At 40.6% G+C, this 59,389-nt stretch overlaps 1 protein-coding gene across 3 annotated transcripts; it reads left to right on the forward strand.

Moving 5' to 3' along the window:
* Window positions 1-541: 541 nt before the first annotated feature.
* On the forward strand, window positions 542-56,305 carry ABCC1 (ATP binding cassette subfamily C member 1 (ABCC1 blood group)). 3 transcript variants are annotated; one of them, XM_084295791.1, is made up of 32 exons: window positions 542-667; window positions 14,559-14,735; window positions 15,537-15,662; window positions 16,824-16,961; window positions 18,127-18,252; window positions 21,310-21,371; window positions 22,211-22,342; window positions 23,614-23,838; window positions 24,395-24,572; window positions 25,277-25,438; window positions 26,144-26,236; window positions 27,584-27,787; window positions 30,310-30,456; window positions 30,827-30,914; window positions 32,388-32,457; window positions 33,367-33,493; window positions 34,516-34,692; window positions 35,799-35,966; window positions 36,352-36,529; window positions 40,977-41,021; window positions 42,493-42,577; window positions 44,360-44,498; window positions 45,465-45,672; window positions 46,314-46,624; window positions 47,493-47,692; window positions 48,180-48,306; window positions 48,694-48,795; window positions 49,867-50,013; window positions 51,237-51,395; window positions 52,318-52,484; window positions 53,290-53,484; window positions 54,777-56,305. In XM_084295791.1, exons 1-32 carry the CDS (start codon window positions 620-622, stop codon window positions 54,883-54,885), a joined length of 4,620 nt encoding a protein of 1,539 aa, XP_084151917.1. In that variant the 5' UTR covers window positions 542-619; the 3' UTR covers window positions 54,886-56,305. The 3 variants fall into 3 exon arrangements, with proteins under 3 accessions (XP_084151917.1, XP_084151918.1, XP_084151919.1); XM_084295792.1 differs by having other exon boundaries at window positions 32,391-32,457; XM_084295793.1 differs by lacking the exon at window positions 40,977-41,021.
* Window positions 56,306-59,389: the final 3,084 nt, after the last annotated feature.

Below are 59,389 nucleotides of genomic sequence, written 5' to 3' on the forward strand. Positions count from 1 at the left end.
TCATACATCAGTGTATGATGCCATTCCTACGCATGGGCCATCCATGCTCCAGCAGGTCTGTTCTGGTACACTAGCCTGTCAGCTGAGCATTGATGCCGCGAATACATGTTTAACCGATGGGTTTTAAATCAGATATAAGGAGTGTGGAGGGAACCAGCTCCCATGAGGACTGTTTGAGGGAGCTGGGGATGTTTAACCTGGAGAAAAGAAGGCTCAAGGGAGACCACGTTACACTTTACAGTGACCTTAAAGGAGGTTGTAGGTCGGGGCAGGCTTTTCTCCCAAGCACCAAGTGATGAGACGCCTCAAGTTGCGCCAGGCGAGCTTTGGGTTGGATTTTAGGGGAAATTTATTTACTGAAAAGGTTTCTCTGCCTTCCCCGCCCTTCCCCTCCCCTCCCCTCCCTTCCCGCCGCCCGCCCTCGGCCGAGGCGGGGCTGCGCAGCGCGGCCGGGCGGCGCCGCCGGGGCTCGGCATCCCCGTGACCGCGGAGCCCAATCGTGGTGGTGCCGGGCCGAGCTGAGCCGTGCTGAGCCGAGCCGTGCCGGGCCGTGCTGCTGGGGTGCCGCCGGCCGGGCACGGCGAGGTGTGGAGGAGGAAAGCGCAGCGCTGCGGGCTCCATGGGGATCGAGAGCTTGTGCAGCGCCGATGCCTCCGAGCCCTTCTGGGTGAGCCGCGGGGATGGGATGGGACCGGCTCGGCTCGGCTCGGCTCCGCTGGGCTGCCCGGTACCGGGCGGAGCCGCCGGGAGCCGCGGGCCGGGGGAAGGCGGCAGGGCCGGGGGCCGCCGGTGTGGGGCCGACTGTGGGGCTCGGGGAGCTCGGGGGGACTCCGGTGGTGCCCGGGGCTCGCAGGGGAGCAGCCCCTGGCTCCGGCCACCCCCGGCTGGACGTGCAGTGGCAATAACCGCCCGCATGGACGCTCACAGACGGCTGGAGAGGCATGCGGGGTTGTGAAGGAGGCCAAACATACGCTTTCCGTGGAGGTGCAGTTGTAGCCCGCTTGCAGAGCGATGTTTTCAGTTTTTCTTAAGAAACAGCGGTGAGCGGTGTGCGGATGTTGCAGTGCAGGTCTTGCTCCTGCCGAGGCACCCAGTGCTGGCAGCAGTGCGGCCCCTGAGAGGGCAGAGGGGTGCTGGAAACCCTGCTCTGGAGGAAACAAGGTGTGTGGACAAACAGGTTGTGCAGAGGAGGGGAAAAACATAGACTTATTTCTTAAACGACACCCCTCAGAATGTAGAAAGCAAAATACACGCACAAAACTTGGGGGGGGGGAGCTGCAGAAGGTGATGTGGGGTAAGAGAAAAACACGTGGTCTTTCGTAGACTGTTCAAAAAAAACTTTTAATGTTTTTATCGGGTATTTGCCAAGTGTATTGGGCTAATGGGATACTTTACTGGTTCAGAAAAAGATAAGATATCTCAGAAGATAGCATTGCATTATTTATCTCAAGAACCGTTAAAATATTACTCAGCAAATATTAGGAAGATCGTTTGCACCTCAAGGTGTTTAGCTTTTCCAGCCCACCAGAAGTCACCTTGTTAACCAACTTCTATGTTGCTTATGTTATCTCAGCTAGTTTCCAGGTTTCTCAAAACTGTCTAAATTATGAGCTGCTATCAGATTTTCCTTCCTCTCACTCATAGAACAAGACCTTTTTATTTGAAGTGTCTAAGACAGTACAGGTTTCAGAATTCTCTTTATGGATAAATTTAGATGAGAGTAGTAGTCTTGTGAAAAAGAGCTGCATTGAATTGTGGAATTGAAGCATCAGGTAGGAGCAACAACTAGACTTACTGTGTTTGAAATGTCTAGTTTGCCTAGGACTTCTGATTTACTGATTGTTTTGTTATAAAAACAAAATACTTGTATGTAATACAGCCATTTTTGATGGTTTTGGTATGTTGTAATTTCTGCAGAGCTTTTTTACTAGCTGCTTTGGTTTCCAAGAATATAGATGTCTTTGTGATTTGTCATCCTTCTCCAAACCACGTGGAGTCTGCCTTTCATTTCTTGAGCAAAAGATCCTGTGGGTGTGGTTGTTTGATTTATGGATTCTTCTAATCCTGCAAAAAAGTGATTGTGGATTCCAGTTGGTGCAAGATGTGTCTGGAAAAGTATTCTCCTTTGCTGAACTTTGCCTGTTAACATCTCGATGCAACAACAAAGCAGATGCATTGTTCCAAGTGGTGGGAAGGGTGGAAATGCTAGTAGTGGTGTTTATGGGTACTCTGACTACAGTTTATGGTATTTCCATTGTTGCTATGATTTGTTGATGTTGAAGTTGTAGTGGATTTCCAGAAAATGCCTGTGCGTATGCTGTGTTTTATGGGACTTCCAGGTACCACCTATGCCTGTGCTACTGTCTTTCCTGTCTTGAGGGGTGCTGCACGCTTCCGCTTTTCAGGGCTGGGCCACATTTATAATAGCTGGTGACACAGATATTTGCATTCTTGTGGTGAGCTATGGTCACATCAGCTGGGCTGAGGCCCCGCTACTTGGAGGAGCGGGATTTCCTAGCACTGGCAAACCCAGTTTGTTTCAGTGAAGGAGATGCAGCTTCTCTTAATTGTGGTGTTGAGTTTGGAACAGCTTAGTTCCAAATTGTGGGGGACACTTCACAGGTAGAAAGGACCTAACGCGCCTTTAAAAACCGTTATGCTAATCTTCTTAAGCCTTGCTGCCCAGGATTTTTCTTGTTTGCACACCTAAGGAATGTTACTGTTGGAAATTCTTGTCTGAATTAAACAGACTTTTTATTTAATACTCACTCTGAAAGGTCCACAGCCCAGTCTGCTGTCTTCTTCAGCCCTTGTTTTCCTCTTGCTGTTTAACCCATCTTTGGTACCCAGCATCTTAACTTTTACCGCAACCAGATTTGTGTACAGAACTTCGCTGTTCCTTGCTATTCTTTGAACCAGGCTCCCTTTTTGGAAGCATGCTGTTTCATCCTTGCTGTCTCCCCTAGTGTTGTTGAATATCTCACTGCAAGGATTTAATTTGTAATACAAAATTACTGCTGTGTAAGATGTTGAGGATACCAAAAGCTTTAAAAAACAAAACAAAAAACAACACAAAAAAAACAAACCACCGAAGAACCTGTGAGTTAGGGGTAACATTTTGCAGTACTTGCATTTCAGTTCAGTGACTTTAAGGGCCTGTTTAAACTGGAAAACTTGTGTCCTGAAGTGCTGGGATAGCTTCATCTAGAGTATCAAAAGTATATATGAGTGCAGTCTGCCTTGCTTCAGTACTAATGTGCAAAAAAAAAATAAAAAAAATTGAAGGGTTGAAGAAAGCTATCATTTTAGATCCAGGATGGTAGTTAAGGGAGGCCTTGAACTTAATGTATATTTTTGCTCGCTGACCTAGCAGTGTGTGTATATATTTATGCACACTTGCATGATCTATGGTCTCAGTGCAGTTACATTCTGAAATAGTCTGCTGGTTTTCCTCTGAATACAGTTTTGAGGTAGCTTCAGTTTTTCACAGCTTGTAAGCTATGTGGTATCACGTCTAAAGTCTGTTTATGTCTGCAGTTCCTGAAGGAAGAAGTTGGTAACTTTGTGATGCTGATGAGTTCTCATAGCTAAGGTGCAGCAGGGCTTATATGAAAAAGAAGTAGGAGGTACAAAAACGCCGATTCAAACTAAGCAGTTCTTTACAGTCTGTCCCCAGCTGTTCTGCCAGGTTTTACACGGTGTCTTAGTTATTCATTAGGTGTTTATAAGTCAAGTACAACCTGAAACTTTGAGGTTCTTGCTTATGCTTGCTGATAATCTTCCTGAAAGAGAGTTCTGAAGGAAAACCACATTTTTTTATGGAAGGAGTAATTTCATGTTCTCAAGTTCTGTGGCTCGTGCTGTCATGTATTAGATAAGTAGTAAATTAGTATATATCTTGGAATCTTGGAGCTTTTTGCACTGTGAAATGTCTTTAGTGCATTTACTTAGTCATAAAATGACTTAGAAAATAACTTGTGGCAATTAAGATTTTTTTTAATGTATCAATAATATACTTTTATAAGCACTGATAGCCCATAACACAGTTACTGATGTGACACTATCAAATGTGAGATCTCTGGATTCAAGCTATCATGTAGATGCAGCTTGGGCAAGCAGGCAGACAGTCTTGGAAGCTTAAATGCAGTGTGTGGTTTGTACCTAGTGAGTTCCATTTGCTTTTAATTTGTGTGTTTATTTCCTCCTTTCAAAGGCTCAGGCATGACTGGGAGGTCAGTAATGTCGTAGTGGCAAACAAAAGACACTTACAGAAGGATAAAGAAGTTTAATACAAAGAATATTTAAAATAAACCAGTATAACAGATACTTATTACACACACAAGTCTAAAAGTCCTTCACAAAGGAGATCAGTGACTGCATAAATTAGGAAAAAAAAAAAAGGGGGGGGGGAGGGAAGGGGGAAGTAATGTTCTGTAGTCTTAATTTACAGAAAACTAGAAGACAAGGTGGTGTTTGATTTAACTGGAGGCAGCTCCTGCAAAATGGTGTTTCAAGGTTTTGCCTAGTTTAGGTAGTAATAAGACTGTTGTGTTTTACACCTTTATCTTCACAGTGGCAATTTCAATATGGGTTTTCTTAGCGATGTTTGAAGACAGATTGCATCTTTTAGTAATTATTGCCTGCTTTTCCCTGTAGTTTGATAGTACTTTGTCAGTGTGTTTGTGGCAGAGCAAGGTAGATAGCCTCAGGTTCTGTGAGAGTGGTGGTAAATCTGTGAGTTTAAGTTCTTTAGTTATAAAGGTACAGAGTTTATGAGTGTATTTGTTACAACCCTGGTATTAAGAATTCCAATGAATATGCAGATAATAAAATTGCTTGTATTTACTGACCTAGGAAGGTCACACGTGGACAGGAATTAGAACAGAGGAGGAGCAGAGAGTTAAACAGGAAAACCTTTACACAAGATGGTGCATTTATTATAATTAGCAGCTAATTGCTTTACTGTCACTGCTTGGTTGAGTTTTCATCTGAGGAGGAAAGCCAGAGCAATTTGTCATCTCCTTCTCATTTAAACCTGTAAAAGAGTTTTGTCTGTGGTCCTTTTTCATAAACATTAAAATGGTCTCTGTTGGTTCAGGATAGGTTAGTTCAGGGAAAATACAGGAAAATGAAGCCTGATTACTGTGAGTTGATGAGGATTTTCTTAACAGCTGATCTGTCATTTTACAGCTGTCGGTGCAAGATAAATGTTCCAAGGTTGCTCAGAAGAATTGAGCACCCCAATAAGCTGTGCCCTTCCTGCAGCTGCAATGCAGTTCACATTGAAACACTGCTATACTCAGCCTACGTGGAGGTTAAGCGGGGTTGCACTGAAGTCATTCTGGGTCACATCTCTAAAAAGCCTATTGCAGGGTACTGACCTTTTACTTACTTTTAATAGAGTCAGAATTCCTTGCATTACTTTTTTCTCACTGTTTGCATCTGTGATAGGTTCAGACACAGCTTATTACAACTTGAGCTGTTATCTTAGTCCTTTTGTAAGCTTTGTGTACAGGTGTGTTCAAACTTCTCACGGTGACTTGAGTTTGATATACAGGCTGTTGAGTTATTAAACGAAAATACCATTTTTAGTGCAAAAAGGAGATGAGAAAAGGAATATTTTTCCTGTGTCATTTTAAATAATATTTTTAGTTCAGAACTTTACAGAAGGATAAATGTTGTACCCTTACTTATGAAACTGTCAATGGTAAACAATATTTGTTGTCATGGGGCCAAATGTTGTCTCATGGTACTTGCAGGCAGGGCAGGGTACAGAAATATTACAGAGTCAGAAACGCTTGAAATGTGCTGATGCTATCTGCCATATGTTTACCCGGCACAAAGAAATAATGCCGTATTTCAGAGGTTTTTTTTGGCTTCTTTGGATTACAAAGATCAGCTCTGTTAAACTCCACAGCTGCAGGTGCTCCTTTTCTGGCAAAGTTTTGGCACTAGCTGCTTCTTTTAGGCTAAAGGGAAACACAATCAAAACATGCTGCTGCTTGCCATTCTGCACACAGACAGCACTGCACAGCTGAAGCTATTACAAAGGATTTCAACTCTTTGCTAACATAGGAAATACCAATGTTTTGCATTTGGACAAGGAGGTGCAGACACCTGACTTAACTTTAGGACTAGGGCTGAAAGGTAGAGGCTTTTTCTAGGATGTGTTAATAAATCAAATCTGCCTTATGGAAGTTATTACTTTTGAGAACTTAGACTTGCTAAGATATTTCTAATAGACAATGCAATGAGAAACTTCCATCTTCTTTATATAAATGATATAGATTTTTTTTTAGGATCCTTGTTTATGTTGTTACATGATTTATTTATTTCTTCTTTTGCACTGGCAGTCTGGTCCTGTAACAACATTAAGAGACTGTAAGAATAATGCTTAGATTTCGGAATTATTGTGAAATGAAGGAGGAAGAAGGGTCTCTTTCTACATCTGAAGTCTGGATCTGAGTATAATATTGTGGGAGGTTGAGCTGGAAGGTTTGTTTGTGAATGATTCAAAGCCTTTTATTTAGACGGAACTTCTTACATGGCAAAATCTTAAATGGGAGACCTGTTACTTTCTTCTTATTAAGCTGTATTATTTGTTTCTTGCTCCCATAACTACTCTTTGGCATTAACCAACAAACTGTTAGCTTTATAGCTTTTTGGTGTTGTTTCATTAATGATTCTACAAGGAGAAATATTTGGTTCTTACTGTTTGGTCAAGGAAAAAACAAACAAAAAAACACAAACCAACAACCTGGTATCAAGTAAGAGAAGATGCTCAGTTGCCGGTAAGTTTAATTCTCCTGTGGTATTAGTAAAAGCATATTTCTGTGGGTGAAGATGTGAGCCCCATGAGAGTTTGTGATCCAAATATTAATTCCTACATCCCAATTTAGTAATTACCTTTGATTTTTCTCACTTGAGCTTTGTGGCAGCAGAAGAACAAAACGGCAGGAAAGTGTTGATCTAACCAGGCTGTTACTGGTCTGTATTGTGAGGGTGTTAGCACCTATCCTCACGTGTGACCACAAAGGCAAGTCTTGAGTTCTCTACTCAAATCAGTGATTAGCCACGCGGCATGTTCATTTATTCTACTGCTTAAGATAAATGGTGTAGTTCTGTGTAGGGACATAATTGTTCTGTTTCTCCTTGAAGAAGTGGTGTTTTCAGTCTCTGGAGGTCTGGGAATGAGATCAAGTATCTGGTTGTATGGACTTTACTTTTTAGTAGAATCCTTTCTTTTTTTTTCTTTTTAACAAAAAACCATGGGGCTTTCAGTGAATGTAGGAAGTAGCTGCTGGACAGACATTATCATAAAATCTGTACAAAAAATTATTTTTTTCTGCTACTCCCTACTTGCAGACTATACCCTTAGATTATGCAATAAAGCAGTAAGCCATTTATTTCTTACAGTTAGTGGATGTCTTCATAGGAATAGGCAGCATATTGAAAGCTTTCATTAAATACAACATAAACTTACTTTTCATGCATTGCAGCAAAGTAGAATTTTACTTCTCAGCAGAGATCAATGCATTTTGGTTAATTTTATGCTTATTAAGAAAAAAAAAAAAAAACAAACACCAGAGGAAATAAATACCAATGAAGGTGAAAAAATACATGTCTTTGTATGTTACACAACTTCATCTGGAATTGGTTTTAGAGCCATTGGATCCTCTAATGTAAGGAGTGCTTTTTTCAAATACTTCTGCTGTAATGCATGTAGTGTTTTCAAAGGATTTATAAACATGTAAATAGAAGGAAGCTTATGGTGGTTGCTTGTAGTGTCATATATCTAACTTAGTGTTTCGTTAGCTTCACTTAGGGCTATAGTGATTGTCTGCTTCTAATTCCTGTGAATATAACTGAGGATACAGGAGAGCTGTGGCTGTAATTTCGTTGGTAGGTGTGGGTATTTCTACTGCTTTTTTGTGGGAGTTCTGGAGTAAATTTTTTTTTGTGTGTATCTGTTGCCTGTTTTTTATCAACTTGTCACCCCTTGTGGTTCAGTCTGAATAGTTAACACAATATGGCAAATGTTACGCTGGTGAAGGTGTGTGTTTATGCTTGTAGGCTCTAGTCTCAATATGCTGTCTTAGAGAAATGCTGAGCCTCAGTCCGTGCTTCATTATCTGACAGTGGAATGTGAATGAGGGAATAAAGATGATGTATTTGCAGTACTTTGAGAACATGATTTTGGTCTTTATTCAAAACTTCTAGGGATGAATTTAATAAAGTTTGCTTGCTAAGCTGAATAGCTTTGAAGAGTTCTTTCAAGTTCATGACTTGAAAACAGACAGGACTTGAAAACTTTTTCCAACCCATTACAAAATCTGGATCACTTTGGAGTTCTCTATTTTTCTTCGTTTTTAATGCAGACAACAGTGTAACCATTCTTACTGGTTTTGATGGAGAATGGTGGTATCAGATACCTCCAAAGCAAGTTCAGAGTTCTTCAAAGCAGCCTTAAACGGAGAGGTCCTTTTCTCCACCCCATGTTGTACACTGATGCTAGTTCTTCTGAGGTTGTATGCTTGGCCAGGTCAGGAAAATCTTCAATCTGGGGAGAGGCAGATGGGAAATTTTCTGTTGTAAATAACGTAGGGTTAAGGCTGATGTCCTTGCGGCAGGCTGAAGGAAAAAGATTGAGTCAGCTCGTGGATTGTTTGAGTGTTATACTGGGGAATTTTTTTGTGTGATATCTGTTAGATTGTGAGACTTCCTATTTGGATAAGAAAGTGGTGATACTGTTATAATGAAAGTTGTCAGTAGAAATAACAGTGTTGGTGCCAGAGAGACCTAATTACGTGCGTTCTACTAAATGTAAGCATTGAATTAAACAAAAAAAAATATTGCTGCTAAGAAAATAAGCTTGTAATACCAAGCTATGGTTTCTCAAAGGTGGTTCTTCTGTGGGTGATATTTAAGAAGGGAGTACACACTGATATCAGTATCAGCTCCCTTTGAAGGAATGTTGACCTTGAAATTACAAAACTACCCTGGAATCTTAATATCATTTTTTTTACGTAGGTGCATAGTAATGTTTAAGTCATTTTTCAGTCACAGCTGGTTCGTACAGGTGGGTTTAACAGTGTGGCTGTCAGCCCACATCTCTAGCACACTTGCGCACAGCAGGCATGAAACTGAGCGATTTTGGTCTCTCTGTTTCTGCCAGTGAGAATTTTGAAATGTGCTGTGGGTCAAGTAGGATTATTGATGTGAGAACAGGCGGCCAGTGGCTGTTCACTTAGCAGCCTCTCCCGGCTGCCAGGAGAGAGGCAGCCAGGCACAAGGTCCTGGCAAGTGTCAAATACTGTTACTCCTTAGAGTAGACACACTGGAGGTATGCAGCTTGCCTGTAGTCTTCCTTCCCTCAACAGCAGCAGAATAACCAATCCTTTGTGTTGCCATTTTGTCTTACAGGACCACTGCCAATGTTTTTATCTCGCCTGTTCCTGAAATTTTAGACAGGAATTAACATAACTTGTCCTTACCTTTTTTCCTAGGGTTCAGGCGCTGTTAAATACGCAGTTTACCTCTGAATAGATCCATGTGATTCCAGGGAACACCAAGCATTTTTTGTGTTTATCTTAGAGGGTTTTGCTTCAAATATGATATGAAGCCTTCTTGTGCCAACAAGCTATTTGGCGCAAAACCTGTGGTATTTTTTCAACTACTGTGCTGGAGATAGAAATGAAAATTTCATTTTTTTAGAATGAAAACTGAGAAACTGAGAAATGGGTCAGACAATTTTAAAAATACCCATTTGCTATTCTGGGAAACTTTAAAGTTGCCAAGGGAATTAAAAAGCAAGGGGAAAAAAAACTAAAGCCTGGGATACGTGCGTTTCCTGGACTAGATTAAAAGTAAGCAGACCATCCAAACATCCACCAAGAAAGGAACAGAGATCAATCACTCTGCAAATCTTTTCCTGTGGGTACCTGCAGTCATGGTTCAATCTAAAGGCTGCTTCCAAATTATGCTAATTGTAAAACTAACCCACTTTGTCTCTTCCTCCTCCTGCATTGCAGGAGGCTGCTAGCTTGTGTAACCTTTTAATGAGTACTTGGATCTCTGTCATTTGATGTGCTCTTCAAAATAGAAGTGTTAGGTGATCCACCAGAGTGAATATTGTTACTAAGTTTTGAGATGTGAAAATGGGACAACGTACTGCTTTAACAGAACTTGCAAAAATCATTCTAATGCTTTATTCAGGGGAGAAAATAATTCGTTTTGCTAATTAAGGTCTATTAAATACAAAGGTCTGCTTTAGTGAATGCTTCTGCACTGATCTTTACGGACTTTTGCTTCTGCTGAGACAAAACAATTCTGAAACTGGGTTTATGTAAACTAAAGGAGAAACATCTACCTGAAAGTGGCAGGACTAGTCTAGACTTCTGTAACTGAACACTGTAATTTGAGTATGAATACATGTTGGTTTCATGATGAGATTGATGCGTCTTCCAGCTGGGGTTGAACATCATAAAACTGTGGTATCTTCCGTGCAGACTTCTGGGTATGCCTTCCTTGGGATGGTGTGATTTAACATGGGGAGGTATCTAAGTTCCACCACACTGCTCTCTCACTTCCTGTCCTCAAGGGAACAAGAGGAAAAAATACAATGGGGGAAAAAAAAAAACCCTCTTGGGTTGAGATGAGGACAGGGAGATCACTCACTAATCACTGTCGTGGGCAAAACAGACTTAGCATAAAGGAGATTAATATAATTTATTGCCTATTGCTAACACACTAGAGTAGAGAGAGCTAAAAGCAAACTAAAACCACCTTCCCCCCATCCACCTTCTACGTCTTTCTCCCTCAACTGGGAGGAATGGGGGCTGCGGTCAGTCCCTAACACTTCATCTCCTCTCCACTGCTCCTTTGCGGTCACTCTGCCCCTGTTCCGTGTGGGGTCCTTCCCAAACTGATCCTGTGGGGGCTGCCCACAGGCAGCAGCTCTCCAGGAACTGCTCCCCCACAGCTCCGTCCCACGGGATCCATCCCCCAGGAAGCAAACTGCTCCAGCACGGGTTCCCCATGGGTGGGCGGCAGCTCCCCCCATACCCCTGTTCCTGCATGGGTTCCTCTCCACGGGCTGCTCCTGTGGGGGCTCTCCATGGGCCGCAGCCTCCTCCAGGCCACATCCACCTGCTCCACCGGGGGCTCCTCCGCAGGCTGCAGCGTGGAGATCTGCTCCATGTGGGACATGTGGGCTGCAGGGGGACAGCCTGCTCCACCAGGGGCCTCTCCGCAGGCCGCAGGGGAACTGCTGCTGCCTGCCTGGAGCAACTCCTGCCCTGACCTTGGGGGCTGCAGGGCTGCTTCTCTCAAGTTTTCTCACTCTCTCTCCCCTCTCTCCCAGCTGCTGTAGCACAGCGGATTTTTTCCTTTAATTATGCTCCCACAGAGGCCCCACCTGTATTGCACATGGCTCTGCTCCGGCCAGTGGCAGCTCCCTTTGGAGCTGTCTCTGATCTGACATGGAGCAGCTGCTGGGCTCTGCTCACAGGGGCCACCCCTGCAGCCCCCCCTGCTGCCAAAACCTTGCCACGTGGATCCTCAGATGTGAGTCCCCCTTGACTTTGCCTGCTTAATGTCAGAACTGAGGTTCAGTCTGGGATCCTGCTTCAGAGGCAGTCTCCTGACAATCCCCAGCCCTGCACTGTGGTTCACGCTGGAGTGGGCTGAGCACCCCTCAGACAGGCACTGACTGCGGAACGTGCTCCAGGGGCTGTTGGGCACTGCAGTCAGTCTGCAGGGGGGCCTGCAGCTCCCCTTGGGTGTACCTGTGTGAAAAACACTTGGTATGGACATTAGGTCCTCAGCAGCATGTAGCTTGTTTCCTATTTGTGCTGCTGCCTTGTGTAGACGTAGCTAAAGAGAATTAATTGCACCTAGGAAATCAGCAGGGAAAATGCTGCCACGTGTGTCTCTTTGTGCATGGTTTCCTTACCTATTGTCACCTGAAATGGATGTGAAGATGAAGGGGTTCTGTACCTCACCTGCGTGCAGCCATTTCCTTTGCACAAAGTACAGCGTGTTTTACAAATAGCTTGCTTGGCTTCTGGACAGCCTCTGGATCAAATCCTGGAAGAGCGTGAAAGAAGATACACCGATGTTGCTGTAGCTGTTAAATTCTAGCAGTAATCTTACCCCAGCCTGCCCGCTTGTCCTGACTTTCTGCTCTTAACCCTGAAGTACTGTTGCGTCGCACCCTCTTGTCTTTTGCACAGAAACACATCAATTGCAAATATGAAGGTCCAATGAACTACAGATTGCACATGTTTTTTTTAGAATATCCTCTGGCCAATGTGCCCAGCAGTCATGCATGCAGCACTGCTTCCTTCCACTTTGCCACGTGGCAGTGACACCTGCAATAGCTGTCCTGCCCTTTCAGGTAGGCGCCTGATATATTTTATTGCAAGCAGTTTAAAACAACACCAGAAAAGAAGGTAGTTAACTTCCTTAAGCAGCGTCTAAAATAAATAAAGCATCAAATCTCATGTTTATTTCTTTTTCTTTTTGGTAAAGCGGCTTAAATCTTGTCCGTTCACTTGTGTAATCATATTAACCATCTTAATTTGTCAATTGTAAACTGTTCTTGCAGAGTCATGAGACTTTTTTTCTTGGCTGTTGTGCTGGAGCAGAGCAGCTGGGATTTAGAAGGCTGAAAAACACTTACGTGGTGGCTAAAAGTAAGGATGACTCAGCTGAAATTTCTGATGATGTTATGCAGCTGGGGAACTTAAAAGCATGTGGCTCACCCACAGCCTTGCAGAGCTGCTGCCTTGTCACGAAAAACTTATGTGATCCCCATGTGGACAGGCTAAAACACATTTAGGCATTTTTGTGTTCTACCACTATTAATTTATTTGATTCAGCTGCGTTAGGTTTTGAGATGGTTCTTTTATTTTTTAACTGGAAAAAAAAAGTGAAAAGAAATTTTAGAATGCTGTGGAATTACAGGGGAGAAATAACAGCTGTGCATATTCTGTTGTATCTCAACAAGTCAAGTCCTAGATTCGGACAGAAAATGGGAGCAGAGTGGGGCATGAAAGTATATTTGTTTATATATATTTTTTCTTCAAAATAACCTTTTGGAGAAAAAAGGTCAAAATTACCATCTTTATGCAAAATGGTCAAATTTAAGGGGAAACCTCCTGCTCTGTGATTATAATAGTATCTGGTCAGCAGTTTTTGCAAGTTGTATCTTTCCTTTCTTTTGAGGTCTGTTTATCTCTATAATTGTGTATGATACTTTGTTTAACCAGTGGAAGCTGAGAGCAATTAAGGATACAGATGTCGTGTTCCTGTGCGGTTTTATAGCTGAGAAAGTTTACTGCCACTATGTCCCAGTTGTGGTACTGGTGTTGGGTGCAGTTGCAGGCTATACAACAGTCCAAAAAAATGCTTTGCAGCTGAAATGGCACTGTGATTGACAAGCCTTTGGGCATGTGACTGCTTGTCTTGGCTGTGCGGCTTTTAAACCGAAACCTGTAAGTTCTGCTTTGGCTGATGAATGCTGCAGTCTGTGTGCAGGAGCAGTATGTTTGTATTGCGTCATTTTGGTGGCGAGTCAGAACTGCACAGCACTTCAGAGGAAATGTCCCTTGTAATAAATTTTACAGCGAAGACAGTAATGCTAAGGTAAAATTTACTGGAAGGGATTTCTCTAATGCCAGCCAATGATAAATAGGGTATGAAAGTTAATGTTACTACAGATTCTGGAGAAGGAAAGGTTGGATTGGGATGTGGTTTAGTGGGTAATACTGAGGGACGGTTGGACCAGCAGATCTTGGAGGTCTTTTCCAACCTGAATGGTTCTGTGTTCATAATTAGCCCTTGTACCAGGAATGGAAATGATGATCACATTTTCATTACTGTGTCAGTTCTGGTTTGAGCATACGGTGTTTTTTCTCATTTTCAACAATTACGTTGAAAAAAATAGGGAAGCAGTTATATTGATGTATATTTTCCTTTTGTTCAGTGGGAAATAGGCTGCAAGGGTGAGCCTGTTCTACTTACTGCTGTTTGTGTGAATTACCACTAAGTCTCAACTGGGTTTGCTGCAGACAGCTTCAGAGTCATCAGACTTTTACGAATAGTGATGTTATCTCATGCTATTCACTCTTACTGTGTGCCAGATAACACTTCCACGCTTAAATATTGGAATGGAGTATATCTGGCTGTTTATGTGTACATGGGTAGTGGGAGATGGCTAGCATTGGCACCTTATTTTTCTGCAATGATAATATGAAAGTGCTGATGAAGGCTGTTAAAGATCTCAATTTTTATATTTGAATGAGTTACCTGTTATGGGAGCTGTGGGTAGCCAACAAAAGTGACTCTAATGGCTTCTCGTGAAGGCTAAAAATTTCTTAGCTGTGAAACGTACAATAAAATTAGATGCATCATTTACAGTATTAGATGCACAATATACAATAAGTTACAGAATAAGGCAGATAGCAGCTGCTGTTTTTTTTGTTTGCTTGTTTTGTTTGCTTTTTATATAACAAAGTTCTGTGCTTTCTTTAACACAACCTACTTTTTCTCCCCAGGATTGGAATCTGACATGGCACACAGAAAATCCAGACTTCACCCAGTGCTTTCAGAACACAATTCTGGTCTGGATTCCTTGCATTTACCTGTGGGCCTGCTTCCCAGTGTACTTCCTATACCTTCGCTGCCATGACAGGGGGTACATCCAAATGTCAAACCTCAACAAAGCCAAAACGGTACGTGACTTCTTAAAATCATAACTTAGTAAGCTTATCTGTTTGCCTACCTGAGCTAGGGGGTTGGACCTGATGACTTTTGGAGGTCCCTTCTAGCCGTAACCATTCTGTGATTCTAAGTTTATCCCAATTTTGTTTTCAGCTATGTTTCAGCACAACTATTTTTGTTGAACATCAGTCTCTGTCCATGCACACAATATCTAGCTGTAATCTACTTGTTCTACATTTGTTTGATTTCCAAGTCTAGTGTTTTTCTTTTGCCCTGTTATCAATAGGCTTTCTGAAACTGTCATATCAAAAAAGCATGCAAATCATTTGTAAGACCACTTGGAGAAGTCTATTTTGAGGCAACTCAATCTTGAAACCTTAATAATCCCATCAGCTTTTTAAGGTATACAACATATGTTTCTAGAAGTTCTGCTCTACTTTTATTGTGAAATTAGTTCTTAGTATTTTCTTAATATTTTTCTGTAGAACAAATGAAAAATTTTAAAAAGGGCTATAATAACAAGGGTAGTTTCTTGTCTCTGCAGTCTGTTATTCACACATGGGATTCCCCAGCTTTCTGCTTCATAAGACACTGAATTATATAGTACTAAAAGTTAAACTTTGTTCTTGTTTGTGGGATTTGGTAGATAAAACCAAATTACATTTCTTCCATGCAAGTTGTTAAGTAGGATTGTCTAAAATAAGTGATCTGATTGTGACTCTTACATTAACCCACTGTATGTAGTGTTCATGGAAGTATTGCACTGTGTGATCTGTGTGAACTGATGTATAAAATACACTTTTGTATTGCAGGCTTTGGGCTTAATACTGTGGATAGTCTGCTGGGCAGACCTTTTCTACTCTTTCTGGGAAAGAAGTCAAAATATTTTTCGAGCTCCATTTTTTCTCATTAGCCCTACAGTATTGGGTATAACAATGGTAAGTTCTTCTGTTATGGCCTGTGGTGTTCCAAGGCCTTAAGCAATAGTATACACCTTATTCTTATGCACAGTGTTTTCATTCCTTAAGCTACAGTCCTTACGTTAGAGACTCTATTTGTAGCTGAACTGTGAAATGGTGACTCTGGAGTGTCTGCTTTCTTTTGATAAAGGAAAAAAAAAAAAGCTCAGCTTTGCTCAGTGTGTCTGTTGCATGTCAGCACGCAAGCCAGTGCTCGTTATCTTGCTTTTTTTTTTTGGTAGGCTTGAGCTAGCTTACATTTAATAACTTGATTCAAGCATAGGGAGAAAGAATCAAGCTGGGAGGACTGATGAAATTAGATGATAAAAATTTCAACAGTTTTTTATGAAGTTCAATGAAGGTGTTACAAACTTTCTTACATGTACCATTCTTCAGAGCATGTTTTCTTTATGTTTGGAGCCCCACAATGCACCTAGGGGTCCCCATCGAGCTGCTTTCTACCCTGGTGCATAAGTATTGTTTTTCACAGCAGTATCTCTGCAATTTTTTCAAGTAAAATGTCCTGTTATTGATTAAACAGTTGTCTTACATTTATCACCGACTTGGAATAGAGGTGTTAAACATGATGGTTGGGGGGGAAGAACAAAAGCAAACAAAAAACAAAGCAAAAACCCCAGCAGCCCTGAAGCAAACTGACAGATGCAAGACCTGTTAAATAGTTTGTGATGGTTTATTGGGTAGATACCAAACTTTTGTCAGACTTCTTGTGTGGAAAGAAATCTTTGTTTTGAAAAGAACTAGTCAGGAAATACTTGAAAAGTACATAGAGTCACTATAATTACATGTTGATTTGCAATGTAAAACTAGGAAAGTGAAAAAATAAAGACTGGCAGCTTTTGACAGTGTGTTTGTGTATGTGGTAGTTTGCTTCTGTCGTACATATCCCTTTCCCATTGTCCACTACCTGTCTTTACTGCTCCAGAGATTAATTCTATTTTTTTTTTTTAACTTAAACATATTTTTGCATTACATTTGAAATCTCTAGCTATTAGAATACTTGGGAGATAGGGGATTTGAAATGTTTAATAGTCACAATTTAACATGGTACATTGTATATGTATATAATCTGTTGTTGTAAAACCTAGCTTGTGAATATATTTCCATCTTGTTTATCCACAGTTGCTTGCCACGTTTTTAATACAATATGAAAGAATGAAAGGAGTCCAGTCTTCAGGTGTAATGACGATTTTCTGGCTCATCTCATTGCTATGTGCCACAGTAATTTTTAGATCCAAAATAATATTTGCCTTAAATACGGTAAGTGATTGCTAGCCTCATTCAGCTGAAAGTAATCCCCAATACTGCTATAATAAAGTACTTGCTTGCTGATTATGTTGGTCAGGTTAGTTAATGATCCATTCAGTGTACCTTCATTCCCTATGTTACAAAAGCAAAATGAGCGTGACTTAATGGCTCTTGTTTTTCAGGTTTTGAAATGCTAGTGAAATTCGTAGTGATTGTACTGTAGCAACAGTTGCCAAGAAAGTTCCTCTGGCTGTTTGAGAAAGGGGATTCGCCTGCTTGAATAAAATAAATGTCTGTAGTGTTTGATATGAAACTCTTTTGGGAGTTTACATCTTCCTGTTGATTACACAGCAGACTTCCTGAAACACTTGGTTTGATGGTGATGTGGTCTCATATCTGATGAGACAAAATGAAAGTACAGAAGTAAAACATTTTTTATGTCAGTTTGCTTTATAGTAACACCTCAAATAACAGCTTAATGTGCCTGGAAATGACATATCACTTTCCTTTCTTTAAAGAAAAGACATTTTGTGACATTTGAGAGCTTTCAGCCGTTTGTTTTTAGCTTTTGAGGGTGGTTTTTGTCTTTAACTATGTGCTAATATGTAATATTTTTGTCTTTAACTACGTTCATCCTTGTGCTTTAATTTCTGTGAACTGTGTGTTATGTGTCAGTCCCAATAGAAAAAATGGAAGAACCTCTGGAGTTTGAGCACAACAAATTGTAATCAAAATTCTACTTCTCTGATTCTTGTCTTTTTTCTGTACATGCCAGTAAATTTGCTTTGGAAAATCCTTTCTATCCAGAGCACAAATGCTTTGTACTTTGATTCTTAATTGGGGCAGGCTGTGTTGGTACAGAGCATGTCTTAAGGAGCACATCTGTACAGAAGAAGTTTATGCTTGTGTATTTATGGCACTGATAGAATGAAAACAAAGAAGGGAGATTCCATATGTGATATCCTCCATCTCCTCCCTGCTGTCTTTACCTTCTCTTCACCAAAATAGTCATTGACTTTAATTTCCAGGGTGGTTGGTGGGTGGTGGTGGTATATGTAGTGTAGTATCGATGTAGTTTGCAGAATTTACAGTAAGGATCTGTTTTTTGTAAATAGTAACATGCTGTTTTAAAGAAATTTCTCAAGCCTTTTAATTGCAATATTACCTTCCTTTGTAGGGTGCTGAAGTGGATGCATTTCGTTATGTCACCTTCTGCACATACTTCATCCTGTTACTTGTACAACTCATACTGTGTTGTTTTCCAGAGCAACCACCTTTGTTTTCTGAAACAGTAAATGATCCTGTAAGTGTTCAGTCTACACTGAGTATTATAACTGATATGTTTTATTCAATGAGTTATAGGGACATATTCTCGTAAATGCTAAATCATTGAAACTTTCTTGACTTGAATTTGCAGTAGAATGTTCTTTATGCTCCTTAGTTGGTAGAGCAGAAGATGGAGCCTGTAACATGTAAAACAGGGTGGGCTATAGTTAAGAAAGAGAGCAAAACCAGTCTCGGTCATTTCTGAATAGTGTTCTTAAAGGTAAAGTCAATGTTACTTACATTCAGTAGTGCTTCTGGCAGTGAGTGGGAAAGTTTGATTTGAAATGCTGTCTTCCTGTTCATCTGATACCGTTCAGTAAGCATTGAACTCATAAGAGCGTGCATTCCCTTTCAATTGAAGGTGAGGAAACAATTTACACCTGTAAAACTTGAGACTTTGAATAGCTGTATTCAATTTTGTAGGAACCTGTTGTGTCAAGCAACAGTTGAACTAGTTTGATTGCAAGAACTCTGTCAACCGCAGAAATGGCAGTTAAGGTTAGAGGGTGGTCTGCATGTAGAACTTTCATTTTCTGTAGACATTATCTTTTTTCACACATATTCATAGTTGTATGTGCCAGTTATATGGCACACATCTAAATGACCCACAGGATGCTGGATTATTATTCTGCTTGCTCAGCCCTGAGCTTTATCTTCTGAATCCCAGTGGAATGATGGCTGTCGCTGCCTGGGCTTGGTGGATGTGCCAAGTTCGGAAACCCCAGTTCTTTATTTCTTTTATAAAGGCTCATTCTGGGTTGATGGATGTTAGCTGGCACTGACTGATGAAGGAAAGTTTGAAATGCATGTGTGTGTGATGAATGTTGCCTTTTTAACTATGGAAAAGGACAACTGGTTGTAGCAGTCAATGAATTGCAGTTTCTACCTTCTTCAGTATCCAGTGTGCCTGTCTGTGATGCGCTGCGTTGCCACTGGCAGACGGTCTGCATGTGTGTGCCTGGAGAACAGTGTATTGCTGAGTCTTTGGATTCTCTTCATTCTTGGGTTCTTTTCATCTTATTCAAGGATGAAAAGTATTCGACAGTATACCGTGGATTTATGAAAATCTTTTTTTTTTTGCTTTGATTACAATAATTGCAGGGTGCTCTGAAAACAGTCATTTGTTCTTGTGTCCTAAGTGCTTCTAGGAGTGTCTCTAGGAAATAAGGCAGACATTCCATTTTAACTTTTTGATGAGTGTTGTGTTTGTTAAATGTTATGATAGGAGGAAAAACAAAACAAATCATGTCACTCATTCTTAAAATGTTTTATTTCCCTTTGCCAAGCTTTTCCACAAGAGAAATGTTTGTTAGTCTTCAGTAAAATTTTACTACAAGTTTAGTTAAACCAAAAGGTTATGGTGAAATTTCAGAGATGTAGATGTGATGTCTATAGAAATGAAACAATACGTTTTGCATCTTGTTTTTGCTTTGTTTATGTTATGTAGGTCCAGACTTCTTATAGCTCATCATTATTCTTTTCTGGCGTGAATGTCAGTAGGATTAGCAGTATTTCAGGGTCTTAACATAATGCTATTTTTAATAAAATGAAATGGTTACAATCCAATGTAATACAAACATTTTAATATTTTAAACACTTGCCTTTAGAAGTCCTGTCTAGGTAGTTACAATATCTAGTTGGCTCTTTAAATTCCAGTTTCCATTCAAAAATATATTTAAAGACTACAAAGGAAAAATACAATACAGTATTTTCTGTAAAGTTCAGAATATTTTGAAATTTTTATGAAATAGGAAATGTTTGCTGAAGTAGAAGTTTATCTGGCAAGAATGTTGAGGTAGCTAAAGGCTGTAAGTACCTCCCTCTTCTTTTTTTGAGCTTTCTTTGAGTTAAATTTTTTAAATTTATTTGTTAAGTCAGGCTGTTGGATTTGCTTGCAATCATTCTGTTGCAAGTATTTAAGTATGATAGAAATGTTGAATTCTTATCCCTTTTTCCCTGTTCAACAACAATTAGCTGTCTCATACTATCGTTTTTCCATACAAAGTTTAAAAAGAAAAAAAAATCTTCTGTGGGGAGGAGAGGAAATGCACAAGTCTGTTTTGTGTAGCTTGACTGCAACACACTTCAAACCATAGCTTAATGGAGAAGCCACGTTGTACAAACATGAGTTGAAAAATGTAAATCTTGGGAAAAACATGGCTCTGACTGTTTTAATTGCAGTACTGTAATGATGTTTGAGTTTTGTAGATGGAAATACCTGTGTAGCTCCAATTATAGTTGATAAAAACCATAGTGGTTTGTGTGCTAAAGGAGTGGCTTGTTTTAGCATTCTTTAAATGTTGTTCAGAGCACTGAAAGAGGGAAGAGAAATCTCCACTGGATTTTTGCAAGTAAATCACCTTTGGCGCCTTTTGAAATTCTTCCAGCCTCCTTTTGTATTATTTTAATCCAACCAGATTAGGAGAGGATATTAACCAAAAGAAAAGATTAAAAAAAGATATGTTGTTCTGGATGTAGAATATGAGCTAGCTGTGTGCAATTGTAGGATGCTTAAATTTCCCATGCTTGTTGATGAATGAGATACAGGGCTTTTCAGGATCTTTTTGGGATGCTTTGACTGAGCTTGATTTTTTTTCACTATTATTTGTGTGTCATTTTTGATGGAATCGTAGCACTTAGCTACCATAACAGTACCCCTGAACTTCATTAGTGACTCTAACTCTACCCAAATAACATACTTATGCTCTCATGATAGCATTCCTTACATTGATACAGTTAGGCATTGATTGTGAATAGTCTGGCCTGTGCTGTCTTATAAAATTCCATCAACTGTTTGTTGCCTTGTAGATACAGAGCACTGCTTTCTCTGTCCCAGTAGGCTGGTCTGCTGGCAGCTGTGAAGCTGGACTTTTGCCTGTGTTTTCTAAAGAATTTCTCAAAAGCATAAATGAAAATTGAATAGTTAGGGAAGGAAAACAATAATTCAAAGGCATTTTTTCTGTTTGGTTTGTTTCTTATGTCCTTGTGTCAGCCATTCTGTTACGTGGATTGATTTCTTTTTTCTCTCCTTTAGAAACCATGTCCAGAGTTCAGTGCTTCTTTCCTGTCCAGAATCACGTTCTGGTGGATCACTGGGTAAGACCCGCATGATACATAAAGCACCAGTTAAAGTTAGACGGCATTTCAGGATCCTGCATTCTGAGATCAATTAGCAATAATCATGCAATACTAACTTTGTTTTGGTTGGTAGTTTTGTAAACAGATTAAATTGATAATGAAAACAAAACAATTGGTCTTTTTTTACTTCCTAATCAAGGGTCTTTGATTTGAATGTTGCTTAATAAATGTTTTTATTGTTTGTCAAAACAATTTGATCAGATTTTTTAATTTGGGAAATATAAAAAGGTAGAAATTATCTGCTGTGTTTAGAAATTAGGGCATTCAGAATTGATAGTTCTTTATCCAATCCATTCTTTTTTTGTTAGCTGTATGACTTGATTGCAACACATGTTCTTATGTGTTTAAACATAGAAACATGGAAATATATTATTAGTGTATATTTGTGGTTGGTGCTTGGCTAGAGTTTAAATAGAAAGCTAGATGAAAGGAATGGCTTTATAAAATTAAAGGCTAATAAAGATTTTGCAACTTAGTAGGCATGGGAATGTTAGTCACCTGGCTGATTTTCAAATGAGATCACTTTATCCTTTCTTTTATTCTCCTGAAATTTGAATTCAGTGGCATATCTTGGATCCTTAGATCTTTTGGTTTCTAATTCTCACAGTAAACGACAGGAGGATATCCATTGCTAAACACCATTTTAGTGTCTGAACTTGTGTTGCTACAGGTACTAATTCTTGCATGAATTTTCATGAAGAGCTGGTTTTGTTTTGGGGCTGGATGTCACTCACTGTCTTATAGCACGTATATCTCTAGTATTCTCAAATACATTATGTTAATTCTTTCTAATACAGGTTGATGATTCAGGGTTATCGGAGACCTTTGGAAGCTAAGGATTTGTGGTCATTAAATAAAGAGGACACATCAGAAGAGATAGTGCCAGGTTTGGCTAGAAACTGGGCAAAAGAGTGGGCAAAGACCAAGAGGTAAGTTAGCTATCCTATCAGTGATAAAATTTTCACTAACAAATGAAAATTGATTAGTCAAGAACCATTTTGTTGAAATATTTATGGATTTTGTGTGTGTTTCTAAAATGCTGAGAAGGAGGAAATAACTGTGTGGAAGTACATGCTGGAGAATACTGGGGAAGATGCAGCTGAATGCGCTTTGATCCCACCAGCATGATTTCTCTGTATTGCTCTGATGGAGGCACCTTTGGGAGCTTGGGACAGGGCAATGTTGTAAGGGGTGTGGTGGTCTCACTTGGCTAGTGGCTCCTCTGAGATGCAGAAGTTCAAAAGCTCAAGTTATTCAAGTGCTAGCTCTGGATTTGTCCTTAACTGCATATAGAAAAGGAACAAAATGGTGTTTTTTTGTTTGATGAGTTGCATCAAGTTTTGCTTAGTCTTTCATGATCCAAAGGCAATTACTGTAATTTTCCTTGTGTAGGAATTCTCCTCCATACATACCCTGCTCCTTAGGAGGGAATATTTTCACACAATCAAACTTTAGCCATGCAATTTAGGAGCTTGGGCTCCCTCTATAGTTAGTGGAGTTCTCAGGAGGGTGGTTCAGGATGTAGAAGTGAGAGGCTTATTTCTTTCCTTTCCCTATATAGGGAGCCTGAACACCTAAGCAAGATGGCTAAAATTAGAAAGACTGCATGCCTGCAGTTTCTGTTCTCCTTTCATCATCTTTTACTGCACCTAAATAGAAGTATCTTTTCATTGAAGGAGGAGTGCTTGCTTTCTTGCAGTGTATTTTTACGTACAGCTTGTCCTCAGAAGTTCGGAAGTACGTAGCTTGATGGAAGCCAGCTGCATGAAATAGATGTGTTCAGCTCATTGGGGATGACTGGGCATAAATCTGACTGCAAACTTTTAACTCCTGTAATACAGTGAGGCTTCCATTTTGATGAAGGTTCAGCATACTGAATTTTAGAATAATAACATCCTTTTTTATTTGAGTTTAACACAGATTACAACCCTCATTCCCCTGGACTGCTATAGGAGAGATTCACAGTAAAACTCAGTTAATCTATAAAGAATTGCAGTGAACAGCTATCCCTGTTCCTGGGACACTTGCTGTTTCTAAAAGAATGATGTAAGACAGGCCATTGAGTTGACTGATATCAGAAATTGTTATCAGCCTAGTTGAAGTAAACGTCTGATGGTATACTGCACATTTTTCCATTTGGTTTTATGCTTGAGTAAAGGCTACCTTGTATGCCTTCAATATATTTTAACTCTTATTTCAGGCAACCATTAAACATCTTATACTCATCCAAAAAGCAGCAAAAAAGTGACTCAAATGGTGATGTGACAGAAGAGGCTGAAGCTTTGATTATAAAACCATCTCAGAAGAACTACGAGGCATCTTTATTCAAGGTGTTATATAAAACTTTTGGACCGTATTTTCTCATGAGTTTCCTGTTTAAAGCAGCACACGATCTCTTGATGTTTACAGGCCCAGAAATTTTGAAGTAAGATCTATTTACTTTATTATTAAATTAAAAATATGTGGACAGATTTTTAAGTATGCTTAAGTCATGCTTTTAAGTATACCAGTCACCATGTGCTTTGCTTCTAGCTAGATCAATGGAGTATAGCTATCATGCAAGTTTTCATGTGTGCAGATGACTTTGGCCCATTGGTTTTAAAATTATAACATCATACGCTAAATTTTTGACATCATAGCTTCCTTTCCAACACTAGGAAGGCCACGCAAGAGCATACTCAGCAATATCAGGACAATTAATGTATACTTGTAACCTGTGATGATCGTGGGACTACTCAGAAATCTAAAGGTTAATATAACCACAAGTCACAGTATGTAAAGCAGCACCGAGCTAAGGCAGTAAGAGAGATTGTATGCTTTAAGGTGAGAAGTAGTAAAAGAACTAGAAGTAGCTGCATTTGAGTCTGGCATTTTGGGTGCTTGCATGACCCATGAAATGTTTAGAATAATCAAAGTCTGTAACTGCGAAATTTCCTTTTGATTTCATTATATAGCAGGATTGCTGATTCCTCTCTCCACAGATTGCTAATCAACTTTGTAAATGACAAACATGCCCCAGACTGGCAGGGCTACTTTTATACCGGGTTGCTGTTTGTCTGTGCCTGTCTTCAGACACTGATTCTTCACCAGTATTTTCATATCTGCTTTGTAACTGGAATGAGACTCAAAACAGCTATTGTTGGTGTAATTTATCGAAAGGTAAGTGATTCTTCTAAATATATGATGATGCCACTCAGTGGCTGTGAGAACACGCTGCTTAGATCTGAATAATTAAAGTTGTTAGGAATCAGCCCAGCAGTCTCTTAACTCTTAATAGAAATAAGAGAGTATCTGATTTATAAATAAAAAGCTTTGAGATGAAAACATTTTCAGAATTACTGGTTTCTGACAACTCTTCCTTCCCACGGGTAAACAAGAAACCTTTTCTCATTTAGACAGCAGGTGAAACTACTTAAATTTGTGCAAAAATTAAGATGTATCTACATTTACAGCTTACTTAGTGACTTAATGGGCAGTACCACCTTTTCCTGGAGTAATCTGGAACATTTTAGAAAGCTTAGGATTATTTGCTGTATGTGAGAAAAATATGTGACAAGAAGCGAAGATTCTACTTTTTACACTTAAAAGAGAAAAGCAACCCTATGCCCCCACAAGCAATAAAAACACCAACCAACCCTATTTGCAAATACCTGTTGCTATTTTTAATTTAACCCGAGTGCTTCTTCCATCAACACACCTTACATTTTTTTTAAGATGTGCAGGGTAAACAGAACATGAAGCATGAAAAAGATGCTTAAAGATGAAGTTTGGTAAAGCAATTTCAATTCCGTGGAGAAAAAGGAAATGAGTAAGTCTTTTCATGTTGTTTTCTTTTTTTTTTTTTTTTTTTTAAATCCACCTAGGCACTCGTTATCACAAATTCTGCCAGAAAGACTTCTACTGTGGGTGAAATTGTAAATTTAATGTCTGTGGATGCTCAGAGATTCATGGACTTGGCTACCTATATAAACATGATTTGGTCTGCACCCCTCCAGGTGATACTAGCACTGTACTTACTGTGGCAGGTGAGTATTGTGTGTGTTGTATGCTGTTTTGAATTTGGTAATGTGCTGTTTCTTATCGTCATGACTGCAGAGAGCTGTTCAGACCACTGGAGTGTTTACAGCAGCATGGAACAAACGCTGTTCAGAATTCTTTCAGAGCTACTTTTTTTCAGTTACCAAGAAGGAAGGCTTTGGATTTGTATAACCTAGTGTATATGGGTAGGATGCAGATCGGAGCTATTAATTTTGGAGGGACTGCAACACCTACAGTATCTCATTTATCATGTGATTTAAAGAAAAGTGGTCCTGGTTCTACACTCAGAGTCACCGTATGAGAAGCATGTTTCTAGTCCAGTCGCCAGGCTGTCTCTTGCCAGTTCTTACTGTCAGTCTGAAGGGTAATGAAATTGATCAAGAAGTTGGTCATTCTCTGCATGGTTCTCTTCGTCAGAACAAAAGACAAATGTTAAAATCTCCGTTGAGTGAAATATACTTCTGTATTCAAGCTACTGATGTATGTCTAAGATTCAAACATGAAAGCATGTAAACTTAAGTTTAAGTCCATATTGGATCATCATCTTCTTCCCCTTAGCTGCTCTTGAAAAGGGAAGAAGATGCTGAAAAGGTATTTCAGAATGCTTTTCTGCACCACATGCAGTGGTTTGACCCTGGATCTTAAAAAATGGTTTTGAATAAATGTTTACAGTTGTGTATTTTTCTCTTCAGAATTTAGGTCCTTCTGTACTGGCAGGTGTGGCTGTTATGATCCTTCTGGTTCCCATAAATGCTGTGATGGCAATGAAGACCAAAACCTATCAGGTAAGAAGCTCTATGTATGTGACAGGGCTTTTAAGGAATGTGTACTGTTCTGTGACTTGTTTCTGAGTTGTGCCCCCTACCTATTTACAGCTTAAAAAAGAGAAAGGATGGAAGAGTCAGAAACGATGTGTATGCAAAATAAATGCAAATTAATGTATTTTTCAGCCTTACATCTATACGTAATCGTCAAAAAAATTTTCAGAAGTTAACAGCAAGGTTTGAAGATTAGCCAGCTTCAAGAAATGCCAGATGTTTAGATTGAAATTAGTTTTTAACTTGCTGCCTAAGAACTCAAGAGGAAACTTGTGCTACTGTTTGCCTAATGAACGTTAAAATGAGTGAAATATTTACATTTCCGGGATGGTGGTTGCAGTGTTGGTGTATCTTTTCTTGCTGTTTCTTACTTCTTCCAGGTGGGATGAGGAGGAAGGAGTGTCAGTAGTTGGCTCTTCTTTGGTCATAGTAGATTTCAATTAGAGAGGGTCAGTTTGTTGCAGAGGGTGCACGTGGGCAAATCTAGGCTCAAACTCTTGTTTGTTCTATTGCAAAAACAACCTCCAACAGCTCTGTGCTTTCTGGTAAAAACTTCACTACTAGCTAAGTTCAACACATTTCCCCTGACATTTGCTAATTTATTTGAATGAAACATTTTATCTCCAGATGTTCATCAGAATGTACCACAGCATTTGTTTCCTACATGAGGTGGAGCAGGAATAGGTAGTCTGTCACGGCCACGCTGCCCCTGGTAACAGCTGTCTGAGATTGCTGTCCTGGTGCAGTCTGCTAACTCTGCTGGGTGCTGAGTCAGAACATCGTTTCAGCTTTGCTCAGCCCTCATTAAAATACTTTCTTCAAAGGTTTCCCTCTTCCTAATGGTCTGTATTCCTTCTGCTGAATAGAAAGCTTTTTGCCTTGGTACACCATCAGGAAGTGATTGATAGCATTGAAAATGAAGCAAAACCAGGTTTTGTGTAAGGTCAGATGTAAGCTGCGTATCACCAAAGCTTGGTTAGAGTGGCATATTTTTAACTGTGTGTTGTACTTAGAGGAACCTGAGCCCTGAGGTTCTCTGGTGCAGAATTAATCACACTTATCACAGTACCACAATTGTTTTGATCTTGGTTCAGGTTTTTAGTTGTATGAAGCATTCTTTTAATTGGTTTAAAATGTTGTGTTAATTCTGTGTATTTGTTTGTTCAGACAGTGTTTCAGATTTCCTGCTTGGGAATCTAGTAAGCTTTTGATGCTTATGAGGTAAATTTTGCCGTTGCAAAATAAAAGCTGAGAACTCTGTGGATCTGCCAAGTATTGTGCTCTGCTAATTATTTATTGCAATGTTGTTTTTAGAAGGCGCAGATGAAGAGCAAAGACAACAGAATTAAGCTGATGAATGAAATTCTCAACGGGATTAAAGTTCTGAAACTTTATGCTTGGGAATTAGCCTTCAGAGAGAAGGTATTAGAGATCAGGCAGAAAGAGCTCAAAGTCCTAAAAAAATCTGCTTACCTTGCTGCGATGGCTACCTTCACTTGGGTTTGTGCTCCTTTTTTGGTAAGTGAAACAAATCTGCAGGTCTGTTCTCCTGTTTGGGATCATGCTTGCCAAAGCAGTACTTGATAACTTGTTCTTGTTTTGTTTTGTAATGAATGGAAAAGTAGGAAAACTTCCACAGCACTCTATGAAAAGGCTCTTCTGTTTTCTTTGGATATTAGTGAGATCCATGTTGAATGTATCTTAAGAGTTAATGACTGAATTATTTAAAAATAAAAACTATTTTTTCCCTGCTCCTTCTATTTTCTCTGGTATTCTCGAGGGACCTAAGATTAAAAGCACTGTCAGATGAAGAAGAAATTACTGAAGTGCGCATTGCCATACTGGTGGTAGTTGTGCTCAACAACAAAGAAAAAGTTCCCTTGTTTCAGTATGTTTCTGAAAGCAGCAGATCCTTGGATAAGAGTTCTAGATCTAATGGAACATTGCATGCCAAATGTGCCTCTGGCCTGGGTTCTCCCCACATCTATTTAAGAACAATATGGAGAAGTAAAGCCATTGCATAGCCTGCGATTGCTTTAAATTCCTATTTAAAAAAATATTCTTGATATGTGAAACATCTCCACTGTGTTTGTGGCTAGCTTACATTCAAACTAATAAAAGAGAGAGAAGGGTGAGATCACATCAAAGTTGCTTCAGACCCTATTAGAACAATGGGCCAGGGCTCTTGTACGCAGAAGCAAATAGAGGCCATGACTACATTAGGATAAAATATGTGCTGTTCCAGTTGAAGGTGTTTAAGTGTACTTTCCAGTCTCAGATTCCTTCCCTGCAAATATTATGTAGTGTTTACATTATGTTCTGGGCATGATGAAAGGCAGAAGAAGCAGTGCCCTGGATAGGAAATATCAGCAGCATTCTTAAGCGAATGCTTTTCTAAAAGAAGTCTGAGATGGTTTTAATATAAATACATTATTAAATGAAGTTTCTAAATAAAACCATGCATGTGGACTCCTTAATGCTGTTATTCAGAGTCTGAGATGAGTTCCCCTAATGAGTAGCTCTGTTTCAGTGCACATTGTGTATGTTGCGAAGGTCCTGAACCTTAGAGGGTTTGCCACTGGGATAGAATCAGTACAGCCCAAAGTATAAGACTGCTGTTTAACACGCAGTTTTCCAGATTTTTATTCTTCAGTAAATATTCCTCTAAGCTTCTGATTAAAGAATTATGCAGGTGTCTATTAGAAAGCACTTTTGATGTGCATAATACTTTTTTCTACTCCTTCTCCTGTTTCAATGGCAGAACGCATTGTTTAGTAGTGGTGTCAGGGAGCTATTCGCTGTGCAGTACCTCCGGTGCTGCTGTCTGTGCTGATAAGGGTGTATTTCAGACTAATTGTTGATAACACAAGAGTGCAGGCATGCTGCTTCTGAAGTTATTCTTTGGAGCCTGTCTTGTTTTCGATCTCTCTGGGAGGGCTTTCTCCCTGGGATATGTGTGTCCGAACTGAGGATTGTACAAACAAGCTACTGTACCAGACACAGCTGAGTCAGCCGCCGTAAGAACAATACATGGCTTCACAGCAGTTAGATTTTAAACATAAATACAAATGTCTTAAGTGGATGCTGTGCTTAGAGGAGACTCCTCTGGAGGCATTTGAACTAATGGCCTCAAGTCTTGATGGAGAGGGTCACCAGTAGTTAGACAACCATTTTTTTCTTGCCTTGTTTTCTTCTTCTGTCAATGTGTGTGAAAGAGTTATTATCTACTGAAGCATGAGTGTTCTTACCATGGAAGAAACGGCTGTGAAGGGAATTGATCTGCAAGTGAAAATTCTGTGAGACAGGGAGTTGTTGTGTTGTTTTTATTTGGCTTAACTTAGTTTACTTTAGTTTTATTGCAACTTAATCAACATACTTTTAAAGAATGTAAATAACTGTATAAAATTATTTTTATACCTTATGATTGATGATAGCAGGGGTTCAATGTCATTTTTTTGTTCAGCAGGGATCTTAAACTTTTCTGTTGTGAAATGTCTGGGTACTGTAAGGCTTACCCTTTATAATGCAGTAATATTTAAAGTTTCTTAGAATATCCAGGATAAAGAGGGCTGTACTTTGCAATCTAGGGTTGTGGTAGTCCCTACAAAATACAAAAATGAGCTAGCACTGGGTTATTTTTCAGTATACAGGTGTGATCGGTCCTAGTGTCTGGTACAAAGGGGAGTGACTTCTTTCTGAATGAAATGAAACAAAGGCTAGCAATAGTTCCTTTCCTTCCCTTCTGCAGGGTGACCACAAGCACTAGGTCATTTGTGGCTTCACCTTTGCTGTGTGAAGAAAGTGAATGCTTGGCACCTTCTCAGAAGTTTTCCAAGAGGCACCGTCAACTTCTTTTACAACAATACATTGAAATCAAATGTTTGTTTAGCAAAAAGCGTTACCAGGAACAAGAAATTTATCAAAGCATTGCTCTTTCCTTGATTTGCAGATCTCTGATTCTGGTTGTCACTGTATGTTTCTTGAGTTAGTGGCTTAAAAAAAAGTAACCCTTGCTGTAACCATTACACTTTGTGTTTCAGGTTGCCTTGTCCACGTTTGCTGTGTATGTCAAAATAGACAAGAACAACGTCTTGGATGCTCAGAAGGCATTTGTATCCCTAGCTTTATTCAACATCCTCAGGTTTCCACTGAACATGCTTCCTATGGTTATCAGCAGCATAGTAGAAGTAAGATTTCAGTTATTAACAAGTTTTTCTGTGCAGAAATAGTCATTGGATGGAAAGATTACGTTTCTGTGCTTAGAGAAAGTCCTCTGGTGAAATTCAGTAACCACAGTAAAGGAGCTTTGCATTTCTTGTGTAGTGAATGCTATAAAAGCAAAATCCTCAATCTGAGGTACAGTAGTAGCGAGTGTTCCTGATATCAGTCATATTTCTTGTGGTCTGGGAAATGCAAGCTTACTGCCTGACCAAGAAAAAATACAGTGGTTTTAAGGAGGGATGTGTAAAAATGATGAAATGTATACATGGTGTAAAACACCACTCTTAACTATAATGAACAGAATATAAGAGAGTTTTGCATCTCTTTTCCATGTAGGCCAGTGTGTCCTTGAAGCGCCTTAGGGTGTTTCTGTCACATGAAGAGTTAGATCCAGACAGCATAATCAGGCGTCCCACCGCAGACGGTGAGTTTCAGTACTGTTGGAAAAATTTGTGCAGATTTTGGGTGGCTCTGCAGTATTTCTTCTGCTTTTCTGTAACAAATGTACTGTATCTTGCTGGATTTCACTGATTTCAGCCAGAAAGCAAAACGGGAGGGGGGGGCTATAAAATTGAATAAATGACTTGTTGGACAGTTTCAAATATACCCATTTGAAAGTTAAGAGGATGAGAATTAACACTGTCCCCAAACCCACCATTCTTGAGATAAAGCAATTGTATGCCACTTCAGCACCTTTGAAAGAGAAAGGATAAGTTCCAGTTCTGGCAAATGCCTCCACTTTATTTTGTGCAGAGAGCATTACTCCGAGCTGTACTACATCTAGTACTGCTGCTGTGGTTATGTAGGGCTGTTGGACAGAGATGAGTGTAAAGGCAGGCCTACTGAAAAGCCAACACTCTTTTGTCTTGCAAGACAAACCTTGATTTAACGATGTCAGTCACTTCTAAACGTTTTTTTTTCCTTCCTTATTACAAAGATAGTGAAATCCCCAGTCCTTCCTCTCGTGGTTAGCTGGCCTATGACTTCAGACGCTTGGTTTTCCTGTAAGCAGTCATCTGATGTATTTTTTTCTCATCTTCCTTCTGGGAATATCTCCTCCCCTTTCTCAGGTGATAACCAGTACTATACCTCACTCACAAATCTTTAGATAGGGTTTAATGGATTTTTAAAATAAATTCTATCCATGATGGGTTGTATTTGTATTGACTCAAACTTATGTCTATCATAAGTATTTCTTGCCTTCTGGACCCTCTGGACTTGCTCTAAGTGGGGAAAAAAAAAATTGCCCAGAGAGGTAGTGGATGAACACTCCCTGGAAGTGTTCAAGGCCAGGCTGGATGGGACTTTGAACAACCTGATCTAGCAGAATGTATCCCTGTCCCTTGGCAGGGTGGCTGGAACTAGATGATCTTAAAAAGTCTATTCGAACCTAAATTGTTCTAACTCCCTCAACACTGGTTTTGGTCAAAGTTATTTTATTTGGTAGTTTGACTTCTTTTCCCCTATATCGTGGTAATTCTGCTTTCTGCGTAGAAGCATCAGTTGAGCTGATCTTTCCCTTGAAGCACAAGTCAGGTTGAGGCTGCTTTGTTTTCTTGAACTGACTTTGAAGTACTGCAGCAGAGTTGCTAGGTAAAGGAGATGGCTGAATTAATCAGGATCTTACAGCTGGCATTCATGTACTTCCTGGTTACTAAAGATGTGTAACTTCAGACTCTCTGCTGAGGTTAGACTTACCATTCTTAGCATGCTTACTTTTCTGCTTTGACTGATAGAACACAAGCTTCTGGTAAGCAGCAGGTTATTTTTCTGCTACAAAGGTAGCTTTATACCTCTGCTTCTGTGTACTTAGATTTACTTCTGTGGCATGATTCAGAGTGTACAGTTTAGTTGCTTGCTTTGACACTTGTGTAAGTACACTTTTTCTGTTCATCAGCAGAAGGAAGTATTATTGTAAAGAATGCAACATTTAGCTGGTCCAGAAATGATCCTCCTTCACTGAATAGGTAAGAATTGGTACTCTTTGTTTTACTCTGTATTTGTGCTGAATCATAGGCTATCTGTATTTAAATTAGAAAGTCTATATGCAGAAGAGTTTTTTTCCTTAAAGGAACAGGAAAACAAATAACATCTATATTTAATGTTATATATGTGTGTTTTTATATATATATATAATATACTGTATTTTAAGCAGGGACTTCATGAACTAGAGGAGTTGGCAATGTTGAGTTTGAAATGCAAAGGGAGGTAGCAAGAGGTATAATGGGAGGAGAGAAAGCTTTAGAGATTTCAAGCTCTTGCTAGAGGCTGCAGATGGGATGAGCTCCATCTAGAGGATGCAATTAGATTGTCCCCTCTTAATTATCCCTAGTCCCTTACATCTGCACTATGTCCTCAGAGCCTACCTTTAAAAATCCTGTCCTCTCTGAACTGTAGCAATCCTTGATTCCTTTGCTGGAGAAAACCAGTGAAGAACATTGTACGTAGTGTGACTACCAAAGTAACAGGAGTGATAGAGCTACCAGCCCTGTCTTCCCAGTGTTCCACCCACTTCCTTCATTTTGGCTGATCTTGGGTTTTAAATTGCATGTCCTTTCAGGCAAGGGTGCTATTTGGGGAACATCCATTTGTATTTACATTTCTGCTTACGGAAAATTTAAGAAAAATATTTGAAGTGACTATTTTTTTTTCTTGTTGACTATCACATATCAAGATGCTATGTCCTAAGTATAAGAAGAGCTATGTGCGTTCTGAAAGAAAGGTTTGCATTTTCAAGTAGTTTAAGTTCATGTGCTGTGTCAGCATTTGCAGTGGGTGTTTGCATTGCATCTGGCTTTATATGGGCTGTTCAATGATTGTTTAACTACTGGGGTGTGCCAGCAAGCAAGGCTGAATTATGTACACTTTAATTTCAGCATCAACTTCACTGTTCCTGAAGGCTCCCTGATAGCTGTTGTTGGCCAAGTTGGCTGTGGAAAGTCTTCATTGCTGTCTGCATTACTGGGGGAGATGGACAAAAAGGAAGGCCATGTGGTTGTTAAGGTGTGATGTCTGAATAATTCTGCTACTTGTGGGTATTGCCAAAGGGATTCTAGACTTGCAAATGATGTGAAGAGGGGAAGAGAGCCTTTCAAAGGAATGCACTTATAGCCTGATTTCCTAGCCACTATGTTTATGCCTTACCCTACATTCTCTCTGTTAAGAGTTGATCCAACAGCCTCTAAATCTGGCAGTTTCAGATTTAGCCAAATATGTACAGTGATAGAAGTCTCAAAGATGATTATTCTGTTGAGTCTTGCTGGCAGCCAGGTATGGGAGGGAGACTATTACACATACTCCAGCATGAGGAGGAGCAGTATTAATTCATACCTTCTTAGACATCAGAGAGTTGTTGGATAAGGTTACAAACATGGGTAGAGATGATTTTTGAGAGCAAAACAAATAAATGTTACATTAAAAAAAAATGCACATTTGGTCATCTCCAAAATTTCTCTGGAAAAACTAAAGTGAGAAATGAATCACTGTTTATCAGTACAGACAGAAGGCCAAACCATTCTTCAAAGCAAAATACTTCGCAGCAGCTGAGTCTCTTCCTTTGAAGTGACTTTTTGTATAAGAACATCTTTCCCTGCTTTCAGTAGAAATCTCTTGGCAGGGACGCCATTGTTAATCTCTTCTGCATTCCAGATTAAATTGTTTCACAGTGAACAGAATTTATAACTGTATGAAAGAACAAAGCCATAATAATTTCTGACATTCAATAATTGTGTGAATATTGTCTAAACAAACATTTCCTCTAAGTCTGTTAGAGAATCATGTTTTATTTGAAGTCTTTTATTTTCCACCAATGCACTTTGTTACGTTCACATGTAGAGGGGATTACAAAAATATGTTGGAGGAGGCACCACCCCAAGAGCACACACTTTGCCTGTGTGGCTCCATAATGACCACAGGCAATTTGTGAATTAATGAGGACTGCCAGCCTCACAAAGCCCTGCTGTGCTTTGACTTCATGCAGGCTTTTAGTCTGAAGTACTGAATAAGGATTTTTTTTTTCCTTGCAGGGCTCAGTAGCCTATGTTCCTCAGCAAGCCTGGGTCCAAAATGCGACTCTGAAAGATAATATTATTTTTGGGAGAGAGATGAATGAGAGCCGGTACAAGCGTGTGATTGAGGCTTGTGCACTCCTGCCTGATATAGAGATTCTTCCTACAGGAGACAGAACAGAAATCGGAGAAAAGGTATTTAAGTACCTGCTCTACCACAACAGTGTTATTGCCTGTAGATAAGGCCTTGTGACTTCTGTCCTACTTTCTCTTAAAGTTGTGTTGAATTGAAAGCATACAGAATAGAAATCCTCTAGAGTAACAGGAAAACTTGAACAGTCTGTTTTTTTTGTCTTTAATACTCCAAGGGGAGGAAACTTTTTCTTAATTAGAAAAGTAAAAGCATCTTACAATGCTTGTTTTTAAAAAGCTCTGAGTTGTCATGGTCATAGAGCATAAAAATATACGTAAGCAGGAAGAGAAGAATCTTCTTAACACTTCGAGTGGGGTGGCTTTTTGTTTGTTTTTGTTTGTTTTGTGTCATCGTTTTAAATGAAGCAATACCCAAGGTGGCCCTTGGTTGCACAAATGCGCAGTGTGGGATTTAGAAACTTGCTAAATGATTCAGTGCTCTGGTGTGCAAGCAGGACCAGGTGTCCCCTAAACACGTGGCCAGCAGCCTGTATGTGTATGTAACCTGCTTGGCATTCTGCTAAGCTGATGCTCTGCAGAGGATAGGAAGGGATATGCAGGGACATGTGCTGTGCCTGCTGACTGGTTCTCCATGGGGTATAGCTGCCTACCGACAGCCCCAGGTCCAGAGTGAGGCAAGAGAGCAGCTTTTATTTTCCTTACAGGAAACTTGGGCGGTCAGCAGGCCAACCAAATTGTAGGCTGCTCTTAGAGTGTGGTGTTTTTTTTTTTTTTGTTTTGTTTTTTTTTCGTAAGATCAGAGGCAGCCCTGCAGAAATATGACCAAGAAGAAAAGTAGCCTCAGAATGTACAGAATTAGGTGTCTGGTCTGGGTTAATTCCTTGCAAGACTAGTAAACAATACTTTTTTTTTTTTTCTACACCCTCATTGACAGCAATAACTTAGAGATGTGCTCCTTTGTAAGAGGGAATTTTAACTGTGATTGTTCATGCTACATTAGTAAATAGTTTGTGATACAGATCTGTTTCAGACAGTGGTGAAATTTTTCTGATTTGCATAAATCTCCCATGACTTTTTTCTTCCACAAACTACAGTAAGGCATCTCTTTTTAGATGTAAATAAAGGATCTTATTGTCTTGTTTCCCCAGGGTGTCAATTTGTCTGGAGGACAGAAACAGAGAGTCAGTCTTGCTCGGGCAGTTTACTGTAACGCAGATGTCTATTTATTTGATGATCCTCTATCAGCTGTTGATGCGCATGTTGGGAAACATATTTTTGAAAAAGTTATTGGACCAAAAGGAATCCTGAAAAATAAAGTACGTAATAATATAACACCTAGTCTCTGGGGAATGATTTGTTTTTCTTTGCTGAATTGAAATGATTCCAACTTTGTCAAGTTCAATCTTCAGACTTCGGTATTAAAAATCAGAAAAATTAAAAGATTCTCCTGACTTTTTTTTTTAAGGACTTTTATTATGAAAACAGTGTTATTGTATAATATAATTTGGTTTCTTTAATCAAAACTGAATGAAAGATAAGTCAAAAGACAAGAGCAGTCATTTTTCTTAAAAATGCTCCAAGTGAGTCCATAGTTATTACTGTATTGTGCCCAGCATTCAAGCTGCGAGGACAGAAGTTTAACCATTTTATTTACCAGTTTGAGATACTAGAATAACTTTTTTTTTTTCTTTTACTATTTAGACACGGGTTTTGGTAACCCATGCAGTCAACTATCTGCCCCAAATGGATACAATTCTGGTAATGAGTGATGGAGAAATCTCTGAGATGGGCTCTTACCAGGAGCTGCTGAAGCAAGATGGAGCTTTTGCGGAGTTTCTTCGTACGTACGCTAATGCTGAACAAAGCATGGAGAACAGCGGTAAGCTTGCAAATAGATCCTCTTTTGGATAAGCTGATAAGTGGCATGTTAAGGGAGTCATGGTAAAGGGAAAACACTGATTGTACTGGTCATGGAAGGAAGGTTAAAGGAAGCTGCTATTTCTTGTGATAAACCTCTAGAAACCTATAGATTTAGGTGTTTTTAGAGGGCATTGAAGGTTGCGAGGTGAATGCACATTCTTTCTTAAATGTGGAGCAGTTCTGTAGTGAAATTCATGTTGTAGCAAAATTAAGTGGTTGTGAGGTCAAGTAGGAGTCAGCAGGGGTTTATACACATTTCCCTCTGATTCTTTATACAGATAATTGCTTTGGGGATGGGGAAGAGGATGAAGCAGCTCTTTTTTTTTTTTTTTTTTTTTTGCTGACACCCCTGACTCTTGCTTCTGCTTTTCAAACAGCTGTAAGGCTGTACTGGGGTAGGATTTTTTTTTTTTTCTCCTGCAGATAGATGTGGATTTTAATAGAGGAACTTTAGCTGCCTTCAGCTTGTTCTCTTCAGTGGCTTGCCTGTTGTGGTTTTCTGATATCTTCCACATGTGAATGCGGAAGTGTGAAGGGTGTTTGCAAGGGTGCTTGTATAGTGCTGGCTGGGGTGTAATTGTTGGTATGTGCTTGAGGCCAGTTTGCTAGCAAATACCTGTTGCTGGATGCTGAAGAGCAGGCTTTCCAGAAAGAGACTGAACCCACTTTTCACCTTCTCCTTCCTTTTGGAAAACCCTTGGTTCCTACCCATTCTCTAGAGGGGAAAGCAGTGGCAATTTTTAATTGTACTCCTCAAATGCTTGCCACAGGAGACAACAGAAGTAGTGCCAAATTGAGCTGCGAAGCACTGAAGAGGTGATGGATGGCTGCCTTCGGCAAGGAGCTGCTCTAGATCGTGGTGTAAAAGTGCACGGTGTGAGGGCTGTGATGGTCTGCTTTATTCTCTGAGGCTGTCCTCTTCTATCCAGGCTGGCAACAGAGACTGCACTTGGAGGCTGTGAATGAGCAGTCTCTCCTGGATGTGCAGGGCTTCCTTGCACACATGCTGCTCCCCAACAGGGGGTTTGATGTGAGGGTGGTGTTGAGCTCAAGGTCAGGATGCCCTGCTGTAGGCTAGCCTTCATCTCGGAAAGGTCACTTGGTATGTGTCAGATGTCACTTCACAAGTTGGGATGCTGGTTTGGGTGGGCATTGTCTGTGAGCAGCAATTATTGCTCTATGGCTGAGGTCTCCCACGGTGAGGAGTATTATAGGAAGAGATTTTGGAAGCAAAATCCGGCTGCTGCTGCTGCTCAGGGACTGGCTCGGCATCAGTTCGCTGGTGGTGAGCAATTGCATTGTGCATCACTTGTTTTGTCCACTTCATTTCTTTCTTACTAAATTGTTTTTATCTCAACCCCCGAGTTCTTGTAATTTTACTCTTTTTTTTTTTTTCCTTCTCTTTTTCCCAATTCTCTCTTCCATCCCACTGCAGAGGTGTGGAGTGAGCAACCTGTGGTGCTTATCTGCCTGCCGGTTAAGCCACAACCATTTCGCTCCTTTAATAGCCTTGTTCTTGTAGCCTCTTTTACTCCTCTTTCCAAGTACATGCTACTTGTTGAAGTCTTCACAGTCAATGAAGTTATTTTCCTTTCCCATTGCTTTACCAAATCTTCTCTTGGAAAGCAAGCCAGCGCTTTATCTTCTGCTACACTTGTCTGCAGTTGTCTAACACAAGGCACTTCAGTATGACCCTGGTGATTCAGAAAGAATTGTCATATCACAGCAAACTTATTTCTCAGTTTTGGTTGAGTGATCTTCTGCCAATGGTAAAAAGTGAAAAATAGGGTGTTATTTGTCTGGCTCACAGGCATAATATTTATCAGATATATAAAAGACTGCTAAATATTATTTAAAAACACAGTTTGTTGGATAAATGTAGAACAAGCTGTGATGGGAGCCAGTCAGAGCTAGCTGGAGGGGAGCTGCATGCCTGTTTTAAAGAGGGGGGGACCACAAGAACACAGGAGGCTGTCTCTGACGCTACATCTTGGCAGCCTACAAACACTGCTGGAGCTAAACAGAAAACTATGGGTTGGTGCTTTCTGGCAGGAATACATCCTGCTTTCTGCAAGGCTGGGGAAAACCTTTTGTTCTCCCAGGCCTCTGAGTTTGGGCTGTGAGCCTTCTCCCTGTTACCTCCCAGCTCTTTTCTCCTTTGGGGATTCCTGAGGATTACCTGCTTCTCTCCCATCCTCAGCTTCAGTGTTTTTTCTGTGCATGGGAGAACGCTCACTCTGGAAAGTTGCCCCCACCCGAGTCTGCAGGATGATTGGGGAGGTGAGCTGCCCCTTCTTCCCCCTTGATGCAGAAGGCAATGGCAGCAACAGGGGATGCAGCGTGGAGCACTGCTGCATTCACCTGTGAATAAAAGAAATAGATGCCTTGCTGTGTCTACAGAGTGTAATCTTCTCCAAAGCAACTGGAAGTATCTGTAAGTGTATTTGCACAAAAAAGCACGTAAATTCATCTTGCTTTTAGCAGTTGTTCCATTCTCTGGATTTAGTGTGGCTGACTTGGTGATGCCAGTGCTATTCTTGGCAGTGTGGGTTGTGTGGAGTCGTAGCCTGCCCCTGCCTGCTGTGAGCACGCCTGCCCCTTCCAGGCTGACAGCTCTTCCTGCAAAACAGGAAAAGCAAATGGGTGCTTTAGGACTACCTGTCTTATGACCATCTATCCCTCAGCTCCCATAGGAACTGAAGTACTGGATGCAGCCTTTTGTTTTAAGGAGCACAGGGATAGGGATTTTGCTGTTTTTTTCCAGATGGCTTCACCATAAACTTCAGTTTGTTCTTGCAAAGCCTGGAGTTATTTTTAACATGTTTGTGGGGAGTAAAAGTGATAAAACTTAGCAGAACCAGCCCACAAGGTTGAAATATTTGAAACTATGTATTTGAACTATGGTTGAAATATTTGAACTGTGGTTTACCTTTGGTCTTAACTACAGTGCCTGAAAGATGAAGTGTACAGCACAATTAAATCTAAATCTGCATTGCAATCTGTAGGCTGTACTTGATAGAGAGCAATGTGGGTTTAGGCTGTCTCCCCAGCATTTGGCTCTGTGACTCTCAGCTCAGTTTTTATATTAGGATTGTCAGTACAACAGGCTGACTTGGCTTCAGTGTGGAGAGAAAGGGGAGTAAAAGTACTCTGAGAACTGTTAAGGGTCTGGCCTGTAGGGCTTAGGTCTTGTATATTTCGAAAGGAACTTTTTTGATCTGTCACTTGTAGGCATTCAATTTGAAAGTCTTTTTTTTTTTTTTTTTTTCCCCTTACATTTTGTGGACTTGATTCCCCAAGTTCCAGCTGTTGCCTAGCGCAAAGTTGAAATCTGAGCAGTGGAAAACATGAATCTGATTGACAGAGCCTTGTTTGGCTTCTGTAAAATTGTCTGTTTTCCCCCTTACAGCTGCAATTGAGAAATAATGTAAAAAGTGCTAAGTTTGAAAAGAAGATAGCTTCCTTGTTCATTATTTTTGTATTATAAACGAGGTAGTAGTGTGTGTTTCATAATAAACATGGCCACTTTTGCATTATGGGCTGGGGTTTCGCATCAGCAAAGGAAAGCATTACGCCTTCATGATCAGGACTGTCTCCCAGTAAAGCCCAGCACACCTGTATTTTGGGGCTGAGCCTCTTTATAACAGCGTAAAGCTGAGTTGGGCTCAACAGCACTACAATTGGTAGTTAGGATAGCTTCTTCCAGTGCCCTGCGGTAGGGCTAGGTGCTTCTCTCCTTTTTGACTGCTTCTCTACATTTTGACTCCATGCAAGGCAAGAGTTAAATAGTGAGAAGTTCCAAATGCTGGGGAGTCGGCCCCAGTGGTCATTTGGGAAGCACCTGCCTGGCTCAGGAAATAACCTCCCTTCCTCTTAATTCATCTGCTAGCAAAATGCAGCTCTTCTCTTTCATAAGGTAAAAGCTTTGCAGTCTCCAGATGGCAGAAGAAAATGCTGATTCAAGATGAGTGCTGGTAGAAGCTTGGAAGAGGGGAGTATCCCCCTGGTCCTTACTAATCTGCCCTTGCGGGGTGGCGATTGGTAACTACACAGTAGGTGGGACTAAGGAAGTCTTTGCTGCCACAGGTCTCCTCTCACGGCAGTTCTGTACCTAAAGCAAGACAGTAGCAGAACACTTTCTAACCCCCCATTAATGTGTGTCTTGAAGGAAGTTTTGTGATCTGTCACTTGCAGCCACATAGTGAATTTTTTTCCTCAAAGTTGCCTTTTTATGGTTTAATGCAAGAGGTGGGATTAAAAGGAGATCCATTTCAGTAAATTTGATCCTGCCTTGTGCTTCTGTATGTCTTTGTGGTTTAGGCCATGCTACTTTTATGCATTTGTGCTTGTAAAGGTTGAAAACTGGTTTTGTGTGTTCTGGAAAAAGTTAATTATTATGCTTTTAGACTCAGATCCTTCATTAGAAGGAACGATTCAACCTCTGGAGACAGGTAACTACTTTTTTGCCTTGGGTTTTTACTAGTGCTTGTAGTGGAGCAATGCAAGTAGCTGAACTTTACAGAAGAGATTGAGTCATTATTAGAACTTGAGCTACATAACATAAGGCATTGGCTTGGGTTGCATGTTGCTTGTTTCTATGCTACTACAATAACTGGAGCGTCAATTTGTCGATAACTGATGCTAGCAGTGTATCTTTATGTTACTTTCACGAGCAAGCTTTGAATAACCTTTAAAGGTGCATCTCCCCCTCTGGATTTAGGAGTGTAGTGAGTGTACCCCGAGAGGGAGCACTCAGGATCGATCCCTGGAGGTTCCTTTTGTTCTTGTATGGGTATTCACACACTATCCCTGTTCCCTATGCATCTGTTACACCTTAGGTGCATGCACCAGATTTACTATGGCAATCTTTAGTACCTTTCTCTCAAAAGAGGTAAATGCAGTATAAGCGTGAAACCTTTGTAGCCTGCAAGAAGGAATCAAATGTAAGAACTGTTAAAGGAGGAAAGTTTACTTGTGGTTTTGCTTTTGTTCACGTGGGTTTAGAGCTTCAGTGACGCTGGAATCCTTGCTGTTCCCATATGAGAGCCCTTCAGAAGAAAATGTATCAAGTGCTTCAAATAACAGTCTCGTGTTTGTTTGGTCTTATTCATATAATTAAAAATAAGAACTAAGTCATTGAAGCTTTCCCTTTTTGTCATTGTTAGTGTTAGGAAGTGATGACATAACTCAAACCTAGGAATTTTGTTCGTGACAATGTATTACACTGAACTGAATTTGTAAGAGAAAGCTTAATAATTCAGGGTGACAGGTTTTGTGAAGTGTTAAGCAATTCGATGTGTGTTCTACATCTTGTTATAAATGGGGTAAAAAAACTTGTTTTTCTTCAGTGACATTCATAGAAACATCTCTGCCTAAATGAATCTGATTCCTATGGTTGCTTAAAAACAGGGGACTTCTGTACCTTGCTTCCTGCCTTGTTTTGCAGGAAGGCTCGAAGTTAATGTCACCTGCCATCTGTTCATATAGCTGCACTCCATTTGCTAGAGTGTCGTCTTACTGTTTTGTGAAATGAAAATAATTAACAGTATTAACAATGTGGTTTGCAAAACAGAAGATGGTTGGAGTGTTTTTTTCACCATGAGTCATAGCGTGACTTGGTATTGTGTGCTTTAACATCAAGTATGTTCTCATAATTATGTTAAGTTGTTATTGCTGACCTACATTTGGTAGCAAAATAGAAAAATATTCTTTGTCTTGTCAACTAATCCTGTTGGGGGTGGAACTATGCTGATTTGCTCATCTAATCAATTATCTGTTAGCATATGTAAATACTCAGTTGTGTTCTCCCCTTTGTTTGCACACTGGGGCTGCACCTGGCATTTTCAATTGTAATTAAACCTTTATGTCTCTTCCTACCATTTTCATATTTAATTTACTTTCTGTTTTGTTTCCCCCCCCTAGATGCAAATAGTCCATCTGGAAAGGAAGGAAAGCCTGTAGAAAATGGAGTGATTGTGAATGAAGCCCCTGGAAAGTTGATGCATAGGTGTGCACTCTTTTTTTTTGTGTGTGTTTTGTTTTAATTTTCTGTCCTTTTACTCAGACATGGACAAACAGTAACTTGGTATTTATATTATTTGTGGGAGGAAAATCTATCATGCCACGCACAGCAGCCTGAAAGGGGTGAGGTTGGTGCTGATGCATGGCTCAAGGTGCAGCCAGTAGTGTGGCTGAAGATGCCTTCCTAGCAAGCATACGCACACACATAGCATGGATATGCATGACAGGCCACGCGGCTCAAACATTTAGAGCAACCACACAAAGGAAAGGGCACCAGTGACCTCATCCAGTTCCCCTCTCTGGCTGAGCAGGATGCAGGTTCACAAGTCAGACTGTATTACATATATGTACAAGGTGGATCCCTCCAGTAGCTGAGCTCAAACAGTTTGCTTAGCAGCTGCTGCTGGATCCCAGCCATCCATCCGTTTGCTAAGCCCCTGAGGCTGCAGCCCTGCTCCTGCTGCTGGTACAGGCTGTCTTGCATATGTGCATACAGGGATGGCTAGGATGTCCATGGTCCCACAGCTGACCCGTTTTTGCTCCTCTGGGCTTGTGTAAATGGGCCTTTGATGGGCCGATGGTTCCTGTGGTGGCCCTGGGAGCCGTTCAGAAGGTTGCTTTCCTGCCATTGTCTTCCTGAGCTTCTTTGTGGGTGTGCAGAGGAGCACCTACCATATGACCTAGCAGTATTAATTTATTGGAAGAAATATTTACCTACAGCTGCAATATACACATGCTCCATTTTAGTACTTCAGAGTTTACACTTGTGATTCTTGGCTGACCTTGAAGTTTCTAGGCTCAGCCAATTGCTGTGTGCAGCTTGGTATCCCAGCCCCTGCACAGTGTGGCACTGACAATTGCTGTTGAAGAAGTCTTCCAGTCTTGGGTGTTCTGACCTCAGAGCACTGTAAGCGCATTTGTTAGATACACATGGAATTTGCACGGTTTGGTGTGGAAGGCAACTCAGTTAACGCAGCCTGAAGCGGAACACCTTGGCATGGTTTTACCAGGTGTATAAAGTTAATCTAAAGACAAATACACTCCTTTCTCTTATCATGGTGACTTACTCTCAGGCTTCTCAACTTTCCATGCACAGAAACCATTGCATTGTTATGAGATACCATGGATTTGGCTCACATAAAGTGGCGAGTACTGTATTGTCTACACTGCTTTTAGTAGTCTTTGCAAGGGTTTGACCACTGAAAGGTAGCAAGCAGTGCTATATGGGCCTTTACCCTGACATAATACAGCTGCTGTTACACTTGAGAGAGTCCCAAGGCAATCACTGACAGTACCTTCCCAAAATCATTTTACAGCCAATGCCTTATTCTTCTGGCACTCTAGGAATACTGTATTTCTGGAAGGTAATGAGTGCCCGTGAGTAAAATTGCCTGTTTTGTTGCCTGTGGTGGTAAAATTTTAGCATTTTAACAGCAGTACTGTTTATGATGATGTTGATGTTCACCATGGCATTTTTCTTTCTGGAGTTTGATCGTTCAACCAAGATCTATTTGTGTGCCTAGCCAGTTAGCTTGTATCTGGAAATGAGTACTTGAGAAGTGAGTGCCAGGAGGATTAGGAGCGTGCAGTGAGGGGGGGGGGAGGACAGAAGCAGTGGTTATCACTTTCCAGATGATGGCTATTAGGAGATAGATTATCACCAGACTAATGCAAGCTAGTGACTTGTAGCCATAGGCTATCGAGGTCTATTTGTGAAGCAGACGCTTGGCCTGTATTTTCCAAGACTAAAAATAAGTATTTTTAACAGGCAGCTCAGCAACTCTTCAACATATAGCAGAGAGACTGGGAAGTCACAGCACCAGAGCAGCACAGCAGAGCTCCAGAAGCCACTTGCAGAAAAGAATTCCTGGAAATTGACGGAGGCTGACACAGCAAAGACCGGGAGGGTAAGGTCTCCTGTTCCCACTTCCTGCATTCTCTTTCAGTTTCAGAAAACTCCACGTGAGGAGAAAAAAAAAAAAAAAAAAGCTTCTGAAGAGCATGTAGTTGGGGTGAGAAAGAGCTGAGAGGATTGTGGGGCTCGCTGCTTGTTGTGCAGCACTTCATGAAAGTGTTGCTATGGTCTCTGGTCCCAGAGCAGAGCCCCAGGTTTGCTTGCAGAAAGAATGTTGACATCAAAACCTCAGCTTAAGATGATGAGTCTAACCACATCAAAGCTTGAAAGAAATGGCAAACTTGCAGTTTGCTCTTTTTTAGAAAGAGGTTGCAAAGTTGTAACAAATTAGGTGACCTGGTGAAATTTATCCTTCAGTGTAAGGAGCTGGAATTGACTCAGCTGAATTTAAGCCAATTTTCCACTGTAGACACAAGTATCTAATCCAAGGGTAACCAAGGGCTTTCTGAGAAACTGGAGAGTGTGGTTGCTGGGAAAATGGTAGTTATACCTCCTAGCAATGTTGCTGGAGTCCTGTTTTACAATAGATCATAGAATACAAGCTATATGAAGCAAGGGTTTAATTAAAGGATATATAATCTTGTGGTAAAAAGAGAGAGACAAAATCTGGAACCTCCCCAGTGAAGTTCTTGGCTCTGCCACAGATGCTCTGTGTTACTTCAAGCAGCGCTCTCCCTTTCCTTCCCTTGGAAGACAAGGGAAAGATGATGTGTGCCTGCCCTGGAGGGATACTGGGTTTGGCACATATCCACAGAACATCTTGCAACTTGTGTTCCAGGTCAGTGGCTTTCTAGCATGTAATTGTCATGTTTGTCTGGCTTGATGCAGGAATGCTAACTTTAAATAGTGGTTGAAGAAAAGGGAACTTGCTGGCTTTGAAACTTCATCTGCAAAATGAATATGTAAAGAAATAAATAAATATATATATAAACACATTTTTCCTCCCTTCTGTCTTCAGGTAAAGGCAACAGTATATTGGGACTACATGAAAGCTATTGGACTCTTTATCTCTTTTTTGAGCATTTTCCTCTTCATGTGTAACCATGTAGCCTCCCTGGCTTCCAACTACTGGCTGAGTTTATGGACAGATGATCCTGTTATCAATGGAACACAGCAGTATACAAATGTCAGACTGGGAGTGTATGGAGCACTGGGAATTTCTCAAGGTTTGCCTGGTTTACCTATTGTACTATTAGCTGGTTCAGAATGTTTCTAATGCTCTTGTATCCCCAGAACTGCAGCAGCAGTTTTCTAAGTCCTGAGTTTTTATTTCATAGAAAGACAGATAACTTGTTAAAACCAACAACAAGTAAACTGACATATAAAACTATTCAGTCTGTTTAGTTACTGAATTTGTTCTTCTTTCATTCATGCAAAACAAGAACAAAAGTGGTTGCAAGTAGACTGATAAGCCATGCGACAAAACATCTGATCTGAGAAATGGCCCTTTGGCCTGTCAAAAAAGTGCGCTTGCCTGGCTTGCAGGGACAGTATATCACAGGAGGCCTTAGCTATGCTGCTGTGGTCTTGCTGAGCTGCATAGGCCGGCGTTTTCTCTGATTGTATTACACACCACTTTTTTTTTTTTTTTTTTTTTAATGGAGAAAAATACTTCCATGAGAGAAATGTGCTGTTTTCACTGAAAAAGTTTTTAAATTTATTTAAATAATTGCCAAGTCTAACGGTAGTGAACTCCAATTCTCGGGATTATTGTACTAGATATGTGCTAATTCTGCGTGATGACAAAATGAAGGAAAATGTTTTGTGTGATAGATGAGAGCAGTTAAAAACAAGTCTTCTGTTCCAGGTATTGCTGTATTTGGCTACTCGATGGTTGTGTCAATAGGGGGAATATTTGCTTCACGACATCTGCACCTTAACCTGCTGCACAATGTCCTCAGGTCTCCAATGAGTTTCTTTGAACGTACACCCAGTGGAAATCTGGTGAATCGTTTCTCTAAGGAGATAGATACCATTGACTCCACTATTCCACCAATCATCAAGATGTTCATGGGCTCAACGTTTAATGTCATTGGGGCTTGCATCATCATTTTGCTGGCCACACCTATAGCTGCTGTCATTATTCCACCTCTGGGACTTGTCTACTTGTTTGTGCAGGTAGGGGCTTGGCCAAGGTCATCTGGACCAGCAGTTACATGTCCTCTACTTAAGACAGTTGTGTTCTCACTCTGGAATAGGTCTGGTTTCAGTATGTTTGACTTGTCATGCTTGACTGACGGTGTTTTGCATGGCTTATTGATTAACTGCAGCAGAGCATTTCCTTTTGTTGTCAAGTGTAGAATGACTTCTGTGTGCAAGAGGTAATACTTTAATACCTAAGCAGGCTTTATAAAATGCCATTAGATTTTGAGGCAAACTGCATATATCTCGTTGCTTTGAGCCCATTTATGAAAAATCTGTGAACTTTTCTAAAGCTTTCTCCCAAATGAAAGGGTTGGGAAGACCTTCAGAAAATTATATATACTTTCCTGCTCGTGCCTGTTTTGTCAGAAACTTGTTTACTAATCAAGAGAAGCAAAGGCAGCTTTTCACTCCTGTCTTATGCAGGCAGGATGTGCTTGCTTCACTCTGCTTTACTGCTAGGAATCTGGCAGAGGGAGTACAAATGTGAGAGAAGGAGCTGATTTATGGCTTTGATTCTTGAATTAGCGAATCTGTAAAGCTCCACTAGTAAGTCATAAAGGCAATGAGGCACAATTCAGAGTCTCAGTTTTGTACTGTTTAAGTTTCCAAAAAGAAAGTGGCTATCACATGATACGGTTTGGTTGGCAGTTGTTTAAAGACTGTCTTTATGTATGTAGTGTGATCTTTTTAGGCCTGAAGTGTTGGAGAAGGCATGTATTTCTGAATATATGTTGAATCTCTGTAACTAACAGCCTAAATGGCAGGGAACTCTCACATGATTCCTTCTGTCTTGTCAAATGTAATCTGGACATAACCGTAATTTTCGTATTCTGACTTGCAGAGATTTTATGTGGCTACTTCTCGCCAGCTCAAACGCCTTGAGTCTGTCAGTCGTTCTCCTGTGTATTCTCACTTCAATGAGACCCTCCTGGGAGTCAGTGTAATCCGAGCCTTTGAGGAGCAGAAACGTTTCATAAAGCAGAATGACATGAAAGTGGATGAAAATCAGAAAGCTTATTATCCAAGCATTGTGGCAAACAGGTAATAGTGGAGTTGAAATATTGAAAGGAAGTTACAAAGCGAGGGTATGGTGCTATTGCCTGTCTGCCTTACCAATCAGCTGTCAGTGTATTTGTCCAGGGTAGGGAAGCCGTTGTGGATGTTTCTTTTTGCTTAAACTTGTGTGATAGAATTAAGGGTGATTCTGAATTTCTGTTCTTTCTAAGAGTTCCTGCCTTCTGGGTAGGATTTATAAAAACTCTTACTCACTAATCCCAACGTAACCACATCTGCTCTCTGAACTAAAACAGGAATTAATGTCCCTAAAGAATTTATTCATTTTGGATGCCTCTAGGTTTGCATGCTGCTGGAGTAGGACCCCAAATACCTTACAGTTGCGATGTCACTGGCAGTACTCAGATGCCATATTGCTAAAAAGCAAGATGTGTGACAACATTGGTTGACTGCATTCCTAATTCTCTGTGGATGAGTTACTGGTAAGATGCATGATGTCTTCTCTGTCTTGCAGGTGGTTGGCTGTCCGACTGGAGTACGTGGGGAACTGTATTGTTCTCTTTGCAGCATTGTTTGCAGTGATTGCACGCAACAAGCTCAGTCCAGGATTGGTTGGCCTTTCAGTGTCCTATTCGCTGCAGGTAATTTTACTGTTAAACAAAAAAAGCTCTAAATTGTCAGACTGCATCAGAAAGCCAAGTTCTTGGTCAAGCTTCAGAGGGAAAACTAACGTAAGGAATACAGAAAGAGAATAAACCCTACAAATAAAAAACATCTGGAAAAATGGGGGAGGTTCCTTCTGTGCCCTGCATGTGTGAGGAGATGTGACTAAGACAACTCATCCTATGCATGTTAAAGGCATTTGGACTTCTCTCCTGTCCAGCACTAATTAACCAAAATCATATCTGTGTTTGTACATTCCATGAACTTGCAGTCCTTCGGTTGTGCGAGTTTTTTGTTTGATTCTTTTTTTAATTGCAGGTAACGTGCTCAGTGTAAACTGCTTTTTTAAACTTCTTCTCTTGCAGATTACAGCATACTTAAACTGGCTAGTTCGTATGTCATCAGAACTGGAAACCAACATTGTTGCTGTAGAAAGAGTCAAAGAATATGCTGAAATGGAGAAGGAGGTACGGTGGGTCGTCCACCACAGCTGGCACTTGGTGGATGTTTCTAGGACATGTGGCTGTATCATTCGACATGAGGTTGCATGCAGCCTACCTGGGTGTTACGACCAAGTCTGTAAGAAAGCAATGGTTGCCTTAATGCTTGTAAAAGCTTGTCCTCTGAGCTGAGGGGTTTGATAGAACTTCGTGCTGTCATTGATCTCTAGAGATAGGCTGTGTCTTAAGGGTGTACTGGGGGTGCTCTTATACTCCAAATATTTACAGCTTGTTATTTAGGAAGTGAATCTGCTGTTCTGCCCCGTGTTAAGCAGTGGAGTTGTGCAAATCTGGTTTTGTTTTCTTCAGTGATTAACCAATTTTTTCTGTGTTTCTCTTTTTGCTCTCAATGGGAGGAGTAAAGAGGATTTAATTTTCTGTTTTAATTCAAATCACCTAACAAGTCATTACATCTGCAGTTGTGCACCTTTTGGCTACAGAACACAATTCCCTATTGGTCTTCTTTGACATGCTTGCCTCCAGAGAATCTGACTTACATCACTGTTTTTGTAGCCAAACCTTAAGAGGACCCTTCTTAGAACAGGGTCTGGTAGTAGACTGGAGTTTGTGTCATTAAAAGCCTCTTTGTTTGGTACTGGCAGTAAATACGGTGGAGTGTGCTCTCTTCTCTCCCACCCTTGTGGGAGGCTGAGGCAGCAGTTTATTTTACCACCCTGTAAACCTTTTGTCTCAGTTGAAATGCTTCTAATTGCATGCCTGGCTTCCCGATGCTTTCCTTATTGTGGTGGTGGTATTGCATAAGCAGGTTATCTCAATACATGCTGCCTCTGTGATTCTGCTGTTCCTAAGAAGCAGCTTTATCTAGGAAGTGGCACTTGTGATAGCAAAGCCTGTGGCTACATTCACCATTTCATCTGCCTTGGGGCAGCCCTTTTCCTTTTTTGTCCCATCATTATCACAGTTCCTTTTGCAAGTTATACACTAAAAGGATTTTTCTTAATTGCTTTCCTTACGTCCTCTGAGCCTATGCCCAGCTGAGGGAGGAAATGATCAGGTATGCTTGTGTTGTTTTTTCAGGCTGAGTGGAGCATTGAACAAACTGCCCCAGCAAGCACCTGGCCTGAAGAGGGCAAGGTTGAGTTTCGAGGCTATGGTTTACGCTACCGGGAAGACTTGGATTTGGTTCTGAAAAACATAAATGTCACCATAAATGGGGGTGAGAAGGTAATGAATCTCAATTAGTAGCAGATGACTGCTGTTGAGAAGTATGTATGCATAAGCCAAAGGGGGGTCCAACCCCCTCCTGTAGGACACTCTTAGGTCCTTGAGAGCAAGAAGAGCTTCTCTAAAATCAGTCTCACTGTAACTGGTGGCTGCAGCAGGCTCTTACTCTTTTTAAGGGACATCCTACATCGTGTGATAAACATACTTATTTTGTGGGTTCATGAAGTGTCTTTTGGTCTCATTTCATAAGGAAAGGAGGCTGTGCTACCTGTTGTTCCCATCCCAGAAACTTCTGAACTGCTTTGCTAATCTGTTTGCCATAGGCAAAGAGGTTGACGCCTTGCAGAGTGGTTAAGTTTCTACTAGCCTCAAGGAAACAAACTACTAAGTAAAAATGGGGAGCTCTGCTCTGGTGAGGGAGAAGCTGTAAGGTGAGACTGCAAGAAAAAAAATGGGACTTGAGTAGATCCTATGGATTTGGCCAGACTGATTGTGGTAGATGTGTGTGTATGCCCGCACGCACCTCAGTCCTGAGTGCACTCTCTGACTTACACTACTAGTGTGAACTTGCACGACAGTGTAAAAAGTAGTCGAGAGACACTTATACTTAGCAGGCTTGCTTAGTTGTGGTATCCAACTTGATATTTGTTTTTCTGAGTGCATGTTTTCTACATACAAAATATGGGCAGCATGCTACCCCAAGACCGGATAGAAAATGTAGATGACAGGAAAGAACCAACCAAAGTACCAATTAAAAAATGTTTTTTAATAAAAAAAAGAAAACAATTGATGAAGACTTTAGACTACTTGGGAAGCAAAACTTAAGTAATTGAGTGCTTTTGCTGTATATTTTCTATAAATCCAAAGAAGAGAAAATAAAGGTCATATCAGAAATTATAGCTGTGAAACACAAATGAAAAAAGAAAAAGGTTAGGAAATCTTTGGCCCACTCTACCTGGTTCCATCTGCCTTTCTGCAAAAATCGAAAACTTCTGCAAGTAGATTGCTATTTTGAGATTGCCTTTTTTTTTCTTTTTTTTTTTTGCATATCCACTGATATTTTTTTCCCTCCCATTTCATCAACCCCTGTTAATTGCACTATTCTGGGGTATTGATAGCCCAACATATATAACAACCTTTTGACAGTGTCTCTTTCAAATAGATTCTTGCAAGTGCTTTAACCCTGCCTTAGAGTAAGTTGTTCTCCTATTTCTTTCCAACAGATAGGAATAGTAGGAAGAACAGGAGCTGGAAAATCCTCTCTTACTTTAGGCTTGTTTCGGATCAATGAAGCAGCTGAAGGAGAAATTATTATTGATGGAATTAACATTGCAAAGATAGGACTCCATGACTTGCGGTTCAAGATCACCATCATTCCTCAGGTAGGTGTGAAATCCTGCCATTGCCAGAGCTCATTTTGTAAAAGTTCACTTTCTGCAGTGTACTAGGGGGGAATATATTTACCTTATGAGGTACACAGTACTTTTCACTCACAGAAATGTGCATGTAACCATCCCTGTCTAGTCCAGCAACTGTGGGTTTGATAGCCCAAAACATCTGGGCATGTGGCTTTACAAGAACTGGGCATTCAGACTCCAGTCTTCTTATTCTTACTGTATAGCATTTATTACATTCCTGTTCAGATTCAAAACAGGACCATAATGTGGTTATATAAATCGCATTTGCAGCATTCCAACAAAAACAAGTGAACACACTGCAAAAGACTTCTCGTACTGCTGCTTTTGGAAATCTGTGGGGGAACTTTGTGTTTTTGCAAAGCTCCATTTGATTACTCTGCATTAGTCAGGCACTACTAGACCAAAAGTGTTTCTGAAGTAGTACTTGTCCATATCCAAGAAAGAAATGCATTCGTTTTGTTAATACTGCGGCTAAAGACTTCTTGAAATATTTACAGATGGTGTAATTCCGTAGGAGGTGTAAAGTTGACGTAACTGTCCCTGCTGACAGAAGACTGGACAGGGAGTGCTCAGGCTTTAAATCAGCAGACCAGTTTAAAGAAAAAAAAATTGGCTGATTTTTTTTTTTTCTGGATTTGTGAATTACTAACTTAGTTTGCCAGAATCTGCAGGATGCACAGGTCAGACCCCTAGAAGACCCAAGGAATAAGGATGAGGATGAATATATTGCTGTTTTTGGAAAAAATGAGGTCTCTTCTAAATTGAGTAGATGGGCTTATGTGCAACTGCAGCTGTACATGTTGTTTTCCTTTCACTATCTAAGAAGTATTTTTGGAGCACTTGCCATGATCTGTGTGGATTGTCAATTACCTCTTTTTATGACCAGGATCCAATATTATTTTCTGGCTCGCTGCGTATGAACCTTGATCCTTTTGACCAACACTCTGACGAAGACATTTGGAGGTCTTTGGAATTGGCTCACCTGAAAAATTTTGTATCAGCCCTGCCTGATAAACTTAATCATGAATGTGCTGAAGGTGGAGAGAACCTCAGGTACGTCAAAGAAACAGTGCTTGTGAAAATTGCCTTATGAGCTAAACAGGAGTTGAGAGGTGTGTGTGCGCCCTCCCTTCTGCAGTTAGACTTTCTACTTCTAGAAAGCTTACAGTTTGCTTTATCAATATGTAGCTAGATGCTACCAATAGCAGTCTTTTTATTTATTTTTTTGGTGGTGTTTGGTTATTGTTTATTTTTTCCGTGTATGAGAATTTGGGGAGGATCTGGGAAATTCTTAATGTGTGACCAGGCAACCAAACAATTAGGCTTTATTGAACAGGCTTTAAGCTCTCAAGTTTGAGAATTTAATTTAAGAAATACTCAGAAAATGCTGTGATGTTGGACTTCCCAGCTTGGACAGTCATGGAATGGATTTTAGTAGCAGCAGCCTGCTATTTATAGCAGATGCTCTGAACTTAAGATGGCTCGTGCCCAATAGATGCAACTTTTCCATGGGAGTTGTTAGCTTGCTTTTTGCACTGTAACAGGATTATGTGATCAATCTGCAGAAACCATTTGAAGTCCAGTCCTCAACATTGCATTGATTCAGGAATGCAGTTATGCTGAAACCATTTGTAACGTACTCTTTTATTACATTCTCTAGACTTCATTATGAGGGAGCTGTTGTAGTTAAGATGCTGTTACATGCCTTGTAGTGAAGCAGTAAGAACCTTGTCTATTTTGCTGCATTCTTGGCACATATACTACAGAGGAGTTCTTACAGGAATTGCTGGGCTTCGACACGAATATTGCAAACTTGTTCTGACTTCTTTTCCTCCACCCTCCCATCCCATCTATGTAGTGTGGGACAGCGCCAGCTGGTGTGCCTGGCAAGAGCTCTGCTCAGGAAGTCCAAAATCCTTGTTCTGGATGAAGCCACAGCTGCTGTTGATCTCGAGACAGATAACCTCATACAGTCAACGATCAAGTCTCAATTTGAGGAGTGTACTGTTTTAACTATAGCACATCGTCTGAACACAATCATGGACTACACAAGGTAAAGTAATAGTGTTTCTGTCTTGAAGAATGGCATGTGTGACCTGTATTGTGCTCTACTTAGAAGAGGATCATTGTGCTAGATAAATGCTGCCCAGTGTATTGTTTTTAGCTGTTTCTCCCCAGAGCTGCTCAAATTGCGGTTTGGATGGGTTGTGTGTATTTGTTCTGGCTTACAGAGGTTGTGCTTGGCCTGGGGAGCTGCTCAGATCCCTGTGCTGTACTGCTATCATGCTATGCCTGCCCAGGCAAACCAGGAAGGGAAGGGAGGCAAGGAGGACAACAGGAGTCTATTCCTGGGTCTTGCCCTAATTTAGGCACAGTTGAAAGAGGCAGCAGAGCTTTCAGGAGCACATACCCTAAACTAGGCACACCCAGTGTAAGGAGTCAGAGGGGCAGATCCTGCCTTTGTCCAAAGTTTATTTGACATTTCTCTTTCCTTCAGTTTTGGTTTTAGTTCATGTGACCTCCCTCATCCTCGGCAGCCTTGCAGCGGTGTGATTGAGGGCAGAGTTTTTGTCTTATAACTTCAGTCTTAAGCTCTCTTGTCCTTTTTATCACATTGTGGCAGAGAGCAAAGTGACCACTGATAAGATTGTGTACTTTCGTAGACCTTTCTTTGCACTGTCAATAGTGAAAGATAAGAGACAAGAGCTTTGCCTGCGCCAGGCACAGCACCAGCAGCACTGCCACCAGATTAACACCCAATTCAGTCACTGCAGCCAGAAACACCAGGCAGCAGCACCTGCTTAAGGGCCTGGGCAGCATCTGTGCAGTTCCGAGCCAGTTGGTGGAGGTAGCTGAAGGGCAGCACTTGTACCGAAAACTAACTTTGACTACAGTGACATGCATAGTGAATTTCCAAATTAAAGCTGTACCTTTGCTTTGCACAAGCTATGTCTGTGTTGGTAGTTTATCAGCAGAATCTAACAGCAGCGGATGTGGTACAGTGTTAGGGCAATAGTGTTCCAGATTTGGAAGGTCTCAGGGGCTCTCTTATTTTGAGAGAAAGTGCTGCCACCTAGTTTCTGGTTGGCTCAAAGCATACTCAAAAGTCTATGTCGGCTGGCAAATGACCAGGTAAGTGTATGCTATGTAAGAAGTAGACCAGGAAAGCCATCTGGAAGGACAGAGATGAAAGCCTCCATTCACTCATACAGTCTGGACTGTCTTTCCTTGCATGTAGAGGCTGTGCTACAGTCAATTTCTGTGTGTACACATACATCTGTTCTCTTTGGCATTCTGGACTGACCTGCTTGTGACCATTTCTTTTGTTTTATCCTTGTTTTACAGAGTTTTAGTCCTGGACAGAGGCGAAGTGGTGGAGTGTGGTAGCCCAGACAGCCTCCTTCAGGAAAAAGGCATTTTCTATAGCATGGCCAAAGATTCGGGATTGGTGTAGGATTTGAAAATGATGGGGAAAAAGGAGATGATACATTCAAAGAACTATGACTTCCCCTGGGCTGTTATGAATTGCACAGTTCAGTTTCAGACCTAATGAAGTCAGCCAGAGCACAGCAATGGAAGTGACGTAAAAATGCAATATTTTTTTCTTCTCCTTTCTATTGATTTTAGCCAGCTTTATAAGTGCATACATTGTGCAAAAGCACTTCAAAGACTTTCAGTTCTTCTTGCCTGACATCTGTCATTATATGCTCAAATATAAGGTGGAGTGGTTCACCAGAGAAGTTCAGAGAAGCTTTTTCTTTTCATCTGCCCTTATGTTCGGAAGCCCCTTTTTTGTTTAAAGTATTTCTGCAAATGCTAGCTATTTGCTTGTTTGCTGATTCCTCATTTGATGAGCCATCTATTGTGGGATGCACTCGGAACATTTTGTGGCATATAGTCCTATAGTCCAAAGATTTTTTCTTGTGAAATAATGTGTGCCAGATTTTCTCATTATGGCATTTACTGTACATGGTTAATGCTTTTATGCATTCTCCTAAAGGTTTCACATGTGTTTACAGTGTACAGCAGCAAGTTCACCAGACTCTGTCAGTAGTGCTGATGTGAAGAAGCACAGTCAGCTTCAAAACAGTATTTAAGCATGTTTGGAATGACAATCACTCCAAAACCAAACTCTTGCAGCAGTTAGTATGTTGCAGTGTGCAGTACCTGGTTTTACACCTGGTTCACTCAGGAATTCTGACTTGGGTGGAAAGTCCTGGTTATGCCTGGGGGGACTAGACTGAGAAGTCGGGATTTGTTTGAGCAGAGGTTGCAGGCTCAGCATTATACTGATTGTAATACCCTTGGCTTTAGGAGTTCTGTGCTTTAATAAAAGCTCTATCACATCAAGGACCATTAGCCTTATATCAAAGATACATGCCCTTCATGCTGCTGCTGTTGACTTAAATTTTCTGAGAAACTGTTCTGTTACAGTAGATTTAAAAAAAAAAAAAAAAAACACAACACAAAAACCCCCAAAACAAAAAGCAAAGAACTGTGTTACTGTTTTTACGTTGTGTGTTAGAGGGGTCTAAGAATTCAATCAGCAGTGGAGTCTGATTTGCAAGATCTTTGCTTGAATGTTCAGTTTTTTGTGGAAAGGAAAAAAGTTGCGTTTCTTATGTTATAATTAGTCTTATATTAAAGGAAAATGCTGGAAGAAGGCAAACTAAGCCAGATGGACCCAACTGTTCAGTACTCTGGGAATGTGGACTTGATGTTGCTGATATTAATGCTAGACAGTTGTCTTCTTTAGAGTAAAGCTATTTATTTTTTTGTAAATTATGATTCTGAAATTGAATAGACTGAAATTTTCTTTGGTATTTTTTTGTAATGACTATACAAATATTTGCAAAGAACTTGCAGTAAAAAAAAGTTTGAAAGATAAAGTGGCATGTCATTTCTTGCATTGTAGTTGACAGGGTCAACTCTGGCAGTTTTTTTTCTCTTTTCCTTGACAACAGAAATTACTGGGACATGAATACTGGTAAGTAAGGCTTGCAAGGACTGATGCTTGGGGATTGTTGAAGTACCTAAGAAACCTTGAGTGCGAATAACTGATGTGGTAGGGTGGATCACATCTCATACTTTGTTTTGTAATTTGAACGCTGCAGTTTGCTGAGCAGACAAGTAATAACAATAGATCAGTGCAAGAGGATTTATTGATGCTGTGGAGAAGATCCTTTGTCCGTGCTGTCCATGTCCTTTGTCTGCCACATGTCCTGAGTGGTGGCTTGCTGTTAACTTCCTTCATGGGAGTGGAATGTGGAAGGAGTGGTTTGGGAGTTTGGGGAGGAGTGGTAGGTTTTGGCTTTTCAAATCACCTAAGGTTTTTGTAGCCTTGTGATGGATGAAAGGGTGAAAAGACCAGAGCAAATGGAATTCCTAATGCACAGCAAGTGGTTCCTAAAGGTGTCTAAATGTATGCTGATTAACTGAGGTTTAAAAACCTTAACCTATTTGTACAAGTAAGTCCTGTGAAAGCAATGAAAGTGCTTGGGAGCAAGATCTGTTTGAAATACAGAACTTGTACAGCTAAGCTTCTGCTGCGTTAAGTGTTTGCAGTGAAGTTGCGCAAGTAAAAATGACTTAAACTGCACTTGCTGTATCCAGCTGGGTACACGAAGATGTCACTGTGTATTCTCAGTCCTATTCATGGGCTGCATGCGACATTCAGGGCACCGTGTGTCCAAAAGGCTGTCTGTATTTTGCAGATAACCGTATAAATAGTGCAACAAGGGGCCAGAAGACTGCTTGTTGTATGTTTGTCTTGTTCTTTTTCAATGCTGTAGTTATTAATATGTGTCATTGTTCTCCCAGTTTTATATATTCATACGCTTGCTGGCACAAATTGTTCTGCCCCAGCTCTGGAGCAGACACACCTTTCTGTTCGCCCTAAACGCCCACCAGTGCTTTGTGCTATTGCTGCATTGATTCATGATCCTGATTACACGTGACTATGTTGTCTGAATGTGACTTGAGCAAAATTGCATTATACATTAATCAGTGTAAATTGACCTTTACTGCACACAAAGATAATGAATACAGCTTTCTTCCCCCAGAACCTGTGTGTGCAAGCAGTGTTGTGTAGTCTTTGGGGTGCCTTGAGGTAGGAACAGCACAACAGTGAAAGATGGAGTTTCAGCTAGGAGAGGCCCATGTGCTGAGCCCTGCAGGCGTTGCTGTTGGGAACAATTGCAGAAAATGATGTAACTTGCTGCAAGGTAAGGTCTTAGAAACTGGCAATGAAGTCAGAACGTTTTCCTTATTTAATCTGTTTTCATTGTGCTTGCATACCATTGTGCTTGCACACCACTTCATTGCTGTGCGCATACCTAATGCTCATTGAGTACTTGGGGCACTTTCAAGACTTGGTAAGTGATATCTGGCATGATGGCACACGACATCGAATACAAGAGTTTGGCGCCATCCATCAGGGACTGCTGATATTACAGCTCAGTACCTTCACTTGAAATCATCTAGCTCCTGCAGTGGTCTATCTTCCAGTTTACAGCTTTAATGTGTGTGCCACTGCAGTGCCTGTGAAGCTACTGTTGCTGTTATTAACATATATGTTTGCAATAAATATGTTAATATAGAAGTGTAAAAACATCTCATCTGAATTTACTGCATCAGATTTTGATGCATGTTGATACATCCTGGCTGACATTGTTTGCTGCAATGTGGAATGTGCCCTACATCCTAGAAGAGCTCATTCCATTCAAAAGAAAAAAAAAAACAACACTTTTTTTGTGAGATTTGAGTTGCTTATTTGTCACTTACAGTAATGCTTGGATGTAAAGTTGGGGGACTCCTACTCGTCTGAAACAGGTTGGTCTTTCTCTGGTGCCATGTGATCTTGGCAATCCTTTTTCTTTTGCCCTTACCACACAGCTTTATGTGTGAAAGCTGCTGGTATTTTTGCTTGCTGTTCGGTTGTGCAAGCCAACAGCTAAACAGTGCCTGTTCAAAGGTTACCAGTGTGGAAGTATGTTTTGATTATTTTCTCCTGTTGACTTTTTCCTTCATTACCAACTTAGGAACGGAAAGTGAGTATTTAAAAGATGTTTATACCAGAGATTACAGTATGTTAAAAGATGTCTGTTTCAGAACTGTCCAGCAACACCAGCACTTCTATTTCTTTTTGACCACAGTTAAACCATGTAACTTGCATCTCACTAGTTTTAAATACTTCTGGTTTTAGATCCTGTGATCAGCCTTTAGGGTACTCGTGACGTACCTGTTTGAATCTTTCTGGCTCTGCCCTTGAGTAAGGTACTCTGTTTAACCACAGATACTGGTTTGGAGAAAGTACAAAAAAAACCAAAACGCTTCTTTCCTAGTATTTTAACACCTATATGGCAGCGGGCATTAGACTTATCTTAAGTACTTGTCCACTAGAAATTGTTAGCTGCTCCTAATGTGGGTGAAGTGGCTATTGAACAGCTGTTGGAAAAGAAACTTCTGGGTTTTGCTGGTCTGGGTTAACCCTTGCTGGTTTGAGTTCTCCCACCCCCTCCACCATTACTCCTCATTTGAGCCACTTTAATACTCGATTCAATTTTTATTTCAGCTTTCTAGAAAATGAAATGCTTCAAGAAGTCATGGTAAACAGCAGTAACTTGCTGTGTGATTTGTTCGTCACATTTTCTTGTTGCAATCCCAGAGGAGAGACTTGGGAGCAGCTCTGACAGCAGCCCCCAGCGCTGTGAGAAGCTTGGCAAGGTTTTCCTTCTGGATGCTGTTCTGGTTTGTTAAAGTAACATCTGAAAGATTCACCGTGCCAGAGGTTCTGCAGTGTCAGGGTGACATGCGCAGCAGGTAAACTTACAGAAATAGCTAGGAATGAACCATGGGTTGGAGAAGGAGGCTGCCACATAAGTTCCTCATGACCAAATTCAATTAGGAAATAGAGGTACCAAGAGCTCAGACACACTCCACTGTGACCAACCACAGTT

Source organism: Netta rufina, assembly GCF_964035555.1.
Source record: "Netta rufina genome assembly, chromosome: 15".
In the NCBI taxonomy this organism is placed as follows: Eukaryota; Metazoa; Chordata; class Aves; order Anseriformes; family Anatidae; genus Netta; species Netta rufina.

What these genes read in the sequence shown, in the direction of transcription:
- ABCC1 (XM_084295791.1), top strand. Translation starts at nt 620, where the DNA reads ATGGGGATCGAGAGCTTGTGCAGCGCCGATGCCTCCGAGCCCTTCTGG. An exon ending in CTGAAACAGTAAATGATCCT is followed by an intron (nt 18,253 to 21,309) that starts GTAAGTGTTCAG and finishes TCTCTCCTTTAG; the next exon opens with AAACCATGTCCAGAGTTCAG. An exon ending in TTGTCTACTTGTTTGTGCAG is followed by an intron (nt 46,625 to 47,492) that starts GTAGGGGCTTGG and finishes TCTGACTTGCAG; the next exon opens with AGATTTTATGTGGCTACTTC.